Source organism: Marmota monax, unplaced genomic scaffold (genome assembly GCF_021218885.2).
Source record: "Marmota monax isolate L192 unplaced genomic scaffold, Marmota_monax_Labrador192_F-V1.1 WCK01_AAM20220418_F8-fsc01466, whole genome shotgun sequence".
In the NCBI taxonomy this organism is placed as follows: Eukaryota; Metazoa; Chordata; class Mammalia; order Rodentia; family Sciuridae; genus Marmota; species Marmota monax.
Window position 1 is genome coordinate 1 of NW_026692345.1, and position 64,397 is coordinate 64,397.

Consider the following 64,397-nt stretch of genomic DNA (forward strand, 5'->3'; position numbering starts at 1 on the left):
AACACAACCTATAGGAAACAACTTCAGTTGAGAAGGATTACTGTCACAATGGCCCTAGGACCATCTTATCCTCCAATCTCTAAAAGCTTTCTCATTCCTATAATTAAACTCTAAAAGTCCAATATCAACAAATACCATGAGGGGGAGGTAAGTCCTAAAATGCTTAGATAAGCTTCTAGACATATTAAATGTCTTGTTTGGATCATGATTTTCTTTAGAAAGATCAGCCTTAAGTGACTCTTTCTAAGAAACAGATCTAACCTAATTCCTTTCATTCTTAAAACTTTCTAAGGATCCCCACTATTAATGGTCTAATGCTACTTTGGCTCATGACTTCCTTTAAGATTTGCTGGCCTCTCCAACAGACCATCCCCCTCCAACTTTACACTTTACAATACCAACTATTCACATTCTCCTGGCCTCCCCAAATACCCTTTTCTTCATGTTTCCATTTCTCTGAACACATTTCTTCTGACTGCCAGCTTCCCCCACCATCCTCCACCCCAGCCTGTCTAATCAACAACAAACCACATGTCAGACTCCTGTTTGCCCTTTGCCTGTGCTTCAAACACATCTCAACTACTTTCTGACCTTATTGATCACCCTTCCAACCAGAATAAATGCATTTATGGACAATAATGTTCTACCATCAAATAAATACCTCTCTTTCTGCCATTATCTTACTGTGTTTCAAGTGAATGCTGTTATCTCCCTGCCAGAATGAAAGGTTCTGAGGGGAAGAACCAAGTTTTTACAGGTGTACAAATGTCCAGCCTTGGTAGACAGCAAATCTTCCTCATATGCTAAACTAAGTAGCCATTAAGCCACACCCCTATGGCTTTTGTTTCAGGAGCTATCTACTCAAAGGGTCAGGAGTCATTTTCATAAAGACATTTTAAGTTCTTCACTTCATGACCAGAAGCCACTTAAAAACTAATAAATAATCAACATTCTAATTGAAGAAACTATATCAAACTTACCGTCTTAGAGAAATAAAGCAAGAATGAATATAACAAGAAAACTATGTTGTCCAAAGGGGTGGCATCTGCTGGCTCTTCCACCTTTATCTCTAGATGGTCTTCTGTATCAGCAGCATCAACAGGAGTATCTTCTGTAATAAGTAGCTCTAAAACTGAAAGGGGGAATGGCTGTTTTATTTTATGCTATAGAATAAGAATTGTCTCTCTTCAGTTTCAATATTCACCGAGTGTTTCACTAAATATATGAGTCAGAGTGCCTGGAATATGTGGCTCTCCTAAAGACAATTAACACAGAGAAGAAAACTTCAAAATCCTAATTAGAGCTGTCAGACCCTTCAATTATAAAATGAACAATCTCCAGTCTATTCTCCAATACTTCCATGACCATACAACTGCTATCAGAACAATATTTACTCAAGGAAAATTTTTAAAACCAGAGATATATAGACAGGGTCACATTCAACAAACATGGATTTAGTGCTGGTGAAACTTTGTGTTAAAAATTTTAGGAAAGCTGAAAGAGAGGGAGTCTTGGTTTGCAGATTTGCAGGTGGAATGAGCCAAGGCTTAACACAGCATCTGGCACCTGGCAGAGATACTCAACAACTATTTATTGAACGGACAGATGACAGCTATTTAAAAAGAACACAGTAATACCAAGAGAGACTAAAGGGAATTGGGTACAGACCTGCATTGAGGCTCTGTGAATGAAGTAGAATTCCAGTTAGACCTGAGAGCTTGTAGGGGTGGAATTTCAGTATGAGTTACATGAGCCTGGGGTACGTTTGATTAAACAGCTAGGAGTCCAACATGCAGTTATTAAGAAGTTGGACCAGTTGGGCTGGGGATGTGGCTCAAGCGGTAGGGCGCTCGTCTGGCGTGCGTGTGGCCAGGGTTCGATCCTCAGCACCACATACAAAAAAAAAAAAAAGATGTTGTGTCTGCTGATAACTAAAAAATAAATATTAAAATTCTCTCTCTCTCTCTCTCTCTCTCTCTCTCTCTCCCCCCTCCCTCCCTCCCTCTAAAAAAAGATGTTGGACCAGTAGTTGCCTCTAAGGTCTTTCTCAACCCTGAGATTCCATTCACTACTATTTTTTTAAGCTTTTGCCTAATTTTTTAAAATTTCTTTTTAGTTTTTGATGGACCTTTGTTTTATTTATTTGTTGGACCTTTATTTTATTTATTTGTATGTAGTGCTGAGAATCAAACCCAGTGCCTCACATGTTAGACAAGCGCTCTACCACTGAGCTACAACCCCAGGCCCTCCATTCACTATTGGTCTATGAATTTGACTGCTGGTGAAGTCTGACCCATTGGCTCAGCATCTCAGCACCCGAGACACATTAAATGACATTTGGGAAGATTTTACCCATAAAGGTCATTGACATCATTTTGTGGTGGAACCTAAAAGGCCAGGGAAATAATTCATTCTTAATTTTGTAAGCCAAGTTTTCCCTAATCTTGAAAGTTTTGGAGCATGAAAATAACAAATCTTAATGGTGCATGATTCATTTTCAGAACCTTATGGAGTTAAAGACAGTTCAGAAGTCAGTAGTGTTCATATATGGATGCAATGTCTTCTGGAAAATGGGAGAACTGATATGTTATTCCTTCTCAAATTAACTGAATCCCCCCTGCTATGAGTTCTCCTACACTCTGTTTGTGTAGATGGGGCGGGGGGCGGGGGTCAGATCAGTGCTGCCAAGCCCTGCACTGGTGCAGGATAATGCTATAGCTATGCTTACAGACCAGAACCTTTAAAAACACAAAATACAGTAATTATGGCTTCATAGCACCATACTGGATGGATAAAATAAAACATTTAATCATCATCTAATTTACTGATAAAATGAGAGTGAGCAACACAAAAGTAGAATGCTGTTGATGCCATTATTGGGGATTTTTTTGAAAAATTGTTTCTCATCTCCCACTGGCTGCCAATCTTACTGGAGTGAGATGGTATCTTAGGTTGGTTTTGATTTGCATTTCTCTGACTGCTAGAGATGGTGAGCAATTTTTCATGTACTTGTTGATTGATTGTATGTCCTCCTCTGAGAAGTGTCTGTTCAGGTCCTTGGCCCATTTGTTGATTGGGTTATTTGTTATCTTATTGTCTAATTTTTTGAGTTCTTTGTATACTCTGGATATTAGGGCTCTATCTGAAGTGTGAGGAGTAAAGATTTGTTCCCAGGATGTAGGCTCCCTATTACCTCTCTTATTGTTTCTTTTGCTGAGAAAAAACTTTTTAGTTTGAGTAAGTCCCATTTGTTGATTCTAGTTATTAACTTTTGTGCTATGGGTGTCCTATTATGATAGAGGCTTCAATAACTTACCTTCCCTTGGCAAACCAACATACACCCACATGAATAAATGTGCAGAAGAGAATTCTGGTCCAGAACAAAAATGTGAAATGTCTATTCTGCTCAGAAATAACAGGAACTCTTTCATCTACAAGTGTGCTGGTCTCACTGAGCCAGTATAGAGAAGGGAATTCCGTAAGTCTAGCTTGCTAATGTGCCTTTCAAATATATTCAAAGTAACCTAGGAGCCAAATGGTGAACCTGTCTCCTTCCTGAGCTCAGGACATAGACCAATAGGATCCAGAGCAAAGATTATCTCTTTACAGCTTCATACTCTACCCTGAACATTCACTTGTACTTTGCATTCTTATCCAAAATATATCTGCTTTGATTAAATGTACAACTGTTTTCTTCCCCCAATTATCAGGTAAAATTAGCACTCTTGGGAAGTAAATTTTCCAATGGCTTTATGTCCTTCTGGAATTCTTATCATATACTCTCAGTTGAAATATTTCATTTTGAAAAACAATGGATAGAGATGATCAAATATGAAACCAGGAAAGAGAAAGCTTTTATCAGGATATTGGCTCATTGTCAGTTTGACAAATATTTAATTGAAAGACAGTTCTATGTGTCAAGCACTACATTACAAGGCTTGTCATCCTGGTTCCATCCTTGATTAATATGAATGCAAGGACCTTAGAACCCCAAGAGACTGGAAATAGCATGGTATCCACAAAAGATGAATGCTGTGGAGGGGAATTCAGGCAAGCTATCCATTAAAAGTTATTCTAGGGCTAGGGTTGAGTGATAGAGCACTTGCCTAGTGCAGGTGAGGCACTGGGTTCGATCCTCAGCACCACATAAAAAGAGATTAAATTCTAAAAAAAAAAAAAGTTATGCTAGTCACTCCACACCCACATGATCTAGTACAGGTATTTTATGATTAAGAAATTATGTTTAATAAAGCCCTTTTATAATTTTAACATAAAATCTGTACTGTTAACAGGTCTACTTTTGTGCATTCGTTTCTCATTTATATCTTCCTCTTTAGCTTTTTATAAAATTTCTTTTTGAACATGCTAACCAATCCCAACTGTCCTAAAGGAAAAAAAGAATAAGCAATGTCCTTTCACGCTCTAGCCCAAAAGAATGAATAAAGGAACATATGGGGCCCCTGAGTCAGCCTCCTTTCTCCTTTAGGCACATGGAAACTGAACAGAACTTTACAATAATACACGAAAACACCTGGATGGAACAACTCCTTTTCTCCAGCTCAAGCCGAAGGCAGGTATTTACCTTTAGCATTATCTGTTTGACTATCCGAATGAGGATGGTTCTTCTGAGCCAAAAATTGTTCCTCAAGATCCATAGTGTTTTCTGAGAATGCACTTTCAATTTGCTCTGAGTTTGCTACTACTGGTTTAGGTTCAGGTTCAACGTCCTGGGAGACTTCAGGAAATTGTTCCACTTTTTCTATAGCTTTCTCAGAATCTTCATTTGCAGAATCATTCAATTCCAAAAATCCTAGAAGTTCTTCTACATTATAACTATCAAAATCATCTCTTCCACCATCAAAACAGACAAAATCTGTCTCCTGTAAGGAAAAGAAAAACATTAGTGTGTCAATAACAAAGAGTCACAAAAGCAAACTCATCCACGCTCCCAAATACAGGATTGGTTCTAAAGAATCTTTAGGATCAACCAGATTACCCTCCTCCAACCCCCATTGGCTCACTCCATCTATGGCTGAGTAAATCTGTCTTTTTCTAGACTACAGTATTAAAAAGTCTATTCTTTCTCTTTCTCTCTCTCTCGCTCTCTCTCTCTCGTCATATTCTTTAAAAAGCATAATGAGTAAAAATGGTGACAATTTGGTCTCCAACTGCCTGACTCTTGGGTCTCTCTCAATTTGCTCTGAGCATAAGTAGGGAAAGGCAAGGTATCACTTATAGGATCCTCCAGCTCTTAATATCTACACCTATGTTTCAGAAATTTAACTCTTAATCCTTTGCTCAGGAAAAGCTGGAAGATCCTGCAGCACTGAGAAAGATGAATCAGTTTTAAAGTATCTTACTGAGATACAAGTACATTTGATGGAATAAAGAATGATATTAAGGAGGCTCCTCACATTATTATTACCACAAGAACAAACTGAAAACAAGATTCAACAAGGTATACACCTTCCTCTTCATCAGGGTTTCACAGTCACTAAGATCTCTCTCAGGACTATCTATATATTTATCTAGTCTTCCTTCTTGCCACTAGTAAGCAAATTGATATAAAAGGAGCCATAGTATGAATGGAAATTAAAAAAAAAAAATTCCATCTCCTAATTAAATCTTCATAATATTCTGCGGGGGTTCCGGGGGTGGGGGAGGCAGTTCAATGTAGGAGGGATGAGTGATTTCCTCTCCCCATCACATGCATTTCTAAGCCATGAGGGATGCATGTAATGGGAAATATAATGAGAAGGCAGAGTTCAAAACACATGAGTTCTCTGTAATCAGTGAACTGCTGTCACAGCTTAAATCCCAAGAACTCTCTTTACCAACAATGAAGTCCAACAAGCAACAGAAGTGATTTTATGGCCCGAGATTATGAAGAAATTTTAGGAACAACAGCAACAAACAGGATGACTTTATCCATTCAGCCCATCTAATCTAAGAACTGTCCTAGCCTAGCAGCTTGCATATTCTACAGCCACGACAAAGAGCTGCCCAAAGATGTTTCAATGTTGGTGGGCATCCATTACTATACAATTTAAAACTTTAGAAAATAATCAGCTGAAGTGAGAATTCTAGAACACAAAATCCTTTCAGTCACAAAATCAATTTAAGTCAGAGCACCATACAGGAATGCTGTATAAAGGAAGCAGTTGGGGCCTTAAAAGATCTGAGACTGAACATCACCTGAAACGCTCAGGTCCCCTTTTCCAAATCTATAACATGACTGATCCCATATATGACTAAGAATAAGAAAACCTTTGTAAGTACATATTTCTAGCCTAGTATAAAAGTTAGAGTTTATTAATTTAACCTAAATATACTTAAAATGTCTAATAACTATCCAATGAGTTTTGCCTGTAAAATGAAATTATTTACCTCTTAAATTTAATAGCCAAGTACAAATATATTAAATTATTTTTCACATATAAAACAGAAGAGAAAAGCCCCATAGTTGAGTAAACAGCCTTCTACAAGAATATCTGTTTCAACATATTAGACAACTTTCAGATTATAATATAATCACCCTTGAATGCCTTTCAAACTTTTTTTTACAGGTAGTCTGATTTCAAATGAAAATCTGATACACAAATGTTAGATTGCCCCCCAAACACATTATAAAACTTTCAGAAGCAGTTAACTGAATATAACTGGTGGATTTATAAGCCAGTTTACAATTGAGAACAAAAAAGAAATCCATAACTTACATTTGTTGGAATTTGTAGCTCTACTTTAGTATATTCACAAGCTACCTTGATGAAATCTTTTGGAAAGTATCCAAAACTATGGCCAACCTATAGTGCAAAAGAGACAAATATCAAATAAATTCTGTACAAGGAATATAAATAAGAGATTTCTCAGAAGTGGCAGGAAATATACACATAATAGATAGGTATATGGTATAACCAAGAAAGAAAGTTGCTATAACAATTACACTGAGATTATTATTCCAAATAAAAATTAAGTACAGAACTGTTAAAACAACATTTCCAACCACTGAAGTTTTCTTTTTTACATTTAGCTTAATTCTCAACACAGAGCACATAAAGTTAAGACTTCTGAAGTAAATAAAAGATCTGCATAGGAGATTACTGTATATTATATGGTTAAAACTATGTAAATCAAAGCTGGTTATAAATGCAATTCCAAATAACCTCTAGCAAGAATTTACCTGTACATTTTGTAGCATTGCTCATAAACCAATATTTATGTCTTTCTTAACCAATACACAGCAGTCATGAAAATTAATAAGTAAAAACAATACAAAATCTCTAAAATGTATTACCACTATAGCAAATGTATTGATAGTATATGCTTTCCTAGCTTTTTCCAAATCTACTTTTACAAGTACTTGGGGAGAAAATAAAATTACAATATAATGCATACGAAACCACATATCAAGCTTCAGTTTCACCGAAAATAAATCCTCTGCAGAAAAGAACGCCATTTATTTTCAGCACCAACAGCTAAATTATATGAAGTTACATAAAGTGTACAAAAGGTATATAAAGTTCCCCTTGAGAAAGACACTCTTATTACTAACTACTGACTAAAAGGAACAGAAGATTCTTGCCAATAATTAAAGGAAACTGATAGGCAAATCAAATGCCCAAAAAAGAAAATTAAAAAAGGCATCTTATCACTACCTCTAAAATATCCCCATTCATGAATGTTCTTGTTATATCTAGAAACCATCTGAGAGCCAGTATTAGTGGTAGAATACTGCCATGAAGATTAGATAAGACGGAGCAATTAAAAGCTTCATCACTGCAGATAAAGTCTGAGACTCTAGAAAACCAACAACATTGCAGAATGAAAACTAAAAACTCGAAAGGAGAATCATTTTGAAAACTAAATAAAGAGTTTTTAATTTCCTAAGTATAACACTCATGACATGAGAGGCGAGTCTGAGGGGAAATACAATTTCCCCTTCTGTTGAAAATTCTATTAAGGTTAAATTTGGAAAAGGGAAAGAAACCAGAGATGTATGGAGAAAGGAAACACATTTATCTCTTCTTAATCTGTGTCAATTGAGACCATAGATTATATAAAGCTCCATAATTACACACTGGGTGGTATCCCATTTCTTGTGATATGAAAAAGAAATGATGCAGAATCATGGAAGCTCATGACTGGAAATAATTTTTATATCTAATTTTGCTTCCATACATCATCCCTGCCAAGGTGCTGTTGATTTGATTTGTGGGTGGGGAGCAAAGAACTGCCACAAGAGAACAAATTCTGCATAAGCTACTATCAGAACAAATGTACTTAAGTGCCACTGCCCTGAAAGGAAATATTCAAAAGGAAGATGGATTAGACAGGGGTCCTTTCCTAACTGAGTTTTTTACTTTATAGGGAGCTAAGATAAAACACAACCTGACTGAAGGCAAAGAAGACAAATGAATGCCACAGGAGCAATGCAAACAAAGTGCCACCCAAATACTCATCAGTCGGCAAAGATCCTTTCTGGTCAGGTGCTGAAAGCAGGGCTCCTCAGGAAGACAAGATGAGTGCTGCCACCCAGAATGGCCAGAGTCCTAGGGATGAACATAGTTAACAGGCTACAATGTGACAGAAGAAAATGTAAATCAAGCCCATTTATCCAAAAGCTCAAAGAAGGGGAGAAAGATGACTACTATATGAAAAATGCCACTTAGGTACATGGAAAAACAGTTCCAAGTTTAAAGATTACCAATCCTATTTGGTATACTTGAAAGAAACAATAGATGGTTCTTTATATGGAGTACTGCAACTGGGACTCTGTCTAAATATAAAGTTTGTACCTAGAGCCACCATGTTTCAAGATCATTCCCTAAGAATCAGAAATGGCAACAAAATGAAACTAGTTTTCCCATAGGGATTACTCTTATTTTCTGCTGTGTGGTGTTTTATTTAGGGTGAGAACTTTCAGGGATGCAACCCGGAATGTCTCTAAACTGGAACATTCCTACAGTCATCAAAGACCCTTGCTACTATTTTAAGTAAACAATCCACATATCAAATTTTTTTAAATGAAAAGGACAATACTCATAAGTCTCTCAATGAGGTCACTCCTAGTGAATCTCCCCATTTAAAATATCAAAGAATGATATAAACAATGTCATGTCTTTCATCAGAAGATCCATACAACTGGCTGGAAGTAGAACCCCTGGGGGAACCTTCAGGCATAGAATATAGGAAAAGCAGGAAATGGATGGCCCAGAAGTTGCAAAAAAGAAAAAAAAAAGGGGGAGAAAAAAAAGCACATAATGAACATAATACTCTGCTTTTTTAGAGTAAAAACAGCACAAATGATTAGGTAAAATACACAAAAAATCAACTTTAAATATGCATGCCTGAGTTACTATCTCAGACTTAATTTACAGGATTAACTCTAATGTCCATGAATCCCTCCCTTTTGAAGCAGTAAAGCTAAAAATTGTCAGGTTTTCACCATGACAACCTTTATGATGTGTAGAGCCTTCTGGAACTTGATGTGAGGGATAGCAACCACAACCAGTTCAGTTCTGTTTCAGAAAGTCTCCTGACTTTCTATGCTGTGCCAGGCCCAAGGCGTGTTAGGAGCACAGGGCCTGGCAGAGAGGTCAGGTTAACTCTACAAAGACCCCAAGAAATCAGTCATTTAAATCTACACTGCTGAAAAACCCATCAAAAGTAAGAATATAACACCTGTCAAACTTTTACTTACGCTTCCGGCCCAACATTCTGGTGATACCTCTGCAAGTTTATAGTAGACAAATACATTGTCACCTTTTTTAAAATTCACAAAACGACAATCTGGGCCTCTGAAATCTTCAAGAGCTTCACCTCGATACATTAACACTGTATATGAACATTTAAAAAAGAAAAACAAACATTAGGATTTGATTTTTCACAGTCCATATTGACTCATCAGGAAATATGAATCCCACTATGAACAAAAATCAAGTTTTTCCAGTACTCTCTGGAATCACTTTTAATTCACCTGCTCAAAGTACCTAAAATCCTTAGAGATTTTATTGCTATAAAATACAATATTCCCTGCAATTAGACAAGGGAAAAGGAAGCTTCTCTATTTTTCTCTGTGCTGAGAAATAAAAACCAAAGTGGCTACCACCAACCATGGCTGGTTTCAGTGAAACTCTTGGTTCTTGCAGGCCTCAATTTTTTTCTGTTTCATAATCATAAAAAGCTTCATTTTGCAAATATGTAAATCCAAGTGTAGACACGGACAGGCTTAAGTATGGCTTCATGCAGAGGTAATAGGGAAGAGGGAAGAATATCCAGGAACCCCCAAGGGGTTAATTAACTTGAACTAACCACTAAAAGACATTACCTTTAAGTGGCTGCAAGTGCTACTATGCAGCCGTAAACACTGTAAATTTCATTTGCAGCAGAGTTGCTGTCTCTGTGTTCAGGATCTGGGTAAATTACCAGGAAATGTATTTTCTCTGAGCAAATATTGTTGACTATATTCAACATTGTTTCAAAACATTCTCATTCGTATTTTTTTTAATAAACAAAATCAAAAGTGGGTATCCTATCTGACAAGGAACAAGTTTAACCATGAGAAAAGGTCAGGCAATACCTTCATGCTTAAAATGCAGGACTAGAATCACAATTGATCTAGAAACTGGTAGAAGCAACATTTTTCTTTTGGTTGACCAAATACACAGTTTCTGATTTAAGATGAAATGGACAATAGATGTATGTAAAAATCACAAAGAAGAAATGGAAATAACACTTTTTCTAAAAGCCAATTAGCAGTAAAATACACAAGAATGTGTGTTTTATAAAAATATATGTCTGAGGAACAAACAGATTTGGAGAGGGTAACTTGTTTTGTTTTTTTTTTTTTTTTGAAGCTAAAATAGGACTATTTTCAGAACTGTCAGCATCCTAATTCATATATAATTAAGAGGCCAAGTTGAAGGTGAGAGACACTTTAAGGTGGGGAATTCTCATCACAAGTGGAAATGGCAATGTTTCTCTTGTTCCCCCTTAGGTCATAGAGGATTTACAAATCAGTAATATATTAGGTGACAACATAATGCATACTATGGAGCACCTATTTAGTTTTTTTTTTTTTTTTTTTTGGAGCACTTATTTGGAAGGCACACAAAAGGACACCTGACATCCACACCTCACTACTTCCTACAACACAACACAGACCCACCTGTTGTGTTTGGTCACATCTGTTTGGACACAGGCCATTTCTCAAGTTATGTTACCCCACTGAACCTTACCAACACCATGTCTTAGTACTGAGGAAGCATCAGTGATGATATTGTCCAGGTAGCCCATGTAGGATAGCGCTTGATAGCAAAGAATAGCAAACATTTTACCATGCTGGAAGCCTGATTTTGTTCACCCAAAACTGAAAGGAAATATCATGGCAGCTGCTTTGCTTTTCTGAGTGTTTATTTACTCCAGCCTTAGGGTTACCTCTAGGAACTGCTTAACATATATTGGAGACAACTTTTTTCTTTATTGGAGTGGAACAAACAATTCAAACTATAAAATTTGTTTTTGGTAACACCAATTTAGGCATAAAGAGCTCAATGGTAAACTTCTTGGCCTTTTTAGCATGAATATTTTAAAATATGTACTGCTTACAATTTATGGACAACACGGTCATCAAGTTACAAGGTTACTAGAAACCAAGCGGGAGGCCATAAGAAGTATTCTGGGCCAGTAAATATACAGAGGAAAGAGGTTCCAACAACACTAGCGACTGAGTCTAAAACTGAATTGGCTTATAAAAATCTTGGAGTATTTATTATTGTTATTGCAACAAACCTCTTCATCTGAATCTGAATGGCTACATCCTCCCCACCGCCCACCTCCAATCCAGGACTGGGAAACAATTCGGTGCGCTTCCTGCGCACAGAAGAGGCTGCAGTTCCCAGGTGGCCGGTGCAGATCCTTGGCCTCTTTCAAAAGCAAAAGATTATTGGCCCACCTGCTACCCTACCTCAAATATGAAGGGAGGTTTCTATGCACAGAAATGACAGGACTGAAGCAGAGTCGGGGCCGAGACCTCGGAACACATTGCGTGCCTGGACTCGGGGCTCTTCCCAAGCCTAAACTCTAGTCCCTGTTAAAAGGCAAAACCAGCCCAATCCCCAGTGCAGCAAAAGGACGAAGGGGCCAGTGAGCCTTTCCCAAGGAGCCCCACCATCAACCTGCCGCTGGGATTAGGGCCACCGAGCCCTGGAGAGCATCTGCCCTGATACCTCACCGGCCCAGGTCCCTGTGGTGGGGGCAGAAAAGCGCTCTGCTACAGCGTGGGGAGCCCCCCGGGGCACGCGGCGCGCAACCCCATCACCCACTGAGATCCTAGGCGAATCCTGGAAGGGAATAAACTGAGAGCTGTCCCTGGGGAATCGTGTTTCCCAACCCCCGCCTCACTCAGCAGAGAAAAATAAAACGCTGGCAACAAGTGGGAGTCGAGTGGCCGGGGCGCCGGCAGAGCCGGAGGGGACACACGCAGGGTCCCGAGGCTCTGTCACTCCTGCGCCCCACCCGTCTTCCAGCGACCCCCTAGCCCAGCCCGCGGGGCTGGGGACCACGGGATTGGAGCCCCATGCAGCCCCGAAGAGCCACCGCGGAGACCCCGGGCCGCCCGCCCGCCTGTGCACTCACGGCTGCATTGGTCGTCTGCACAGAGTTTGTGCTTCGAGAAGCGCCGGCCGGTGCTCGAGTCCGGTTGGCCCGGCACTCGCCAGGTCGGACAGAGCACGAACAGCCAGAAGAGCAGCCCCGGCGCCTCAGCCATGTTGTGGTCACCTCGGGGAGCCGGTGACGCTCCCCGAGGTGAGGGTGGGCCTCAGGGGGCAGGTGGGGGTGGCGCCTGGGAAGGCTTAAGCCTTTCCCAGGTGACTCGTCAGCAGGGATATCTGGGGGTCGATGCACAGACTCTACTGGAGAACGCAGGGAGCCGGAGCTCCGTCCTTCTCTAGTGGAGACCTTCTCCTCAACTGAAGACCTTCTCCTCCAGTCGTTGCCGGGGAAACTAGGACTCTCTTTCTCGTCCAATCACCTGCCTTTGCTTCTGCGACCTCACAAGCGACCCTCCGCATGATTCCAGTCATCACCCACCCATCCCCCCCCACTCCGCCAACCAGTCCTTTCTGGCTTTCCTCAACGTCTCATTTCTGGTCCATCCTGAACTAGCCTACTCCACTTCACCATCACTCCCATCCCCCATTCCTGGTCGGGTACCTCCTTTTCTGAACTACCAAATCCCACCCATGACTTGTCACAGCTAGTCTATGGTTCCAGGCTCCCTCCCCTTCAAACTCCTAGAGGTTCCTTGAAGCCCCACCCCAAGATCCGTCTGATTAGGAAAGGGGAAGGTGAATGGAACTGTGAGTGAGGGTGTAAACTGGAGACAATGAATGGCCTGCTTTTTTTTAAGGCAGGGACAGGTGAGGGCAGAGAGATGGACAGTAGTCTTGGGGCTAAGATCTTGAGATTCTTATCTTTATCCATAAGGGAAGAAATCATTTAATTCAACAGCATATTTTTAACTTTCATTTTGTGCTACCATTCATGCCAGACGCTGGACAAAGCCCTAGCATGGTGTGGGAGTGGATGAAAATCAAAAGACAAGATATCTGGTCCTGGTCCGAAAAAGTCCACAACTTAGTGGGAACCAACTGACAAAACCGATTGTCAGAGAAGAAAGCTAGTAGCTAACATTTCTTGAATGCTTTATGTCCAGTTGTTATTCTGAAGGTTTTATACATATCAATTCATTTGATCTTCATAACAATAGTACCTTACAGTAGTAGTAGGTCCTATTCCAATCCTTATTTTAGAGTAAACTGAAGCAGTCACACATCCAGTGAGTAATGGAGCTAAGTTTCAAACCCAAGGAGTAGACTCCTTTTCATCACAACCTATCAACTAACAAGCAAATGTTGTACTTTCTGACAAGAGGAGCAAAATCTGATTTAAATCATAATATAGCTGAATTACTGATATGTACAGTTAAGGGGGGGAAGGCACAAGCTAGCCAGCCCAAGGAAGAGTGTCTGCAATGCTCCCATCCTTGGTGGAGCCATTCTCATTTGTTACTATAGTCTCTGCTAAAGTTATTCATCAACCTCCAACAATGAACCCATCAGTTGTTTCCCCAAATTAACTGAATCTTTAAAACTTAGAGAAAAGAATGTAGTCCACCATGTTCATAATGTTAAATAAAGAAAACGTTGGAAAAAAGGTGTGCACAAACATTTGTCTACAGGGGCCATGAGAACCAGTGGATCATAGAGAGAAACTGTCTGAGTCATTCTTCATTTCTTTTCTACCATGTATTTATTATGTTATAAAATGTATCTAGTAGGCATCTCTAATAACATGTTGAAAACTGAATTCATTTTTCTCTCAAAATCTGCTCCTTTCAGTCTTCCCTATCTCAGAAATAAGAACGACAATTTAATTCCCATTACCCAGGTGCTCAAAGCCCAAAACTTACAAACCATCTTTGATCTCTTTTCTCTCACATTCCAACTCCAGTCCATTAGACAATATTATGTCTTTATTTTTATAATTTTATTGAGATATAGTTGACCTACAATAAATTGCACATGTTTAAGGTGTACAATTTGATAAGTTTTGACATGAATATACCCATGAGACTATCACCAAAATCAAAAGAGTCTTTCATCCTTCTTTGTAATCCCTCCCCTCTCCTTTTCTGTCTCCAAACCTCTCCTGTCATTATAGATTGTTTTGCATTTTCTAGAATTTGATATAAATTATACAGCATTTTATTTATTTATTTTTCTGACTTCCTTCTTTCCAAATAAGCATTTGAAACATGCCCAGAATCTTACCACTCCTCTGCATCTGCTAAGCCAATATACAGGCCAAATCCACATCATAAGTCACCTGAATGATTCCCATAGCCTTCTTCTGTCCTTGCTTCTGCCCTCATTTTCCCCAATATCTATTGTCCTGATGGCAACTAGAGTGATATTTTTAAATATAAATTTGACTGTGTCTCTCTGCTGAAAATCGTCCTATAGCTTCCCATTTCCAAATAAAAGGCAATGACTTTAGCCAGGCCTGGTCATACTCATCTGTAATCCCAGCAGCTCAGGAGGCTCTCAGGAGGATCCTGAGTTCAAAGCCAGCCTCAGAAATGTATCGAGTCCCTAAGCAACTCAGTGAGACCCTATCTCTAAATAAAATATTTTAAAAAGGACTGTGGGTGTTGCTCAGTGTTTAAGTGCCCCTGGGGGTTCAATCTCTGGTATCAGGAAAAAAAAAAAGGAAAAAAAACCATGACTTTATTATGGACTGCCCTGCCTTATTATGGACTGCTCTTATTCAATGTGACTCCCCTCATCCTTTTCTCCCCATTTCCTAACATTCTTCAATTGCTCTGTTAGTTCCATTTAAATACACCAAGCCCACCCCTGCGCTTCAGAGCATTTACACTTGCAACTTTGCCTCAACCTTAACTCCCCAAATCATCTGACTAGCTAACTACCCCCTCACTTTATCATGTCTCTGTAACAGTGGCATTTCATGTGATAAAGGCCTTCCCTGGCCACCCTACACAAAATAGAGCCTCTTGCCATGACTATCAAGCCCATCACCTTGCCTTTCTTTCTCTTCAGACTTGCCTTACCACTTTAGACTTCTCTTACTACTTGCCTTACATTTGTTTATCTACTCGACTGCTCCAACCCAACCTCAAACACAATTTCCAACACGAGCAGGAAATTAGTTGTTTTGTTCACTACTGTTACATCAGTGACTAGGGAAATGCCTAGAATGTATGAGAGAGTTAACAAATGATTTGTTGGATAAACTCATGGTTCCAATGATATTATAAATATACTACACTATTAACCTAAACACACATATTAACTATTAAGCCCCCGTATATAAATAGTACTGAGAGGAAATAAGCTATGAGAACAAGGCATTTAAGGTCCACCTCTCAGCAGCATGCATCCTCAACTCCAGGAATGTACCCCTGAATGTGTTTGTTGTTGAATAAAAACATAGTTGTTGTGGAGAGTAGTTGTTTGGTTACATGATACTGGAATATTTAAGCAGATCTTTAAAAACTAGTTTTCATTTTTTTCTTATTTTTCTTATTATAGAATATGGTATGTTGTAGAATTTTTCTTATTATAGAATAGAAATTAATGACAATTCATTGGTGGAAAAATCAGAATAGCAAAATGATCTAATTGCATATTATCTTCTTGATATTTACTTTGACTCATAATCAGATATAATTTTATATGCATAGTCAGTGCTTCCAGTTACTGAAGAACTAGCTGCCTAGTTTGTAGAGTTTTCAATATTTTGATTTATCAGCATTATTTTTTAAACTTATTGCCTTAAAGACATATTAACTAGTCTGGTGGATAATGAGAAGAAAATTTCTCAACTGGCCAGAATAAGGTAGTGGTAGTTCTTTCTACCAGGATACATACAATTAGTGGATGAATCAGCATTCACTTTTACTTATAGCATTTAAATATGTGGCACTGATGTTTAATATAAGGTTATGTTAAAAACTTTCAGAAAAGTAACAGGATAGAATGTGGTGGTGATTGTTGGCATGGAGATAAATAATCTCAAGTGCATTATTCTTTAATACCTCAAAGGGAATTCTTACGGGGTAAGAGTTGAGTAATTGTTAAAGGTAAATGTATCCAGTTTGGGTGGAGGGGACATAAAATTCTAAGATATGAAGGGTTCCTAATGTCAGAGTACAATCTAAATGAGACAAGAAAAACATATCTGAAACAAATAATTGGCAACATAATAACATACACCATTGGAAACTTGTGAAGGCACTTGCCTAGGAGCATTCAGAAGGCCTAACGCTGCTGTTACCAGGAAGAACCTCATCTATTGTAAATGATGTGCCAGAGAATAGTGTTAAACATTTATGGAGGACTAAATCTCTCCGAGAGGGGCAACATATTTACCCTTGCATATGAAACATTGGAAAAAAAGTGGACAAAATACAAACAACAACAGTTCTCAGATATTAGATAATAAGCAGCATAAGCGTGACCTCTAAGATAAAGTTAAGCATGAGAGATGAGTGCTAGGATTATCCCAATTTACTCCCTGGAAAGAATTTTTCAGGTCACATCCAGAGAAGGGAAATTCAAATAGAAAATCTCCTGAGTTGAAGAGATGGATTTCAAAGTCTGAAGAGACCAATGCAGCTAGAAGTCACAGAGCAGAATAAAGGAGAAAGTAGAGAACTGCAGAGGGAGGGAGAGTGTGTACATGCACTAGCTCTCTAGATATCCATGGAGGGTTCCCCTGAAGTCTGTGGTTAAGTAACAATGGGTGCACATGTAAGGCCAGAGAAAGAACCTTCAGAAAGGAACAGGATAGAAGGTGGTGGTGATTGTTGGCATGGAGATCAATTTTTGTAATCACCAGCTGGAATGGAAAATCTGTAATAAAAGGGCATCAAGTAACACATTCAGTAAAAGGCAAAAATTAGCCCAAGATTGAAGGTAACTCCTGTCTAGCAGAATCTTAAAAAGACAAAAATGTTTCCAAGATAGTGCAGAAAAAAGCTGTACACAGCTCAAGAATATTTAAAAGAATACAAAATATGTTTCCAAGATAGTTCAGCAAAAAGCTGTACACAGCTCAAGAATATTTAAAAGAATACAAAATATCCAATACTCAACAAGGTAAATTCACAATATTTGGAATCCAATAAAAATGTATGAGGCATGCAGAGAGGTAGGAAAATATAACCCATGTGGAAAAGAAAATTAATAGAAATGATCATTAATTACACTGTGATAGAGTTATTATACAAGGACATTAATACAGTTGTATACCATATGTTCAAGATGCTATGGAAAAGCATAAGCATTTAAAGGAGAAAAAAGAAGATATAAAAATGTCTAATTCAAGCTCAGATAAAACAATGGCTAAGGTGAAAATTACACTGAATGAGATTAACAGCAGATTCGACATTGAAGAAGTCAATATCAGCAAACTGAATATGCAGTGATAAAGACTCTCCAAAATCAAACACGGAGAAAGAGACTGAACTGAACAGAGCATCAGTATGCACAGCTTCAACCAGTCCAATATATATGTTATGCTAGTTCCAAAAAGAGGTGAGAAAAACACATTTCAAGAAATAATAAATAAAAATGTTCTATATCTGATGAACACTCAGATTCAAAAAGCTCAATAAATAAGAAAAATGATAAAGATAACACAAATATACAAATATATGCTTAAAACCAGTGCTAAGAAAAAAATTGAAAAGCATCTACAGAAATCAGATAGCATTATGTACAAAGGAGTGAAAGTAAAATGTCAAAATTCATTCAAGAACCATGCATACCAGAAAACAGTACATCAGCATTTTCAAGTTCTGAAAGAAAAAAAACATTGACATCCTAGAATTGCATTCCAAATGAAAATATATTTCAAAATGATGTAGTCTTTAATGCAAAAGAATTAAGTTAAACGCTACCCCACATAAAAATTACCTCAAAATGGACCACAGACATAAATGTAAGAACTCAAAATGGACAACACATATATATGTAAGAACCAAAACTAAATGTAAGAAAGCATAGGTAAATCTTGGAGTAGACAATGACTTTGTAGTTAAGACACCAAAGGCCCAAGCACCAAAAGAAAAAATAATAAAGTAATGAACTTCATCAAATTTAAAACTTTTAAAGGCTACCATCGAAGAAAGTGAAAACACAATCATAGAAGAAAATATTTACAATTCATGTAGTTAGAATATAACTACCTAGAATATATAAGCAATTCTTATTGTTCAATATGAAAAGACAAATGGCAAGAAATTAGAATAGACATTTCTCCAAAGAAAATAGGCAAAAGCCAATAAGCAAATGAAAGGATACCCAGCACCATTAGGGAAATGTACAACCTCAGTGAGATACTACTTCACATCTATTAAGATGGTTATAATAAAAAAGATAATAATAAGTTGGCAAGGATGTGACTCAATGGGATCCCTCACACACTACTGGTAGGAATAGACTACAGACCTAAATGTAGCAGCTAAACCTATACAACTTCTGGAAGAAAATATAAAAAGCTGTTCGGCAGAGACTTTTAAAACTAACTAGCTCTCTCAGTGGTGGTATGCCCCCGAGTTCAATCCCCAGTACCAAAAACAACAACAACAACAACAAACTTTGTCTATTCTATATTCATTGTTATGGAAATGGAAAGATAAGCTGACAGACTAGGACAAAGTATTGGCAAAACATATATCTCTCAAGAGAATGATATCTAGGATATACAAATGATTTTTGCATCTTATTAATAAGAAAAATGACCCAATTTGAAAAGATGGGCAGAAGATTTTTTTCTTCACCAAAGTAGATACAAATATGGTGAATGTGCACATGAAAGAATATCCAACATAAGCTGAAATGTAAATCAAAACTGCAATGTTATTACACATACAGTAAGATGGACAAAATTTAAGACTGATCATAACAAATGTTGACAAAGATGAAGACTATGGTATCTCTCTTAGAACTGCAGAGTATAACATGTAGTACAAACAATGGCACAAACTGTTAGAAAACTGTTTGGCAGTTGCTTTAAAAAATTAAATCACATCTGTCGAGATATTTACTCCAGAGAAATAAAAGCATACATCCACACTGAGACTTGTGCACAACTATTCATGGTGGTTTTATTTGTAATAGTCAAAAAATCCCCAATGTTGGATTGTGGGAACATGTCTGTCTTACATGCCTCAGAACCCTTATACTCATATTAAACATATAGTAGGCATTTGATTATTAACTATTCCATGAATGTAGAGATTGATTTTTTTTACTGTTAATAGAGCTTCTCTTTTATTAAATATAACAGACAAAAGAAAATCACGTATAGCACAATGAATTATCACAAAGTAAACATATCCACTAAACCCTAACCCAGGTCAAGAAATTGGACATCAAATGCACCTTCATGAGCCCTCTCTCATTGCTCCCTAATTATTCCCTCTGCTCCTCCAGAGTTAGGCAGTATTTTAACTTCTAATAACAAGGATTAGTTTTGCCTGTTTTGTTACTTTATACAGTGCAATCATACACATGTGTTCTTCGGTGTGTGGCTTTTTTAGCTCCATATGTATTTTTATAAGATTTATCGAAGTTGTTGAATGTGAATGTACTTCTTATTTTCATTGCTTAATAATTTTCCACTGTATAAATATAACCTGGTTTACTTAAAAAAAATCCCCAATGTATATCAATAGGAAAATAGATAATAAATTTTGGAAACATACTTAGAAAGAATAAAGAACTATTGATAATAGCAAAAACAGGGAGATTCTGAATGAAATAAACTAGACAAAAAGTAATATGCATTGAAAATTCTTTTTTTTTTTGTACTCCCTAGTACAAATATCCAGGGGTGCTCTACTGCTGAGCTACATCCCCAGCCCTTTTATTTTATTTATTCATTTATTATTAATTTTTTTTTTTTGCTATCAGAGATGGAACTCTTGGGAACTCAACCACAGAGCCACAGCCCCAGCCCTCTTTTGTATTTTATTTAGAGATAGGTCCCACTGAGTTACTCAGGGCCTCGTTAAATTACTAAGGTTGGCTTTGAACTCCCAATTCTCCTGTTTCACCATTCTGAGCCGCTGGGATTACAGGTGTGTGCCACCATGCCCAGTTTAGTTTTTATTTTGAAACAGAGTCTGGCTCAGTTCCCCAAGTTTACCTCAAACTTGCGATCCTCCAGCCTCAGCCTCCTGAATATCTGGGATTACAGACACTGCCACCACCTCCCAGCAGATTCAGTTATATTTAAAGGTAGAAAGTTATAAACCAGGTGAATCCTAGTAAAGGTCTTAATAAAAAAATAATAAAAATAAAAGCACTATGCTTGGTCATAATATGGTAAGTCAGAAAATGACAACAAATATCCATTTTCTGTCAGGTTGACCAGAACAGTATCATTTCTCAATGGATTTCAAAGGGTCTCCTTCCTTCTTTCCCTGCCCTCCCTCCCTCCCTCCCTCCCTCCCTTCCTTCCTCTCTGAGTTTTGGCGTGTGTGTGTGTGTGTGTGTGTGTACATCATCTTCTGTGCCAGTGTAAGAGGTTTAGGCAATGGATCAACCTTTACACCTGTGCCTAAGGACCCCAATCTTGGATCTATCTCCAAGGGTGGAGGTGATTCTAGCTCCTCATTATAATCTCGAGAGTGGGAACTCCTAAAAAAATAAATAGGTCTTTCTTGGTAACACCAGTTTCCTCCTTGGTAAGAGTTAGTGTAATGGGAGGGTGGCAAGGGCCCTACCCTGCTGCAAAATAAATGCTAAAATGTATTTTGGTACAAATTGTAAACATTAAAGAGTTAAAAGTAAGAGATGAGTCTTGGGATTTGAGCTAGACCTGGGTAAGTACATAGGATTCAGATTCTAAAAAGAGAATAAAAGGCAAGTGAATTAAACAGCATAAGAAAGACTCAGCAGAAAGAAGTATGTTTAAAGGACAGTAAGGACACCTCATTTTGCTAAGAGGAAAGGATTCTATAAAGGAAGACATATTTGTGTGCTTAGGTCAGATTATGAAATTCCTTGAAAATCAAGCATAAGGATTTAGACTTAATTGAATAAAAATGCAGAAAGTATTAGACTTTAAGTAAAGGGATCATATAACTTAAGTGGAATTTAAACAAGTATCTTGTCCTTAAATCCAGGGAAGACGGAGGTTTAGGCTGGGCATGACCAGTAGGGCTGAGGCATTCCCCACAATTAAAAAGTCATGTTGAAGTGTACTGTACTAATGGAAGTGAGTCATATACAAGGCAAGGTCTTCTGCCAGCATCTACTGTTTATCTAGCCCTGACAAATATTATTCCACTTTCAACTGTACAAAGAAAGAAACTCAAACATCTGAAATTGCCACTAATATATGGCATGTATATGAGTTCCTGTTTCTGGTTCTGCCTAATTTACCTTGGCATTCTTTCTATGGAGGTCAAATATTTGGTGTGTTGAAATAAATGCAGAACAGATATATTGGGGACATGTGGCCTGTACATCTCAGTTTCCACAGTGCACTGTTGGGCTTTATCCATTTAGTTTTCAGAAATATAAATTACTTCCTTACCGGAACAACAGCAGAAGTAAGGAATATAGCCAAAAGGATTGTAGTAAGAGTCAAAAGTCTAATTGTGTGACTATAGGCAAATCATTAAATTTTCTGAGTCTCAGATATTTCATCTATACAAATATGGGTCAAAGTTAAAAATTTTATAGTTCATTTTTTAAGAAGAAAATGAGATAATATATGAAAGATTGCCCATTTATGTGGCTTAAATAATTATACAGCAAAATCCTGGCTGTTACAGCCAATATAGACAATTGACAAAGCAACAAAAGTCTTGGCAATAAATGCTTTCATCACTAAGGAGACATTTTTAGATAGTGCCTACTCTGGAAACTGTCCTCTTCTCACTGAAACAAAGTAAGGCTGATAACATCCTCCCAAAGTGTGCTTGGAAGATCACAAGCACCTCTTGGAGGAGACAGGGAGAGTGGAGGAGAAAATATGTTCTTCGGGATAACATATAGTCTACCAGAGCATACATTGAAGCAAAGCAAGCCCTCCTGAATCTTCAGCATTTTAATTGATGCATGCAGTATAAAATTAGAAACAGGGGCTGGGGATGTGGCTCAAGCGGTAGTGTGCTCGCCTGGCATGCGTGCGGCCCGGGTTCGATCCTCAACATCACATACAAACAAAGATGTTTTGTCGGCCTAAAAAACTAAACAATAAATATTAAAATTTCTCTCTCTCTTTCTCTCTCCTCTCTCTCTCTCTTTAAAAAAATAAAATAAAATTAGAAACAGGACCATAAACACTATTATGAACACTATACTCAGTGGGGGACACTGAACAAACATACATGGGAAAGTAAGTTCTCTGCGATTAGTATGAAAAGCTCAGCCTTACCCAAATGCACATGAAATTTGAAATGGTTTGGAATACATAAGAGGACCAGTGAATGACATCAAACCCAAATGATGAAATAGAGAATCTGAACATGATCTTTCTCTTATTTCTCACTGATCCCTTAGAACCACCAATAGAAATATAATATTAACTCTACATGTAAATTAAATTTTCTAGAAGTCATATTTTAAAAAGACAGACGAGCTTCATTTAATAATGCATTTTACATAATTCAATATATTCAAAATGTCATTCTTTTAACTTGTAATCAAAATAAAAATATAACTGTTATTTTACATTCTTCACAATAAGTCTTTGATATCTGACTTATGGCACATCTCAGTTCAAACTGGGCACATTTAAAGACAGTCACAGCATAAGAAAGTAGGGATTGTAAATTAACACTAGGCCATACCATATACTTGCACTTATTTTAAAGAAAAGTCAAGTTTAAAAGTATTGTTAGGTTTTAAAATATTTTTGGCCAACCTCTCTTGGTACTTACGCAGAAGTGAGAAAAGATGATTGAAGGTGTCTCAACATCCCTCTTTTTTTTTTTTTTTTTTCACTGAGAGGTTAAGATTTCTGTTGCAATAGCTAGGGATTGCATTGTCATTTCAGATGAATCTCAAGTCTGTAATCAAAAAGTGTAAGTCATCATTAGGTTCCTATACTTGTCATTCTTTTATTATTTTTCATTGTTATCTTAAATATATTTACTTCTTGACAAACATAAAGAAATAAAGAATTATATTTAAATGGATAATAAAACAATTTGATTGCATAAAATCCCTTTTCGTTTTAGGTAGACCTACTGGTACAAACGAGTCACCTGGGTGGTCTATTTTTCTTTGGTAACAGGGATTAAACTCAAGGGCTTTAGACCACTGAGCCACATCTCCAGCCCTACATTGTATTTTATTTAGAGATAGGGTCTCACTGAATTGTTTAGGGCCTTACTTTTGCTGAGGCTGGCTTTGAACTCACAATCCTCCTGCCTCAGCCTCCAGAGCCACTGGGATTACAGGCATGCATCACTGCACCAGGCACCTGCTCTGTTCTCTTACTTAACTGCAACTGTGTTTTCCTTGCTGTTAAGTAAGAGACCTTGGTAGATTGCTTCTTTGCACCAGGGTTTCTTGATAGAACTCTATTGGTACTTTGGTTTGGACTGTTCCTACTAGCTGAAGGTTATATACTATCCATGGGCCTGGCCAAATAATGTTAGTAGTTTCCTCAGTCATGGTGAAACAACAACAAAATGCCCCCAGGCATTTCTAAACTTCTCTTGATAAGACTAGAATCACTCTCCCAGTTTGAGAGTCACTGCTTGAAACTTTAGTTAAACTCTGATCATTTAACAAAGCACCTTTAGTTGTAAGTATCCTATATTTTGTAGTTTGCAAGTATTCTGTATTTTGTAATTTCTCTTATCAGCTAAAAAGAAAGGATTATAAAATCAACATTTAAGGCCCGGTTTCATGATGCACACTGTAATCCCAGTGGCTCTGGAGGCTGAGGCAGGAGGATCTTGAGTTCAAAGTCACCCTCAGCAATTTAGCAAGGCCTTAAGTAATTTATGGATTCCCTATCTCAAAATAAAAAAAAAATGTAAAAAAGGGCTGGTGATGTGGATCAGTGGTTAAGCACCTAGATTCAATCCCCTGTGCCCATCCTCCACAAATCAACATTTTAAAAACCAGAAGCACTAAAACATCAAAAAAACCCAAAGGCCCTTGTAAACACAACTGACTTTGCTTCAAAGGTTTTTTGCTTTTTGTTTTCCACTTCAAGTTAACACTACCTTTAAAAAAAAATCACATTTTTGAATTTATTTTTTCTGACCTCTAAGAGGGATCTTACATTTTTCTACTTCCCTTTCCAAGACTATTTCCTCTTTTGCACTGTGTAATCTTAAATTTAAATCTGAATTAGTTGCATTGATTTTCCTTTGTGTTAATAGTCAAATTACGATACAATTTGAATTATTGAAATGCATATGGAGGGGTTTCTTTTCTTATTTTTAATGAAAACTCATGTTTTTAAAATTAGCACCTAGGGGACTATAGGTGGAGACTTAATATGTAGAGTCATCAGCATGATAATTGTAATTAAATAAACACAAATCAGTTCATGCTAGCTGATTTCATTTACCATTATAATCAGCTTTCTCCTCTATAAAACAGCACAATTAGTCCTAAATTGACATTCACTAATTGTATATTAGAGTTTCAAGGAAAACAATGAAGAGTTAGTGACTATCATAATGATTGAGATGTGTTTTGACATCAGTAATTATTATTATTTTTAAGATGGGGGTCTTGGTATGTTGCCTAACCTGATCTCCAACTCCTGGACTCAAGCAATCCTCCTGGCTTGGTCTTCTGAGTAGTTAGGACTACAAGTCACCAAACCAGCCTAGTAATTATTGTTTAGTAGATCTCTTTTTGGACACTAAAATCACTACTAATATGATTGTATATGTTTGAAATTGATTTTATGAGCAACATAAAGATTTGATGCAATTCCCATCAAAATACCCATGAATTGGTGTGAATATAATTTGTATACAACCAGAGATATGAAAAATTGTGCTCTATATATGTAATATGAATTGTAATGCATTCTATTGTCATATATAAATTTAAAATAATAATAATAATAATAAATTTCATTTTTCCAGAACTAGAAAAAACAGTCCTGAAACCCATTTGGAAGAATAAAATATTCAAAATAGCCAAAGCAATTATAAGTCAATAAAGCAAGCTGGAGGCATCATCACAATACCTGACTTCAAATTATACTACAAAGCTATTGAAATAACCACTGCAAGTCTCTGTCATAAAACCAGATACATAGACCAATGGGAAAGAAGAGAAGACACAGAAAAAGATCCAACACAGTTAACAGTCATCTGATCCTTGACAAAGGTGCCAAAAACATATTGGGAGAAAAGACAGGCTTTTAAACAAATGGTGCCAGGAAAATTGGTTATCCATATGTAGACAAATACGACTAGACCCTGTACAAACTTGAAAGAGATCAAAAGCCCAGGAATTAGACCAGAAACTATGCAAATCCTTGGAAGAAAATATAGGTTTGAGACTCCAGCATATAGGTACAGGCAATGACTTTCTTATTAGAATTCCTAAAGCTCAGAAAATAATGACAAGAGTTAATAAACAGAATGGCATCAAATTAAAAAGCTTCTGCACAGCAAAGGAAACAAATAGTAACATGAAGAAAGAACCTACGGAATGGGAGAAAATATTTGCTAACTACTCTTTTTTTTTAAAAGAGAGAGAGAGAATTTTTTTTAATATTTATTTTTTAGTTTTCGGTGGACACAACATCTTTGTTTGTATGTGGTGCTGAGGATCGAACCTGGACTGCATGCATGCCAGGCGAGCGCGCTACTGCTTGAGCCACATCCCCAGCCCTGCCAACTGCTCTTTTGACACAGGATTAATATCCAGACTATATAAGAAACTTTAAAAAACTTAACACCAAAACCTCAAATAACCTAGCTTAATTGGGCAAATGAATTAAACAGACACTTCTCAAAAGAAGAAATAAAAATGGACAACAAATCTATGAAAATATTCAACATCATTAGCAATTAGGGAGATGCAAATCAAAACTACAGTGAGCTTTTATCTCTAGTCAGAATAGCAGGCATCAAGAATATGAACAATATGGGGCTGGGGTTGTGGCTCAGCAGCAGATCGCTTGTCTAGCACGTGCAAGGCCCTGGGTTCGATCCTCAGCACCACATTAAAATAAATAAATAAAAATAAAGGTATTGTGTCCAACTACTTAAAAAAATATGAACAATAATAAATGCTAGAAGAATGTGGAAAAGAAGGGACACTTTTTTCTCTGTTGATAGGATTGTAAATGAATATAACCACTATTGAAATCAGTATGGAGGTTCCTCAAAAGACTAGGCAGGAAACCACCATATAACCCAGCTATACAACTACTCAATGTTTATCCTAAAGAATTAAAGTCATAATACTAGAGTAGTACATGCATACCCATGTTTATAGCAGCACAATTCACAGTTGCCAAACTATGGAACCAAACTAGGTGCTTATCAAGGATGAATAAATAAAGAAAATGTGGCATATACACAGAATGGAGCTTTATTCAGCCATAAAGGTGAATTATGTCATTTGCTGGAAAACGGATGAAACTTGAGAACACTCTGTTACACAAAATAAGCTAAACTCATAAGGTCAAGGGAGCATATGTTTTCTCTCGTATGTGGAAACAAGAGAGGAAAAAGGAAAAGAAAAGTGAAAATCAAAAGATCAATAGAGTGTAGGAAAGGGACCAGGAGAGGGAGGAGTGAAGGGAAAATACTGGGGAATGATATTGGCCAAACTGTAGTGTTATATTGTGCATGTGGAAATATGTAACGACAAATACTGCCATGATTTACGACTGTAATGTATCAACAAAGAAATGGAAAAAATAAAAGAAAGCAAACAAAAAGAACAAAATTGCCTTCATGTATGTATGTATATATACAGCCTAGCCAAACATCTGTTGTGAGCATAAACATTAATGAATACTCTGGAACAGTGATGAGCAAATCACAGCTGTCAGCCTGACACTGTTTTTTTTTTTTTCATTATTCTCTTTATTGCTTTTTTCTCTTTCTTTCTTTCCTCCCTCCGTCCCTCCCTCCCTCCCTTGCTTCCTTCCTTCCTTAAGTAATCTTCCTGCCTCAGCTTTCTGAGTAGTTGCAAGCACACCAAGGTGTCCAACAATAACACTTGCTTTTGTAAACAAAGTTTTATTAGAACACAGAAGCTTATATTATTTACCCACAGTCTAGGCTGTTTTTGTGCTACACTGGCACTTGAGTAGCAATGAAGACTTGCCTACAAAGTCTAATATATTTATTATCAGTCTCTTTTCAGGAAAAGTTTGTTGATCCCTGATTAGATTATAGATTAAAGTCAGCAGAATAAATACATAAACATTTCTTTTCTTACAACTAAAATTGGCTGTATGAAATGAGATAAATGATCTGTTAGTTGCCAAGATAAATGTCTCTTCCCTATAGAAAGTGTGTATTCAGGACTAGAAATCTTGGCACTGTGTCATGTCAAATGTAGGAAAAAACCTGGCAGCTCATTTTGATGAGACTTAAGAAATTTATTTTCCAGGGCATTTTGAGGTCTAAACTTTGTAGATAATACAGGGAAGAACATTTTAATCTGCAAATAGATTATGTTCATTATTAGTTTGTAATCATTTCACAACTATCATATAATATTAAAGCATCATAACAGACTGTCTATTGGATTGTAATAGAAACTTTTATGACTCTAGCCATTAACTTGTATTTTTCTAGTTACTGTAGACCCATACTTTATTTAAGTCTGATTGCCTTACTGATTTTGACCAGTTTATTTTTCAGATATCCATTTTGGGGTTTACTCTTTCAATTAATTTTGGGTCCCATGGGCAATGAAATTGTTGAGTATGTAAGATGTTGCAGTTTCTATGTAAGTTCACCTAAGTGTCTCTACCACTATTGATGGGCAAGGATATAAGTAATTTAGTACTTTTACTTGAAACTATTATAGATCAACTGTACTGGATTTGTTTTCCTGACACAAAAGAGTATAAAACTAGAAACACTAAACATTTTCAGGTATTAATTTCAGACATGACTGTAGGCCTGGTGCACAAAACACACTTAATTAGGGGGATGAAGCTCAAGTAAGATGGTGGTCATACTGAGTTAAGGAGAAAATTATCAAAGTGCAAGATTATCATAGTGGTTGGAATTTTGTGGACAAGAATGTCTGAGCTATGTATGGTGTATGCAATGTGATTATGTGTGTGTGTGTTAGAGAGAGAATACTAAAAACCTGGAGGAAATTCATTTTTGATATGAATGTACCAGATGAGACTCTTTAAGGCTTAGCAGAGTTTGACTGCTATAAAGGAGACTGAAGATGATGCTAAATGGCAATGTTGGAAGAAATTAGGTTCCCAGCAGAGTCAGGTTGCAGCAGCTTCACTAGTATATCAGGTACTTAATTAAGAGTTCAGAAATAAGCCTTAGCAAAAAGAACCACACACAAAAGAGTAAAGGGAAAATGGTAGACCTAAATTTGAAACCAAAATTGATTCATGCTAAAAATGTATGTGGCAGCCAGAAAGGAAAAAGGAAAAGAAAGGTGTGTGTGTGTGTGAAAGGAATCTCACGACAATCAAAGGGAGATCAGTAGAATAGAGGAAAGGGATCAGGGGAGAGAGGAAAGCAGGTAAAAGAGAAATACTCGAGAAAGATATTGGCTAAGTTTTATCACTATATTGTACATATGTATGAAAACATAACAACAAATCCCACCATTATGTACAAGTATAATGCACCATTGAAATATGGAAAAAAAGAAAAATACCAAACCTAGCCAGGCGCGGTGGAATATGCCTATAATCCCAGTGACTGGGGTGGATGAAGCAAGAGGATCACGAGCTCAAAGCCAGCCTTAGTAAATCGAGGTGCTAAAGCAGCTCAGCAAGACCCTGTCTCTCAGTAAAATACAAAATAGGTCTGGGGATGTGGCTCAGTAATTGAGTACCCTGAGTTCAATCTCTGGTACCAAATAATAATAATAATAATAGTAATAATAATAATAATAATACCAAATCTAATATGATCAAAACAATTTACCAGTAATTAGCCTGCATGACACATAAAACAGAATATCCTTTATAGGAAGACAACATAATCCAGACTTCCTATGATGTGTCATCTATAAATGACCAGAATATAATTAAAAAAATTTTTTTGGTACCAGGGATTGAACCCAGGGGTGCTTAACCATTGAGCCACAACCTCAGCCCTTTTTTTGCATTTTATTTAGATACAGGGTCTCATTGAGTTGCTAAGTGCATCCCTTAGTTGCGGAGGCTAGCTTTGAACTCTTGATCCTCCTGCCTTAGCCTCCTGAGTCGCTGGGATTATAGGCATGTAGAATATCATTAAATTTTGCCAGAATGCAAAGAAGATAGAAAAATGAGAACAAGAGAAAATATCACATATAAAAAAAGTTCCATGAGCTGACCCAGATGTTAGGATTAGCAGAAAAAAAATTTAAATAGTTTTTATAACTAATTTCAAGGAGTTAAAGAAAAGCTTAATCATAATGAATAAGTAGATATGGGTGTCACTATATAAATGAAAAATTTCTTTTAAAAGAAATAAAAAGTATAGTATTTGAAATGAAAAATTCATGAAGCAAATCTATCATCAGATTGTATAGTGCAAAAACAACAAAAAGTTAACTTGGAGATAGACCAATAAAAATTATCTGGTCTAAAAATCAGAAAGAAAAAAATAGAGACGTGGTTACTATCAGTACAAAGTGACCTAACATACATATAATTAGATTTCTAAAAGAATAGAGGCATAAGTTGTACAGAAAAAAATATTTAAGATAATGATGGCTAAAATTATCCCAAATTAACAAAAAAGATGTTAACAGATTTAGGAAACTCAGTGGATACAAAGGTTAGTTACAAAGAAAATCACATCTAGATGCATCAGAGTCCACTGTAAATAATCAATTAGGAGGAAAAAGGTCTTGAAGGCAATTAGAAAAGAGTGGTGTGTTATGCATTGGTAAAAATGACTAAAATAATAGCTGACATCTTATCAGAAATGAGAGGTTAAAGTTAATGGAAAGGTTTAAGGTGCTAGAAGACAAAAACTGCTAATCCAGGATAAATACTCTTCAAAACTGAAAGCAGAATAGACATTTTCAAATAAATAAAAAGTAAGAAAATTCAATACCAATAGATATCTACTATGAACAATGCTAAAAGAACCTCTTCAGGATAAAAGGAGATGATCCACCAGCTAGAAACAGATGCACTGTGTGTTTTAGTTCACTGTGTAATAAACTTAATGATTTAAAATAAAAATTCTTTGTTATTTCTCCTTATTCTATAATTTGGCATTACATAACCTGATGGGTCCTTTGCTCTAGGTATTTATTACTGCTTATGTGGTTTCCTTTAGCAGGGATTGTTTAACCAAAGGTAGAACTGACAAAATAGCTTCGTTTACATGTCTGCTAGCTCAACTGGTTGGGTCAGGCTTTTCTCCTCAAATGCTTTTAGTCATTCAGTCATTCTAAAATTTTTTATTTGTTGATTGGATTCCTAGAGGATAAAAGTAGAAGGTATACACCTTCCCAAGGTGTTAGGTCTTGGATTGGCATGGCATCACTTTCACCAAAAATATATTTTGTTCATTAAAACAAGACAAAATACCAGCCCAGACTCAGCAGGTAGGAAAATAGATATTACTTCATAATGAGAGAAGCAACATGATACAGGAATGTGAAGAATTTGGGGTAGATATTTTTAAAGACAATGCACCATAAACAGAAATGAAAAGTACTAGAAATAGTAAAATGTAGGTAAATATAAAAGGCAATATGTATACATATTTATTCTTTTAATTTCTTGGAAACATGACTAAGGTAAAAAATGTATACAGCTGTAATATGTATGACGACAAAGCACAAAAGACTTGGGGAGATGTGAGAAAGTATCACAATTTAAACTATGAAAACTGTGATAAATTAAAGAATGCATTTCATAATTCCTGGAAACATTGCTAAAACAATAATGTAAAGCAATACAGCTAAAAGCAAATGGATAAATTAAATAAAATTTAATTTTTATTTAATGTAATTTTATTTAATTACATTAAATAAAAATATGAATAGAACGAAAACAAGAAATAGATAATAGATAAAAATACATCATGAATAGTAAGCCAATAAGAATGCAGAGGCTATACTAACATCAGATGAATTTAAATTCAAGATAAAGAGTTTTATAAGAAATAAGAAAGACATTTCATAATATCATAATGTGTTTTTTAAGAACACAGAAACATGACACCATACAACCAAACATTTATATGCCCCAAATATATGAAAGCTGACAAAACTGAAGAGACAAATCCATACTTTGAATTTTTAACACACTTTTAATAACTGACAGTAACACTATAAAAAAATCACTAATGATACAAGAGTCTGAACAAAACTATCAACCATCTTAACCTTATTGACATTGACAGACAATACCCAACAACTCCAGAATATATATTCTTTTCTAGTCCTCATGGAAATTTGCAAGATTGATTATTTTGCCAGTTTCAAAAAATTTTAAATATTGAATTTCAGTTTGTTTTCTGATCACAGTAGAAATAAATGGGGTATTCTTTAATAAAACTGGTCATTAAATAAAAGCCCTGCAAATCATCAATAAACAGTATTTTAGTTATCTATTGCTATATTTTTAAAAATTCCAAAATTTAGTAGCTTTAAAAAAATAACCATTTGCCTGGAGTGGTGGTGCACACCTGTAATTCCAGTGGCTCAGGAGGCTGAGGTAGGAGGATCGCGAGTTCAAAGCCAGCCTCAGTAATGGCGAGGCACTAAGCAACTCAGTGACACACTGTCTCTAAATAAAATACAAAATAGGGCTAGGGATGTGGCTCAGTGGTCGAGAGCCTCTGAATTCAATCCCCACTACCAAACAAACAACCATTTTATTTATCATAATTTTGTAAGTCAAGACTTTAACCAAGGTTCTGCTCTAGTGTCACCTAGGCTCACTCATACAGCGAACGCCTGATTTAGACTACAAGGTCTGAAATGGCTTTTTATGTCCCGAACTAAGGTGCTGACTGTTGGCTTCATGTAGTCTCCCTTTCCATGTGGTCTTTCATATGTCAGGGGCTTTCTTCATATGGACTCTCCCTCCAGCAAGATAGCCTGGGCTTCTTTACAGTGTGGCACAGGGTACCAAAGAGAAGAAAAAATGAGTTTGTGCCTTTAAAGGATACAGTCAGTCCTTCCTCAAGTCTCAATCTTGGGTAGGATCTTGGTCCATGCATTTTGGGGGAATTTATAGTTGGATGACATTTTAATCTACATTACTATGTGAAATGTCTTTGTTTTTATGATTTCATTTTTGCTACATTGTTTCTTTTCCATACAATTAACTACAATATAGGATAACCTATTAATGATAATGTCTCTTCAATTGGTTGTGTGAAGCTTGCTCTATAGTAATTTATACAGAAAGGACTCATGGGAATAATATTCTCTAAATGACAATTTCCTGATTTAAAACATATAATTTGTAGCCAGTACAATAGTGCATGCCTATAATCCTAGCTACTCAGGAGGTTGAGGTAGGAGAATGGTAAGTTTGAGGAGAGCCTGGGCAACTTGGTGAGACTCTGTCTCAAGAAAAACAAAAACAAAACAAACATTAAATGAAACTGCAGATGTAGCTCAGTGGTAGAGCACTTCTCAGTTCAATCCTCAGTGCTGGGGGAGGGGGGAAGGTCATTCATCACCATACTAAGATACACCTTAGAGAAAAGTAATTGCAAGAACATTGTTCTCCTCCCTTGGGATATGTGTTTTTTTTTTTTTTCTAGATTGGAATCTAGAAAGACTTTTGTGTGCTTTGTGCTCTCATTATGGTTATGTGGCTCTTTAAATCTTGTTCATGCAATTGCATGTAATATCATAGATTTTTTTTTTTTTTTGGTGGTGCTGGGGATTGAACCCAGAGCCTTGTGCATAGGAGGCAAGTACTCTTCCAACTGAGCTATATCCCCAACCCCAGTGGATTTTTTTTTTCCTTTAGAGGGGAATCTCTTCTCAACACATTTTGTGCCAGATTGTACTTGAGAAAGGGAAGTGATATGTACAGCATGGAACGATATTAGTTTCTAATTTTCCCATTTTTTTACCTTTTTTAAAAGTTTATTTATTTTTAATTCTAATTTGTTATATATGACAGCAGAATGCATTACAATTCATATTACACATATGGAACACAATTTTTCATATCTCTGGTTGTACACAAAGTATAGTCACATCAGTTGTGCCTTTTTTTATTAAGAGAGAGAGAATTTTTTAATATTTATTTTTTAGTTCTCCGCGGACACAACATCTTTGTTTTTGTATGTGGTGCTGAGGATATAACCTGGGGACCCAGGTATGCCAGGCGAGTGTGCTACCGCTTGAGCCACATCCCCAGCCCCTAGTTGTGTCTTTATATGTGTACTTAGGGTAATGATGGTAATCTCATTCCACTGTCTTTTCTATCTACTATTTAGATGTGTTTGAGAACTTCAAGAAAAATCAGAAAAACTCTCCCCTATTTTCATGAGAGCATGAATTTTTAGCCATATAAAATCTGTCCTGATGGGTTTTGGTTATATTTTTATACCTCATGAAAAGGGAAGAAATTAAATTAATTAATTAAAACAAAAGATGGGATTTAAGATAAATCTCCCTAGTACAAGTAATTCTGGTTTTCCTATATCTCATTCAACATTTTCCTGAATGTACCCAGATACACTTAACATTTCTTCCCTGAGGGATAATTAACACTGTCACATACTTTGACAAGTTTATACATACATACACACACACACACACACACACACACACACACACCGTACCAAAAGCCATAATTAAATAATTGCACCTGGAAGTAGCAAGCATAAGGTTTCAAAGGTCTCATGCAATATTAACCCACAAATTCTAAATGTACTTATGATTGTGGAATCCCATTTTTAATTACAACATAAATTAACAAATCTAAATAATACAACTACCATAAAGCTAAAATTCTCATTTATGCAGCTATGAGTTAAAAGAAATATAATACCACAATCTATTGCATTTTCTGGCATGAAAGCAAAAACACAATACAAATTTAGGCTTTTCTATCAAAATTACAAGAACTAACCTTCTACCCAGAAGAATCCAAAGACACAGAAAAGCATCTGCATTATTTTACATATGAGGTATATGGAAAAAAGTCTCTCCCCAAAGTAGTAAGAAACAACTTCTGATTTCCTAAGAAACTTGTATTTTACATTTGTTTTTTTCCTGAATCACTTACGCAGCCACAAAGAAACTCAGATATTAAAGAACTAGAGAAGTTAAAAGATGTCCTTTTCAATAGCCAACAGTCACCAAAGACTGTGACAAAAGAAAATAGATATAAGTATTCCATGTTACTATGCACAAGCAAGCCCAAAGTTTTACTGCTTCACTAGTTAAATCACTAAATGTTAAGCATTATTTCATGAACTTAAATGAAATCTGGTATATAAAGAGAAAAAATACGCGAGAAGTGAAACTTACTTTCTATTTCACAGAAATATTATTATTATTTTAGATTATTTTACTCCATCTAAAATAATCCTGTGACCTTGTGGAAACAGTCCTGGGTTAAACACTTAAAGTACATTCCTTTACCAAATGTACCAGTACATTACTGCTCTGAAAGCATTCAATATGTCTACTATGTTCTCTAGATGTATATTTATACACTGGTTTAAGCCATTTGCAGAAAATCAACAGAAACCCTTAAAAACGTTTGACCTGACATGCAACTTTAAGACATGTGAGTTTTAAATTGACAGATCTTTACATCTTTCGTAATGGAAATTATCAGAATATACTCTGAAAGTTAAGTGATTCTTCCACAGAGCAAATTTAACTTGACCTCCTAAATGGTACAAATTTGACACACCATTTAGAAGGCTAAAAGAAATACTGATTTACTTCTTCTCTAAAGCAATACTGTTCAACGAAATTATAATGCAAGTTACACACGTAATTTTGAATTTTCTAATATCTATGCTAAAATGATAAAAAATACAATTTTTAAAACACTTACTAAACATGCCAAATATTATTTCAAGATGTAATAAATATCATTAAAATATTTATTCTTTTACAAATTGTACTAAGTTTTCAAAATCCAGTATGCATTTCACACTTTCAGCATATCATATTTTCAACTAACCACAACAACCTGGTCCATAGTCAGAATGTGGCTAGTGGCTACACTATTGAGCAGTATACTTTTTAAGTAATATTTTGAGATCTGACATACCACTCTGTTTATAATTAGTTCACATTCATGTCTCCTTTTTAAACTGAAATGGCTGCGACTACAAATATAAGCAAAACTGTTAATTCACTGGATAAATCAGGATCAGATCCCCCTTATCTGGGGATGTGGTTAACACACACAATAAGTAGCAAACGGATTATTCCTTATTATGTCTCAAGTAGACTTCAGAGATGGTGCTGATCAACATGAGCAAACACAATTTGTACCAAAAACACAGGTTAAACACCAAAACATTTTTATATCAAATCATAGCACTGCCTTAATTCTAGCATCCCTTCCCCTCTCATTCTTAAGCACATACTTCTATGCAATTTATTTATAATATTGCTCTCTAAATTTGATAAATTTTGTCAACCATACAGTCACCATTCAAAAATAAACAGAACACTATATAAGACACAAATGAAAAAAAAATCAACCAGCTACTTTTAATACAATTTGTCAACCAATCTTAAATTCTGAGTTCCACTGAATTTGATTCTTCTCACAATTCCAATTAATTTACTGCTAAGAATTTTCCCAAGTCATTAGGATATTTGCTTGAAATGTAAATAATTCCAACTATGTGTTTTCTAGAAAATAACAACTACAACCATAGCTTAGCACATAAAATTTGTCCTTTAGGCAAGTTACTGAATAAATCAAACAGAAACAACTATACTCCTGTTTAATGCTTTTACATTTTGTAACACCATATTCAACAATTTCTAAATTTGGAAAATCAGTTCAGATTGCACACAAGCACTAACTTGAAAACTTAAAACCTTACAGGTTTCTACAAAATACTTGTGAATAAATGTATTCCACAGAAAAACAACAGAAAAATCAACACCACTCAAATCTCAGCAAGAAGCACAAGATCAGTATATTCATAAGTACAGAATATATGATACATGCTAAAGAGTATTTTCTCCTAATTTAACTTAATTCACCTAGGCAATTTTTGTTTAAAGAACTTGCAAAGCTTTAAGGAAGCAAACATAGCTAGCTAGCCTCTTCTGCTGCACATACATACAAGGATAATACATTAATCTCCTGATATCGTTCCACAATTTAGAAATCAAAATAACAAAATTTGTTTCTTACCTGCAGTTAGGAGAGGATTAAGGGTTATTTCAGCTAGCTCCTTCTGAATTCTGTTAGTGAAATAGGAACAGACAAAAAGGATTTGAGACAGTCTACAGAATAACCAGAAAATCAGAATGCCCTCTACCATCATGCAGGTAAATGCAAGGCTGGTTTTGCCTTCAGTAATGCTAACATGGCTGCTTCCTCTTTGTTCTCAGAGGCATAATCCAAACTCCTTAACAGAAAATTTCAGCTTTTTTCTCATTTGCTACTGGAAATAGGTAAGTCATTTACACCTGATTTGAGAAAGTCCTCCACTACTACTCAACAAAAGGATATAAAATCTATTTTAAAACTCTTTTTACCAAAGAAATTCTCTTTTCAAGCTTATATGCAAACGAGACAAAACAGAAGGAGGAAAAGCACTAGAATATTTTTGACAATGACTTCAATACACTTTTAGTGTGCTAAAAATTAGAAAGCTATTGCAAGAGCACATTAATAGTTTTGTCAATATTTTATCTGTTTTAAAAAGAGTTTAAAATTTACAAATACATTTAACCAATGAAAAACTTCCAAGGACTATTTTAGCAATCTTACTTAACCATTTCTTTTCTCTGATCTTAGGTACAGCCCGTAAATGTAAATTTCATACTCTTGGAGGAAAGAGGGCCTTGAGGTAAGGGGAAAAAGAGCATTTCTCTGATTTTCTTGAAACTTAAAATGTTTTCAAAAGTTGTTTATTGTTCTCTCCACAAGATTACAACACACTGAGAAGAATTTTAAAGTATTTCAAAGACTGCTGCTATTCAATATAATATTCTCAAGTTCATTAATGTTTGATTAATGGCGAAATGACGGTGAAAATGTATAGAAAAATAAGAACATGAATAAAATGCAATAATTGATCAGTTTTTATATTTTCTTTTTCTTTTAGTTGTGATCAATGAAAAACAACAAAACATCAACATTAGGTAATGCTATAGGTACATTTTATGTTTGATACAAGAGTTCTACTCAATACAACCACTATCACTAATGGAGTCCCATTGATGGATTTTTTTTTGCCATCAATAGAAAATAAAAGTCAGCAGGAAACAAATAATCTTTCACTTACAACCAACAAAATGTTTTTTCCTGCTGTTGTTTTTCACTACTATGTCAAGAACATCCACGAGTTTTAAAGATGTGCAAAGTTTTAACAGCAAAGTGACTCCTGAGATTGTTAATGGCTACTTTTCAGTTTTATTTGTTCTCACAAGAACAAGGAGGGATAACTATAACTACAAAAAAATTATACCTATTATGAAGGATTTAAAGACTTGTTTGTAAAACTAAGCAAATTTAAAATCTGCTTTCAAAAAAAGCCAAGGCCTGACATTCAACATTTTTTAGCAAATATAAACTTTTTTGATCATTTCCTTTCATGAAAAGTGACACATTTCCTTTTATGAAGCTGCCACCACAGATGCCTGGACTGACACCCACGTGGACACGTGCTAATTTCACTCAAGAGTATAACTCACAAAAGGAAACATCCCCAATATACCATCTAATTCAGTTTCACAAATTTTCCTGGCCAACTCCTTAAACTGTCAGGATGAGAATTCAGTCTCTAGGACTCTTCCTGAAATTACCAAAGTACAGAATAAGTTTGCTTAGAAGCATAATTTTAGTGAGGACGTTTTCATGTCCCCTAAAGGATGACAATTCATTCAAGTACAAATAAAATTGGTCATGAAGTATTTCTGGAGTATTGTTCTTGATGTAAAAATAAAAGCATCCAATTGCTTGGAAGACAACCTGACAATGTTACCTTTTAGCACTAGTGGATAACTTAGCAGTGGTTTTGCTAGAGAGTTTGGTGCTCTTCTTCTGCTGGGTGGCAGAAGGTTCTTTCTTCATGATCTTCAGGCTCTGGAGCAGCAGGGTCTTCCTGGTCCGACTTTGAACTGCCACTGCTGGTGCTGGGGCTGTCATCATCGGACATTTGCTTATCACTGGCCATTTGATGAAGTTATCACTTGGAAAACTGTTTTAAAGAGAAAAGAGAAGAGGGAAGAAATGTTAATCTAAGAAATCAATCAACAGCTTTTCCTTATCTTAATATCATTCCCAAACTGTATCTCTATAAAAAGTCTTCAAAAGTGTTCACATTTATTGTATGAAAATATTACTGGGGATAGGATGAATCTTACAATGCCAGCTCTCAGGGATTGTCCGAAATCACCCACTCACATTTTTCTCCATTCCTTGGATAATCTATCAATTGTCTACTTTCTCACAAGGAATGAAAAAGATTTGCCGGGGAACTAAAGGCAAGGAGTATTAACAACATAACTGTAAATAACAATTTCATAAATAACATATATGAAATGTTTCACAAATAACATTTATGAAAAAATGTTAAAAAGTCACTGCATGTCTAAATATTCACAGACTGACATGGGTCAGAGCTACCAAATTCCCTTTCCCAGAGGAAAACATACCCTGTTAATCGCTCATATGCTTATTTAAGGTGAACATTCCTCTTCTATGCATGTAAAACCTTTAAAAACAACACTGGGAAATTTAAAACTCAACTAACAAGCTGCTCTATCCTTTTCCACGGCCAGCAGTGAAGATTCATCCAGCCGCCATCATAGGAAAAGCAGAATCCAACCTGCACTTTCGGCAAAGCTCCCCACATCACGAAAGTTCCTTGCTCAATCTTTACATCACGGGGGACATTTTATCCAAAATTAACGAAAAGAAGGGTAAAAGCCCAAGGAAAAACAACAAAGCCCCAAGAACTGCAACAAATGTCTGTGCCCTCATAGGCCAGCCGCTGCTGCTGCCAGCGACCACGCAGCTCCGCTGCCCTTTGTGGGGAGGGCCGCCCACGGACAGCTCGGCGCCCCAGCCGCCAAGCAATAGGAGCAGCCAAAAGGACCCTCAGCTCCCGGACACCGGGTGGTGCGGAGCCCAGCGTGAACGTAGCTGCCGCCGCCGCTGCTCTAACTGCCCCCCACACGGACCCCAGCCCCACCGCCTTACCCCGCGGCAGGAATGAGGCTGCCGCCGGCACCACCCCGGCTGAAGCCCACGCGGACACCATCCCCGCTGCCCTACTTCCTGGCGGGAACGAAGCTACCGCCGCCGCTAACACAGCCCTAGCTGCCCCCAAAGCCGACCTCACTCCCGGCAGGAACGAGGCCAAGGCAGGAACCAGGTCGCGGCAGGAACCAGGCCACGGCAGGAAACAGGCCACCGAAGTCGCCGCCGCTGCCACCCTGGATGCCACCACCACGCCGACGCCACCCCCCCCCCCCGCCGACCCCGCCCACCCCCTCCCGCCAACGCCGACCCCCCCCCCCGCCTTACCTCGGGGGAATAACGAAGCGCAGGCGGCCGGGAACGAGGCCGAGGCCGCCACCCAGGGTGCCACCCCCACTCCGACGCCAAGGCCCACCCACCCCGCCACCCCCCCCCCCCCGCCAACCCCCCCCACCGCGCCGCTGCCTTACCTCGGGGGAATAAGAACCGGCTGCGGCCGGGAACGAGGCCCAGGCCGCCACTCTGGCTGCCACCCCCACTCCGACGCCGACGCCCACCCACCCCGCCGACCCAGCCCCCGCCGACACCCCCTACCGATGCCGACACCGACCACCACCCCCCCAACCCGACCCCACCCCGCCGACCCACCCCCCGCCCCCCGCCGCTGCCTTACCTCGGGGGAATAAGGAAGCGGCCGGGGCCGGGAACGAGGCCGAGGCCGCCACCCTGGCTGCCACCCTGGCTGCCACCCCCACTCCGACGCCAACCCCGCCCCCCGCGGACCCCCCCCACCGATGCCGACACCGAACACCACCCCCCCAACCCGACCCACCCCCTCCGACCCCCCCCTACCCCGCCGACCCCCCGCCCTGCCTTACCTCAGGGGAATAAGGAAGCGGCTGAGGCCGAGAACGAGGCCGAGGCCGCCACCCTGGCTGCCACCCCCACTCCGACGCCGACCCCGCCCCCCGCGGACCCCCCCACCGATGCCGACAACGACACCAACCACCACTCCCCCAAACCGAACCCACCCCCTCCGACCCCCCCCCCAATGCTTACCTCGGGGGGAATAACGAAGCGGACGCGGCCGGGAACGAGGCCGAGGCCGCCACCCTGGCTGCCACCCCCACTCCGACGCCGACGCGGACGCCCACCCACCCCGCCGACCCCGCCCCCCGCCGACCCCCCCCATGCCGACACAGACACGGACCACCACCCCCCCAACCCGACCCCCCCGCCCGCCGACCCCCCCCTGCCTGCGGCCTTACCTCGGGGGAAAAACGAAGCGGCCGCGGCCGGGAACGAGGCCAAGGCACCCACCCTGGCTGCCACCCTGGCTGCCACCCCCACTCCGACGCCGACCCCGCCCCCCGCCGACCCCCCCACCGATGCCGACAACTACACTGAACAACACCCCCCCAACCCGAAACCCCCCCCCACCGACCCCCCCCCGCCGCTGCCTTCACTCGGGAGAATAATGAAGCCACCCTGGCTGCCACCCCCACTCCGACGCCGACCCCGCCCCCCGCCGACCCCCCCACCGATGCCGACACCGACATGCCACGCCGACCCCCCCCCCCGCCGACCCCCACAACCGATGCCGACACCTACACGGACCACCACCCCCCCAAACCGAACCCCGCCCTCCGCCGACCCCCCCCCCCCCCCCCCCGCTGCTTACCTCGGGGGAATAACGAAGCGGACGCGACCCGGAATGAGGCCGAGGCCGCCACCCTGGCTGCCACCCCCACTCCGACGCCGACGCCAACCCACCCCGCCGACAACCCCCAACGATGCAGACACCGACCCCCACCCCCCCAACCCGAACCCCAACCCCCGCCGACCCCCCCCACCGCCGCCCGCTGCCTTACCTCGGGGAAATGAAGCGGCCGCGGCCGAGAAAGAGAACGAGGCCGCCACCCTGCCTGCCACCCCCACTCCGACGCCGACGCCCACCCACCCCGCCGACCCCGCCCCCCGCCGACCCCCCCCACCGATGACGACACCGTACACCACACCCCAACCCGACCCCCCCTCCGCCGAACCCCCCCCGCCGCCCCCCCCCCCCCCCTGCCTTACCTCGGGGGAATAAGGAAGCGGCTGCGGCCGGGAACGAGGCCCAGGCTGCCACACTGGCTTCCACCCTGGCTGCCACCCCCACTCCGACGCCGACCCCGCCCCACGCGGACCCCCCCACCGATGCCGACACCGACACCGAACACCACCCCCCCAACCCGAACCCCCCCCCCCGCCGCCCCCCCCCCCCCCCGCCCTGCCTTACCTCAGGGGAATAAGGAAGCGGCTGCGACAGGGAACGAGGCCGAGGCCGCCACACTGGCTGCCACCCCCACTCCGAATAAGGAAGCGGCTGCGGCCGGGATCGAGGCCGAGGCCGCCACACTGCCTGCCACCCCCACTCCGACGCCGACGCCCACCCACCCCGCCGACCCCGCCCCCCGCCGACCCCCCCCACCGATGCCGACCCCGACCACCACCCCGCAAACCCGACTCCCCAAGCCCGCCGACCACCCCCACCCGACCCCCCGCCGCTGCCTTACCTCGGGGGAATAAGAAGCCGCTGCGGCCGGGAACGAGGCCCAGGCCGCCACTCTGGCTGCCACCCTGGCTGCCACCCCAACTCCGATGCCGACGCGGACGCCCACCCACCCCGCCGACCCCGCCCCCGCTGACCCCCCCCATGCCGACACAGACACGGACCACCACCCCCCAAACCCGAAACCCCCCTCGGTCGACCCCCCCCCCCCCCCCCGCCTTACCTCGGGGGAATAAGAAGCCGCTGCGGCCGGGAACGAGGCCCAGGCCGCCACTCTGGCTGCCACCCCCACTCCGACGCCGATGCGGACGCCCACCCACCCCGCCGACCCCGCCCCCGCCGACCCCCCAAGGATGCCGACACAGACATGGACCACAACCCCCCCCAACCCGACCCCCCCGCCCGCCGACCCCCCCCCTGCCGCGGCCTTACCTCTACTCTTGGTTGTGACTAAAATGCCAATTGGCTCCCTTCTTTATGTGGCCCTCTTCCTCATTTGTCTCTTCATTTTTTCTTTACTCTCTCTTATAAGGACACTTTTACTGAATCTAGGTTCCCCTAATCCTGTAGGTTCTCATTTTTGCTCCTTACCTGAATTGTAACTGCAAAAATGCTATTTCCAAATATGGTCTTTAGAGGTTCTGAGTAGATATTTCAGGGGACACTATTCAACTTGTAACACATTAATTCATGGAGCTATTTTGCTAAATATTGAAATGTGAAAAAATTACCAAATAATTGTCTTAAAACAGATTTCAAACTCTGACCAATGAACTGACTAAATAATTTGCATCAGGGAGCATGAGAAACACTTAAAACTTCAGCCAGTAACTCAAATTCCCTTGGAAATCTGAGTCTTCAACAGCATAGTGTGAGGTGATTCATTAACTTCCTAAAACTCTCCTTCACATCTTTGTTCCTGAGGCTGTAGATCAAGGGGTTCAGCATGGGGATGACCACTGTATAAAATACAGAACCTACTTTGACTGTGAGCCATGAGTTTTTGGAATTGGGTACACAATAAAGGAACAAGACAGTCCCGTGAAAAATGGTGATGGCAGTCAGATGGGAGGCACAGGTTGAGAAGGCTTTTTGGCGTCCACCGGTGGAGGGCATTTTCATGACAGTGACAAAGATGAAAATATAAGTACTGAGGATGATACAGAGGCTGCTCACCTCATCAAATATGGCAATAACAAAACAAATCATTTGGCTGACAGAAGGGTCTGAACAGGATACAGAAAAGATGGCAGAGTGCTCACAGACAAAATTGTTGATGATGTTAGACCCACAGAAGGATAATGCCAAGACAAAACAGGTGTCACAGAAGAAACTATACCCCATGTGTAGGTTCCAGCCACTAATGATGCACACAGATTCTGGGACATGATGACTGTATAGAGGAGAGGGTGACAAACTGCCACGAATCGGTCATAGGCCATCACTGCCAACATGAACGTTTCGGCTACTACAAATATACAAGCCCAGAAGAATTGTGTGATGCACCCTGCAAAGGAGATGGTTCTGTCTTCCACAATCAGGTTCTCCAGAAGTTTGGGGGTCACCGTAGTGGAGTAACAGAAATCAATAAAGGACAAGTGACTGAGTAAAAAGTACATAGGGGTGTGAAGTTTGGGACTGATCCTGATAGTCAGGATCATGCCCAGATTCTCCACAGCTGTGACTGTGTAGATGATCAGGAACACCAGGAACAGGGGCACCTGGAGGTCTGGGTATTCTGAGAAGCCTGAAATTCTGAGAAGCCTGAAATTCTACCAGGAGGATGAAGGTGACTTCAGAAGTCTGGTTTGCTTTAGTTAACAGCATGATTGTTGTTGGAAGAAAAAATATGAAATAATAATAAAAGTAATAATGATCAAATATTAATAGAATAATTACCCTATATCAGGCAATGTTCTAAAACATTAAAAATATTCACTTAGATCTCTAAAGGGAACAATGAATTGTAAACAAGTAGCTCCATAGATATGTGAGGGAAATGTGGCATATACAAAATTGTGGCACTTTTTTACATTTAGACAGTTTGTTAACTATGAGCTGGGTTGTGGAGTGGATCCTCAGTGGCATCAGTTAAGAGAATTTGTTTATGTTAGGAGAAAGAGAACACTCTTCTGCCGTGTTATAGAAAGCATGTTTCACAGTTCCTCCTTAAACTAAGTAGCACTAATGAAGCAATGAGAATACATTTAGCACTAAAATGTTTAAAGGAAGTACTGGGAGACGAAAAGCAGAGAGGAGTTGGTACTGCTGCAGGTGGGATGCCTAGACTGAGGTCATAAGTATTTATGAGTTGCCCCAGAAATCAATGAGACATAAAACATGTGGACATTAAAGAAAACATAGACTTGCATGCCTCCAAGCTTTCTGTTGATTCCTCCTTATGTCAAAACACTTGCCTCAGTGTGCTAGAATAAGGTAGCAACCTGTCAAAGAGAAGAACATTCTTTGGACCTGTTCTTTCACTATTTAAGGTCTGAGAGATCAGACCTTAAATATCAGTTCTCCTAGAAGATAACTAGGTACTATGGCCTTCAGTATAAGAAAGTTCCCTGCTTTAAAAGGTACAGGACTTCAATGATTTGTAAATTGCATAAAATAGCAAAAGACATATTGTCTTACATATAACATCCTCTTATTTCTACAAGATTTTGAAATGTTGAGAGTACTCCCCTGAAAACCTTGTTCTTATTTGTAATGGACTCCAGGAAATTCTTTTTCAGATTTCAAATATTATTTAATTATTAAGAATTAGCAAATACATCAGGCACCCACAATAAATTTTGGTTAATTTTCTAGGAATATGTTTCAGAAAACACAAGGATAAAGGGGACAGACAGGAGCAGGAGGAGGGGTGGAGGAGAGACAGAGAGGGAGGAGGGGGTGGGGGAGAAATAGAAAAATTTAGAAGTTTATTCTGACTTCTAGGTAGAAAAGAAAATGAAGGTCTTACTTATACCCCTATGACCTGGGGGATTTAGACCCTAGAGAAAGTTTACTAAATTACTTTGAACACAGAAATTAGACTAAGTGTCTTAGGTGGCATTGCACAAGAATTTAATTTCTTCTTAATCACTTGAGACAGTGCCTCATCAGGCCTACTCCATTAATTCATTTTACATCCTTTAACTATGGAAAATTTACACATTGACTTGTCAAACATGATAACTATAATAAAATATAAAAGAAAAGGTAAATAAATGGTAATGCAATGATTAATAATTAACCAAAAATTGTTAGTGATATGAGGTGAGGTAATCCTTATGCAATGCATACTTTTTTTTTCTTTTCACATTTTTATTGGTTCATTATAGTCATGCATAATGATGGGATTTGTTATTACATATTCACACATGCACATAATACACAATATAACGGTGTAATTTGGCCAATATCACTCCCCAGCACTTCCTGCCCACCTCCACCTCACATATCCTGGTCCCTTTCCTCTGCTTATCTCCCTTTGCTTTTCATGAGATCCCTTCTTCCCCATCTTTCTTTTCCTTTTTCCTATCTTCTATATATGAGAGAAACCATGTGACCCTGACCTTCTGAGTTTGACTTACTTCATTTAATATAATCATTCCTATTTCCATTGATTTTCCTGCAAACAATATAAATTTATTTATCTTTGTGGCTAAACAAAATTCCACTTTATTTATATACCATATATTCTTTATTTATTCATCCATTGATGGACACCTGGGCTGGTTCCACAGTTTGCCTACTGTGAATTTTGCTGCTACAAACTATATGCATGATACATGCATATAACATGCTTTAATTGTATCCACCTCTCCTGTAAGCCCCTCTCCTCTTTAGTAAAAGTTCCCCTTCTACTTTAATGTTATATTTTTGTTGTTGTTGCTATATTTTAGATTCCAAATATGATCACATTGGTTATACAGCCATGATTATACATACAGGCATACTAGTGTCTGGGATCCTGCAATCTTTACACGTGGAAAATAAGAATTCATACCCCATTTGAATCAAATGTATGATATGTTAAGATCATTGTAATGTTTTGAGCAACTAACAAAAATAAATAAATAAATAAATAAATAAATAAATAAATAAATAAATAAATAAAGATTTCACATATGAAAGAAAAAAATAATACAATACTTGTCTTTTTGAGTCTGGCTTATTTCACTTAACATGATCTCCAGTTCCATGCATTTTTCTTCAAATGACTTGGTCTTGTTCTTCTTTACGGTCAAATAGTACTCCATTGTGTGTATGTAACAAGTTTTCTTTACTCATTCTTTCATTAGTGGGAATATAGGCTGATTGCATAACTTGGCTATTGTGACTAGTCGGTATCATCTATATCAGCCTTTCAGATCTGAGGAAGGCACATCCATATTAGGACTCAGTGAAAACCCCAGGAGAGCCATCCCTAAGACACATTAATAAATTATGAGATGATTTGAGTTATAAAAAATTTTTGTTGCTCCATTTTAACTGTGTCTTTAGTGCTCCATGGAACTCCTTTTTCACTCCAGCAGTTCTTTCAGCACTTTTAGGATAAATCACTCTTCTAAATATCCTATCTTATCAATGAATAGCAGTCATTTTCTTATACTGATAAAACATTGGCTGATACACAGTCTGTCTTTAACAGAATTAACAGCAATGGGCACACCATTGTTTTTGAACAAATTATACTTCTTACATTCAATCTCTGTTAGGACAATTACATGGGAGGACAACTATGCCTCATCAGTCAAATTCTTCAAAGTATAAGAATGTGGTTATTATGAAGAAATTGTAAAAAGCACAGTGCCGGTTAAGGTTTACAAATGTTACTGAATATTTTTACATTGAACCATATATGAAATGTGCACAATTATGATTATATGCTTAAATATGTATATACATATATTATATAATTACATGCAGTGTATATGTAAGTAAATAAGTAATTTCTAACTATCTACATCAGTTTCTATGATAAAATGATAAGATTCATCTATTTTTTTCTGCTTTTGCCCATTTATTCTTGATAGGCCTACAGCAAAAGTTCTTCATGAAACAAAAAGTTGCATCTTCCAAGAAAATAACTTTTTAAAATAACTGGTCAGAGAAAATCTCAGCAGTACCTCCTACTACACTCCCTTCTCTTTTCCTTATATTACTGAACAAGTCATAGACAAGAATTTATTCTGAAATATTTGATTTCACTTATCATGGACAGATACTATGAAATGAAATTGCTAAGTTCTTTGAGAATTCTTTTCTAGAACTTCATATGCCATTTTTAAGCTGACTTAGAGTTGTTTTTTTTTTTTTTACCCTCATCTGAAATGTATGAGCATTCCTGATGCTCACCAAGAGTTGGTTTTTCAGTTGTTCTCATTTTCAATTATTCATTCATTTCTAACTGAAGAATCTGAAGTTTAAATATTATTTATTTTTTAGACATAGAATAACAAATATAATAATATTATATTGAGTGACAAAGAGATTTGGTGACAACTAATTTTCGAAAAGTGTCCTTCACATCTTTGTTCCTAAAGCTATAGATCAATGGGTTCAGCATGGGAATCACCACTGTATAAAACATGGAAGCTACCTTAACTGAGAGCCAAGAAGTTTTGGCACTAGGAGCACAGTAAAGAAACAGGACGGTTCCATGAAATATGGTGATGTTGGTCAGGTGGGAGGCACAGGTGGAGAAGGTTCTCCGACGCCCACTTGCAGAAGGCATCCTCATAACAGTGATCAAGATGAATACATAGGACATAGTGATAATTATCAGGCTGCTCACCTCATTGAATACAGCAATAATAAAACATAGCACCTGGCTGATATAAGGGTCCGAGCAGGAGACAGAAACAATGACAGAGTGGTCACAGATGAAGTTATTTATGATGTTAGATTCACAGTACAACAGGGCAAGAAGAAAATATGTGAGTGTCAGGGAGCACACTACACCCCATGTATAAGACCCAGCCACCAGAAGAACACAAAGCTTCTGAGACATAATAGTGGTATACAGCAGAGGGTTACAAACTGCCACAAAATGGTCATAGGCCATTGCTACCAGCATGAAAGTTTCTGTCACTGCAAAAATGCTAGCAAAAGAAAACTGCATGACACAACCAGAAAAAGAAACGGTTCTGTCTTCCACAACTAAGTTTTCTAGCAGTTTAGGTGTGACTACGGTGGAAAAACAGCAATCTACAAAGGACAGGTGGCTAAGAAAAAAGTACATGATTGTGTGGAGTTTTGGGTTGACCTTGATGATTACTATCATTCCCAAATTTCCCACTATGGTGGTGATATAAATGGACAAGAAAACCAGAAAGAGTGGTGCCTGGAGACCTGGATATTCTGAAAAACCCAGCAGAATAAAGGTGGGCCTGCTGCTTCAATTTCCTTTAGAAGACATCATAAATCCTCTTGGCTGAAAAAAACAATCCTGACAATCAGAATTAATAGAAAATAAAAAAAAATAAAAAATAAAATAAAAAATATAGGGAATAAAGAGGTGTCGTGTGTGATGAGTGACATAAGAAGTGTGGTACCCAAAGAACAGCCACAGCTGAGCCTGGAAATTTCTTAAGATATAAATTCTCCAGTCCCATCAACCTTCTGAATCAAACACCCTGGGATGATGCCCACACTTTGTGATTCTAGAAAGCCTCCAGAGGGTTTCTATCTATGCTAAATGTGAAAAATATGTGGTAATATCTTTATTATTTAAAAGTCACCCTTCATTAGTATTATTCATGTGGAACTGAAATAAATATAGCATAAAGTAATCACAAAAATTGGAAAGGGAAGCAGAACCAAAGAGCACCTTGTTATGATTTGAAGATTTACACTAAGGATTGAAGAGAGCTTGACATCACCATTGGTGACCCACATATGGTCGTGTAAATTGCTTTTGCATTTTACACCTTTCTAAACATGATACAAAATCAAATCACCATAAAATTTAGTAGTTGGACTGTGCCTCAACCAGCACAACCAGACTAGCAAGTTCCATCAGGGGGCGATGGGAGATAGGAAGAAATAAGAATCAACACATGCATATCTTGAAAATAAAGCTGCAGTCCATTGGAATGCTGCTCTATGATGGAGAAGCAAGTCTACATAATTACACCAGCAATCTTTATTATATATGTCTCTAAGTCAGATTAAGGACTATGCAAGCATTATTCTTTGTATTCAGGAAAGTTACAGAGTTAGAAACAGTATGAAGCAATTTCCTCAATTACAATCTACAGTTGCAATGTGCAATGTTAGGAGAATTGTGCAGCTCTCAAGAATGTTCATTGTTTTAAGTTACTGATTCAGTTGAACTCGTGAAACGTTGTTTTCTTAGCAAGAAAGTTCCTTCCTTACCAGGAGCTGCTATGCCTGAGATTAAGGTCCAGGCTGATAAGATTCTAACATGGAGGACATTTCCCTAGCAACCTGGCATCCTATGCCTTTTCACAGAAATTTTCCCACCACCAAGTATGCCACAGCCATGGAGTCATCAGAGACTCCAATCTCAGACACTGGTCTCCCAGTCATTGTCACCAATCTCCACAGGACTGAGTCTTAAAATGTCTATATTTCATAATTCCACATAGATTCCTCTCAACATGATTCTGGAGAATTTGCTATAGAAGCTCAATTATGATGTGTTCACATCGTCACCATTCAAACTTCAATGCACACTGCTTCCTTGGGTATTTTTATGGGTGTTTTATTGAGACATTGAGTCAACTTTTATTCTTTTATTAGAGGTTTTCAAACAAATTTTCAATAACGTTATTAATGTGCTTTATGTCAGATATATATATATATATATATACATATATATCTGATATATATGTATATATAGAGAAAATCTAATGAGCTGACTTAGAGCACATTAATAAACAGTTAAAATATTAACAAAATTATATATATATATACACACACACACACACACACACACACACACACACACATAGAAAAAAATGATCTTATAATCGCCAGTAATATTTCCATACAAAATATATTCTATGATACAATGAAAATTTTGTAATAAAAACCACACATGTTCTTAGCCCCAAAATACAATCCTTTCTTTAAGATGAGCAAACTTGGAGAAGAGGAGGAAGTGTAAGCAAAAGGCAATGAAATGAGAAGTCTTGATGTGGGAGAAGAAAAATGTAAAAAGATAGACACGAGGCAGCAGCAGAAATACATCTGCAGACGGTCTTCCACTTTTTCACCTTTACCTGGATTGAGTGTCAAGATGGAGCCTTGGCCCCATGAGTTCCCACCCTCACTTAAACAGCAACTTGACACTTAGAGCATCTCTTAGGAGCAGGTTTTTCCCATAGCAAGGGGCCTTGGTGGACAGAGTTTAAATATCCATTATTTTTCATACTGTTTTAATACATCAACTTCCCTTCAAAATTTGAATATATTAGTAAAGTCAGCTACTACTACTCTGGACATGTGGCATATTTTTTAGGTTAATAACAAAAAGATACTCAGAAAAAGACTTGGTAGTTAAGTCCTAACAACTTCCAATAGATTTTATAAACATAAATGTGTCAGGATTAGGCTTGTACCCAAAGCAGAACTAAATCTAGGGGAGCTCAAGATTAACAAACAACCCACAAACTTCCTGTGACTTTCTGCATTGATACCTGGTAGTGTCACTGTTGCCAGTTTCTGTAGCACAAAATTGAATTTTGAGAAAAACTTTAAGCACTGTTAGTGAAAATCAAGATGTCTCCAGCAATATATAGATATCTACTTAATTTTATAGTCACCTATGTGAATTGAACCCCTGTTTTCCACCTGAACTGAAAGACCAAAAGATAAATGAACTGACCTGGAACCAGAAGTTCTTAAATAATTCACTAAGAATTTCTTCTTAAGACTAATGAAGTTGAGGTACTTCTGTCCACAGTGAGCAAATATTACTTAACAGAGCAATATGCTTAAGATTTGTTATGAAAGTGGAAGTGTTTCAGTGATCATGCCAGTAAAATGGATTTTAAAAAGAAACACCTGAAAGTTGAACTCATAGTCTGAACTCTGCCAAACTCCAGCTCTTATACATGTCCCCAGACTATGGAGATAGGGACATTAGGGAATTTTAATTGGAGTTGGCTGCAAAAACTAAAATTAGTTAAACAGTCTTACATCATTGTGATAGCTGTGTTTTCTTTTGAAGCCATAGGGATAATTACATCATGGTATTTATTCCATTAACCACTTTTGGGTATTGAATTAATTAAATAATGAAAGTTCACTCATTGAAGAATACGTGGACTTTACAGCTTGAAACATAACTAAAAATAATATCCCATTGTTTTAATTTGCCTTTCCCAGAGAATTAATAGTGCAGAACATTTTTTTTCATAGAAATGTAGGTTATTTGCATATCTTCTCTGGAGAATCATCTACTCAAGATCTTAATCCAATATAAATTGTGATATTAAGTCATTACTTGTTATTGAGTTGTAGGAGCTCCTTACATGTTTGGATGTTAGCCTCTTATCAGATATAAAGTTTGTAAATATTTTCTTTGTTTCTATTTTCCTCTCTGAAAAACCTCAAAGATAACTTCTACCATTAGCTACATTTATTTAGGTGTTAAACTTCCATTTAAATTATATTTTTGAATTAAACTCTTTTTTATAACTTTATTTTTTTTTTAATTTTTATTTGGTACTGAGGATCGAACCCAGTGCTTCAATGTGCTAGGTGAGTGCTCTACTGCTAAGCCACAACCTCAACCCCTGTATGAATTCTTAATGTCAGTTTCAATATTTTTATTCTTTTTATATTTAGTTATTTTTAATAAAAACACTATTTATCATAGTGTCTAGTTTTCTAAACATTTTTAAATGTTTCATTTTGTTTTATCTTTTTTATTATTTAGATATTAAGTGTCCCTCACACACTCATATGTGAGACAATACAAGAACTTCAGAGGTAAATGATAGGATTATGAGAGCCTTAACCCAGGGACCAACTGGGTATACCTATAGGCACCTGGGTGTGGGTGAATGAGGTACTTCACAGGGGATCTGCCTTTGGGGTATATACTTTGTCTCTGGTGAGCAGAGCTTTCTCTCAGCTTCCTGGTTCTCAAGTCCTGAGCTGCTTTTTTTACCACACCCTCTGCTGCGATGTTTGTCTCCCCTCAGGCCCAGAGTAAAGGCCTTGGCTGTCTATGGACTCAGAACTCTGAAACCATGAGCTCCAAATAAACTTTTTCTCCTCTATAATTGTTCTTGTCAGATCTTATGGTCACAGTGATGAAAACATTGACTAAAATAATATTCTTATTTAAGGAATGTATTGTTGATGTATAAAATGTTCTGAAGAGGTTTTGATGATTGCTAAATGTTATTGCATTTTATTTCATAGGCTTTCTCTCTCTCTCTCTCTCTCTCTCTCTCTCTCTCTCTCTCTCTCTCTCTCTCTTTCTCTCTTTCTCTCTCTCTCTCTCTCTCCCCCTTCTCTCTCTGACACAGATTTAGAAATCAATAATTAGATACACATGAAAGGGAGAATGCAGATAGATACACATTAAAGGAAGAATGCAGGCTATCTCAAGAGAGAGACATCTTTTGGAGTAAAGCAAGAAATACACATTTAAGGCAGAACTGGTGCCATCTTCAGAGAAAGAAGCTCTGGGCTGAAGCAAAAAATTACACCCAAATAAGATTGCAGATTCTCCACCTCCAGAGGTAGAGACTGCCCTTCTCCTATCTTTTCATGTGCTTTGCAAACTTTGAAAGTACTAAACAGTACAGGTGTAAAGATAATTTGAGGTCTCAAAGGATTTAATCAGAACAAAAATGTTTCTGCTTCTAATATTTATCTAGAGCACAGGCACTCTGGTACTCTTTCATTCAACCTCCAGGCCTAGGGTTTCCTGGCCCCTGAAATGAGTCACATCTCAGTTTCAGTGCAATTTGGACTATCATGTGATACTCTTTATACCTGTGGCATCAGTTCAGGGTCTCAATCTGGAAAATGTTCAACTTTGATTACCGTTTAAATTTTACCCTTTCCCTATATATGTCTATATGACCATAAAACTTGTAACTTATACTTTCAGTGAATGGTTTTCAGGGAAATGCAGGTGCAGGTATCTGGCTCATCTTTTTGTGACCCTGGTTTATTGTCAAAATTGGCCTACCATACATTTTTCCTTGAATTATATAAATTCATTTTTCTACTGACTGTACATGATAGCTATGCTTGGGTAGAAATCATACTGTTTCATGTATTTCAGGTATATAAAAATAATCTCTCTCTCTCTCTCTCTCTCTCTCTCTCTCTCTCTCTCTTAATTTGAGACTGAGTCTCACTAAGTTACTTAAGTCTGCTACATTGCTGAGGCTGGCCTTGAACTTGCATTCCTCCTTCATCAACCTCCTGGTACATTGGGATTACAGAGTACTCCACCACACCCAGCAATAATAGTCTTTAGAAGTGTGGGAAAGCCAGGTTTGGTGGTACTCTCTTGTAATCCCTGTGATTATTGCAGTTGAGGTGGGAGGATTACAAATTCAAGGCCAACAAGATCACCAAGCAAGATCCTGTCTCAAACTTAAAAAGAAGTGTAGTAAATTCTACAATATACACAGCATGCAAACTACCACAAACAATTGAAATGTGAGCTGAGGATTTTTTTTTAATGTTGAGGACTGAACTCAAGGGCATTTTACGACTGAGTCACATTCTCAATCTTTTTATTTATTTATTTATTTATTTATTTATTTATTTATTTATTTATTTATTTACTTATTTTTTGAGACTGGTACTCACCATGTTGCTGAGGCTGACATTTTGGAAGTTCTTAGTTTAGGCTTGGGAGACCTTCAATATTGCCTCTTGACCTATTATTTTTCTGACACTTTCATTAGTTTCTTAGGTAACTTTTTCAGTGCTCTGACCAAAAGACCTGGAAAAAAACAATTTTAGAGGAGAAAATTTTTATTTGACGGCTTGCAGTTTCAGAGGTCTCAGTCCATATGTGGGCTTATTCCATTGTCCTGGGCTTAAGGTGAGTCATAATATCATGGCAGAATTGTAATGGAAAGCAGCTCAGAATAGGGTATCAGAGAGAGAGAGAGAGAGAGAGAGAGAGAGAGAGAGAGAGAGAGAACCCCTGACCACAGACAAAATATGGCATACTCCCAAAGAGTACCCTCCTCCAGATACACCCAACCTTACTAAGGTCATCATTCAGTTAATCCCTATCAGGGGATTAATGCACTGATAGGGTTAAGATTCTCATAGACCAATGATTTTACCTCTAAAGTTTCTTGCATTGTCTCGTATGTGAGCTCTTGGGGGACACTTCACATCTAAACCAGAACCCATAGAGAGCCAACAAATATAAAGATGATGAGAGAGATTTGAGAAAACCCATACTCACAGCAATGTGCTAGGACATAATGCTTTCCTGTACTACATAGCATGAAACAGAGACACATCATGTTACTGGCAGTTTCTGGAAAACTAATTAATTAAACTTTTAAGCCACTGACTATGGAATGGTTTTGAAGAGTTGCTGAGGCAGTAGCTTATGGTAACACTGAAATCACAGACATGGATACTTCCTTCATAACAATGTTGGCATTTTTAGAGCAACAGGACAGAAGCAATATTTTATTGAGTGAACAGCATGTGACAATGTGATATGGGTATGAGTAAAAATACAGTAGTTAAGGAGTGTTGATGCTGACTGCATCTCTGCTCTTCTGGAATTTGCTAAGGTTGGTTAGTTTCCTGTAAATTCCCATTCTAGAACTAGGGTTGAAGGAATGCTCGCTCTTTGTGTTGTGCTTCTCTCTAAGTAAAAGGCATAAGCTCCAGGAAGAAAGAATCAACCATGAAGAGACATTTAAGGCCTGTTGTATGTACTAGCTTACAACACATTCACCAACTTCATATTATCTAGGGTGAATCACATGGGAAATGTCTGTCTACCCAAGGATACATGTAGACAAAGAGAGCACATAATGATGAAACCTCTATCATTCACCTCTACCCAAACCTCACACTTTCCACAAAAATGACATATGTGAGGAAATCCAAAATACAAAGAATTAAATACACTCCTAAACATGGTACAGTAGAAATTCTCCCTCACTTCAAAGTGGATAAGGAAAATATTAAATAATTACAAAATCATTTTTAAAAAAGTTATATTTGAGTTAAATTTAACTTTCTCCTTATCAAAGGATATTTATCACTGAAAAATAATGCAAAATATAAAAAGTTTTCATGTTATAAAATGGAATAATATCCATAATGTACATAAAATAATTTCAAAAAGAAAATAATTAATGGGTTGGTAGCATGGCATACAAAGACAATTTGGAAAAAATATATATCCATGCAAATACTAAAATCTTCCCAACTTCAGTAACCACAAATATTTAGTCATGTTCTATAATGAGCAAATTATTAAATTTCCAAAGGTCTGAAAATACTAATAGCAAATGGAGTAGATTATAAAATTGGAATATTCAGATATGCCCTTTTTGAAAATCTGCATCTCTATATATGTGAACAATACTTCTAACTATAAATCTCATTGTCATAAATATTTCTGAACATTGTAACCATATACATGAATTTATAACTGAAAAAAAAAAACAAATGAACTTCATAATTGTCTGAGTTTTAGAAAAGTACTTGAAACTTTTACAACAAAAAGTTAAATAGGGACAAAATGAACAAATTATAAATATATGTAAAATTTTGAATGAGTTTTTTTCTAAAGTCATAGAGTACATAAAGTATTATACAAGAAATAAGCCCTATATCATTGTAAAGTATACAATCAGGAAATATCATTTAGTATTTTGGGGGATGTATCTTTAAATAGATAGTGAATCTCTATACCAAGTGCAACTTTATTGTAAAAGTCTTAATTTTGTCTAATGCAGGAGCCAGAGGAAATAGCTAGGCATTTATTTTTATAGTGCTGGCAATAGTTCTACTCTGATCTATTTGGGACTTACACAGTTATTTTCTTAAAAAATGCACACCTGAATGTCTTAAATTTTAAGTGCTAATACAAGAGAGGCAAATGCCATTTTTTCAGAGAGACTGATTTTCATTTTATGTATTACACAAAATAGTTAGATAATTCTAACCTAGGGAGGGAAATAAACAGATTGTATGATTTACAAAACCATGGATAATCTACGAAAAGTAAAGAAAAAGGAAATTAGGGTAATTTTATATTAACTACTATAAGTCAAATGTATTATTATGATAGTTTTGAGATCAGAGAAGTGAAGAAATTTCCCATTTTGTAGATGTAAAAAAAATATGAGTTATTGGCAGATACATAGAGACTGTGTGGGAATCGTTAAAATTTTCCAAATGGTTTAAGTAACTAAGTAGATGTGGATGTCATTGATAAAGAGTAGATAAGTTGATGGTGAGAATGTGTAAACGAAGGTAGAGTTTTAAAAATTATAGTTTAGTATCACTGAAAAATGGATATAAGTAGAATTAGAAATGAACTTTTCTTAATTCTTAATATCAGTACCTCAACATTTATTGAACTATAACATATTACCTTTATACTTGAGGAAAATGAGTGACACAGAGATAGTAGCTACAATTTCCAAAATGTTTGCTTAAATCAGAGAATCATTTCATAATATAAACCTGATGATCCTATTCTACTTGAAATAGTATAAGATGAAATGAAAAGTTATGTTCTGTAGAACCTGCTGAGTCAAAAGTGTGAGTTTCAAGCACTTGAAGACATTTATAATGTGTGTGTGCATTATTTTAAGAGCAACATAAGCAGGGCAGGGTGGCACATGTCTATAATTCCAGCGGCTCGGGATGCTAAGGCAGCAGAAACTCAAGTTCAAAGCCAGCCTCAGCAAAAGTGAGGTGCTAAGGCACTAGTGAGACACTGTCTCTAAATAAAATAAAAAGGCTGAGGATATGGCTCAGTGGTCAAGTGTCCCTGAGTTCAATCCCCAGTACCAAACAAACAAACAAACATAAACATAAAATTATGCCCTAAGATGCAAATGCCAAAATAAATATTTCTTCATTTTTCCTTCCCTAGTGTTCAGTGAGTAAATGTTGAAACATAATTGTTTCATAATCTCAGATGAAGTAGAGGTGAGTGCACTATATTTGTATGAAAACAGAGAAAACACTAGGTCAATTTGCACACTCAAAACCACTGCATATTTAATATTCAATTGATCTAGAGTATAACCATATATTAACTTAAAGCTAAAGTACCATCAATAAGTATATGAAAATTTCAATATGGTTAGAACGTAAATAACCTTTTTAAAAATTATGTTAGATGAGAATGCAGTTTGGAGTTGATGAGCCTCCTGACTGTCTCTTTCACATCTTTGTTCCTGAGGCTGTAGATGAGGGGATTCAGCATGGGGATCATGATGGAGTAAAGCGCAGTCGCCACTTTAACCAGTAGCCAGGAGTTTTTGGAGTGGGGCACACAGTAGAGGAGGAGGATGATCCCATGGAAGATGCTGATGGCCACCAGGTGAGAGGTACAGGTGGAGAAGGCTTTGCAGAGGCCCCCCTTGGAAGGGATCCTGATGACAATGACAACAATGAAGACATAGGAGGCAAGGGTGATCAGGAGGCTGCAGGCCTCACTCATTATAGAAATGACTAAACATACCATCTGGCTGAAGGAGGAATCAGAGCAAGAGATGGAGGTGATGGCAGAGTACTCACAGCCAAAGTGGTTCATGGGGCCTGATCCGCAGTATGACAGTTGCAAAAGGGAATATGTGATTACGAAGGAGCAGAGGCTACCCCACATGTAAGTTCCAGCCACCAGCAGGGCACAGACCTTGTGAGACATGGCAACTGTGTAGAGAAGGGGATTACACATGGCCACAAACCAGTCATAGGCCATCACTGCCAACATGAACATTTCTGTAATCACACATGCACAACCAAAGAAAAACTGTGTCATGCATCCATTGAAGGAGATAGTTCTGTCTTCCACAACCAAGATCTCTAACAGCTTGGGTGTAAATACACTGGAGTAGCAAATATCCAGAAATGAGAGGTGGCTGAGGAAAAAGTACATGGGTGTATGAAGCTTGGGATTGATCTTTCTCACTACAATGATGCCCACGTTCCCCACCACAGTGACTGTGTAGATGATGAGGAACAGCAGGAAGAGGGGTACCTGGAGCTGTGGGAATTCTGAGAACCCCACCAGAATGAATGTGGCCACAGAGCTCTGGTTTCCTGTGTCGTGTACCACAAGTACCATTATTCTTTGTGAAGATGTTGAGAGAGAGACACCCAGAGAGAGAAAGGGAGAATAAAATTGAGCATCAGAACTTGAGCATTTGGAGAGGGAGAAGCTCTGCAGATGCTCAGTATAAACCAGTGTAAACAAATGTGGTCAATTTGCTTCCTGATTGTTCTGCTTCACTTTGGATTCCCTTTAGAACACTCATTGACTTTTTATAACAGAAAATAAATTTTATCCTTCTTCAGCATTGCAGTTTTCTGAAAAACACTGTAGTACCTATCAATATTATTTCCTACAAAGCATTTGTAAATGTATGTGATGCTTAGAATGCTCATGATAAATATAATTCTGTAAAAGAAAGAACATATATAGCAAACTCAGGGAGCACTGGGCAGATCATGCCAGCTATCAGTTGATGGAAGGGCAAATCCTTTAATATGCTTAAAAAAAAGAAAAGAAAAGAAAAGAAAACCATAGTAGTAACCAGGCAAGGAGGAATATTCAGACAAACTGAAGTGTTTGGAGGAGGATCATGAGAGGTCATGATTTCAAGACCTACTATGGCAACACAGCAAGATCTCATTTCAGAAACAAGCAACAATTAAAACAAACCAATACAAACATAATAAGCAAAACATTAATACACATTCACAGTTGTGTATTAATGGATTGAAATTTTATTTCTTATATACATATTCTATTTTCAAAGACTCATCAAATATCCAACAGCATCTTTAAATGACCTGAACAACAACAACAACAAAATTCCACTGTTCCCCTTGAGATGTGGCTTAGTGGAACACTTTCCTGTCACCTGTGAAGCTCTGGGTTCCATGCTCAGCACTGTATAAATAACAAACTCTACTGATAACTATATTCAGTAGAATTATCACCATTTTACAATCTTTTTTAAGATCATAAATTCAATATATCAAATCAATCCTAAGGAAATATCTGAATATATTCTTAATATATTCTTCATATAATTTTATAATCTTATATGGTCTGTTTTTAGTATGTAACCTATAAAACATGAACATTGAATATTTATCAGCAACTAAAAACTACAAAAAAATGTACTACTAAAAATTAATACCTCATACAAATAAAAAAAAGCTCTTTATTCCCATGGAATACTTTTGTGGAGTACCAACAGAAAAACAACATAAAAAGATTGAAAAAATATGAACCTTATTTGTGTAGGCATCTGAAAATTTGAAATTTCACAAGGTGGAGTATAAATAAAAGGTTTATTCTGGAAATGAAGGTGGAGACCCATAAAATATGATATAACAATATTGAAAAAATATGAACCCTATTTGTGTAGACATCTGAACATTTGAAATTTCACAAGGTAGAGTATAAAAAAAAAGGTTTATTCTGGAAATGAACGTGGAGATCCATAAAATATGATGGAGCTACCTTGTATTTATCTGAACTCTGACAATTATTTCTCTGGTTTGTAATAGCTGGGAACTTTCCATTAGATCTTAAGCTAATTTTCCTAGCAGAACGTTAGCTATACCACCTCACTGTCTGATATATACAAGATTGGGTGGACCTGGGTGAACTGTATTGATCACATGTGTTGACCCAAAAAGTTTGTGTTTAGGTTCAGTCACTGAAATTACATGTGTTTGTCTACATCCATGAACATGAAGACTTTGGAGACACAATCTGCTAAGATAGCAAGGTAACTTGTGAAATCCTCACCTTAATTAACTAAGTGACCTTTCTAAGAATCAGTATGCCAAGATCAAAATATGATGTGATACAGTTTAAAAGCTGAAAACTCATAATTGTTTTTATATATTTTGTACAGAATTCATTAGCAATTTTACTTTTGTTTTTTTTTTCCTTACAGTGAAGCTCTTAGCGCATATCCATGATCCTTCTTCAAAGCCTTATAGTTGAAAAAAAAAATACATGTCTGTAAACATCATAGCCAATTCTATATTTAAATATTTATCTTAGTGTGTCATTGTCAATAATGATATTTCTTGTGTTTTTAGACTCTAATAACTATTTTTATGTTTTGTGAATTCAAAAAGGAGAAAAAAAGATGATTCATCTCTTTCATATATTCAAATATTTTTCATATATTCAAATATATATTTCAAATATTCCAGATGTTTTAATTGGTTTGTCTGCTTTTTTATCAGTATAACTTTACATTTGTTTATACTTTTATTTAATTTATCTCTCACAATGATTAATACAAATTGTTCAAAAATTCCACTCAATAATCATGGTGCACCATTAACCTTCCTAAACAGTTGTCAGCATAAACAATTATATCCACAAGCCAAGGTAATTCTATGGAAGCCTGGAAGGATTGAAGTCAGGAAACTGCTGTTATTTTCTACTTACCAAACAACTTTAAACTACTTGTGCTTAACTATGTGAAACAAGCACAATTCACTATAGCAGTATAATTATTTCACGAGTTTCTGGTAAATTATGAACCCTAAGCTTAAGCATTTTGAATTTTGAGGTAAAATTTGAGGATTCTACATTACTGTTACATTTTATGCCTTGTGAATCTCCTCTGCATGGTCTTTCATGGTACCTGGAGGGACCCTTGAGATCCTTCTTGCCTTAATTCATTACTCTCTGTTTACGCAGAATCCTTTACTATAATTTCAGTTTTCCTTATTCTTACTGATCATCTTTGACTATTCTGGGGTTCTATACCTTAATATGATTTTTAAAATGTATGAAACCTTTCAAAATGTTGTGTCATCTCTACTCTAGGAGAATACCTGCATTGTATAAATTATATGATTTAGTTTAATAAGTACAGGGGCATAAAGGATTCCAGACAACATAAAGGTTGTCAACTGACAATTATTTTGAGTGCAAGGTGTGTGTTATGTATTTATTTGGTTATAAATTATCAGGTACATAAAAATGCTCAGAGGGCACCATCATTGCTAAACTGTTATTTTGGTGATTATTTTGTGAAAGTAGTTAGGGTGTTCCTTGCAGCTAATTAAGCTAAGTACTTTCAGGACTTCTGAGATCATATTTAATAACTACATGTATATTAACTACACTTACGTCTTAGACACTGGTTAAGAAAAAATAAAGGGTCTTGAGAATTTACATTCTATAGTTTTTAGTTGTAAATGACTTACTGTCCAGTCTAAGCCTCAACAGTCCACTCATTACTCAATCCAGTTGTGTATAATCTTTGTTTCCCAGTTTCCAATCAGTGTCCAGTGCTTTCTGCTCATGACCTCATGTCATGGCTACAGTAAAGGCAGTCAGGAAAAAGTGGAAAGCAAAGAATTTTGAAAGTATATTTCCTTCTTTACTTCTAGTGTGATCATCTGTCATTTATCTATGAAGTCCTTTCAAGCCATCAAAATTCAACCTAGATATCCTTTCACCTTGAATACAACAGCATAGTTGTGATTGACAGCAGTTCATCTCAAAAGCATGAAATCATCAATGTTCTATGTGGGTCTCTATAATATCCTCAGGAAGTATTAAATACATTAATTTGTCACTAAATATAGTGCTCAAATCATATTATTGTTTTAAAATTTTACTCTATAAAAATATTTGTTTCCTGTAACTGTCTGAAATGGTCCCAATTTTCCCCCTAGTATTTTATAGTATGTTCTTCTGCAATGATAAGATCCCTAAGTAGCTCTCCCAAGAAAACTTTTCTGGTTATCCAAACCTTACTGTTTCTTCTGTCTCCATTTAAGAGTTATCCAAATATCACTAGTTTTTCTGGTTCTATTTATTTTGCACTTATGTTATTACACTATTCATTAAATACTTGATACATTTTGCTATTTTATCTGTGTATTTATGTTTGTGCATGGTATTTTTCCTGAATTCATTAATGCAAAGAGGACAAAGCTTACAATATAAAAAACCTCTCATGTATCTCATACATTAAAGAACATAGTTTCATTCTCAGTAAAATGATATTAGGAACAATGAGAGTAGAGTTTTACACTTTTTATAAGTGAACTTTGTAGACATTTCTCTCCCTCAATCCACATAGATTTTTTAACCACAATTTTTTTTTTTTTGGATTTTAATATACCCCAAAAGAAAGAAAAAGATGCCCGATACTGAAGCAACTTACCAAAATCCAGATTTTCTTAATGTACACTTTTAAATTGCTGGCTTTCTTGCAAATGTTAATGAGCTGATGCACAATCACCCTCTAAATTACAATGTTTCTATAAAGTTTTTTATTCCTTTAAAGGCAATGAGTGACTCTTGCAACATAGCCTTTCATGAAGAATCCAACTCATGACTTTTACCCAGCTGTTAAACATTTTTAAAGGAGCATAGAAATTTATTTGGTGAAGAAACAGACATTGGATTTGTTTTCCATACTCAAATTGCTTCTTTTGTATCTAACTGCTCAACTTTGGGGACCCAGACCCTGGAGAATCCTGACCAGTTTGTTGTCATGAACTACATGCAAAATAATTAGAGATATTTTCCTCTTCTATTAGTTAGAACATAAGTTCTGTAAATCAGTTATATGTTGATATTCACATTAAATAAAGCAACTTACCTCTCTATATAGATTGTAATTCTAAAAATTAAGGGAAAAACAGCAATAAAACATAGCCATATTTTCTCTTTTAATCTCAATACAGTAACAGTTCATGTGTTGTTCCTCTTTTCTTTGTCGAATATCTGTACATTATTTACAGGGAATACTAAACAATGTATTATACCCCTTTCTTATACTCCAATTTATAGACCCAATATGATCCTGACCATGCCTTCACTGGAGAATCAGAGATCTGCAGCACAATCTTGACACCAAACAGATCTCAATTCTCTGATCTGCAGATCCTTCTCTTTATCAGCATACACCTAAAGTCATAGCATTGATATTTCAAATATAGCTAATGTAATTCACACAATATTTCCTAGAATAAAAGGCAGTTAAAAAAAAGTGGTTCCAAAGATTGACCCGTTAAATTACCATGAGACTGGGTGCTGACCATGAAGCTTTGAGAAGTGCACATACTTATAAGCGTCTGGAAATAAAATGTAAAAATATTAATTCTACAAATTGGATTATCTGGTACAGGTATTCTAAAATTAATCATCAAATTAATGTTTGCCTTTATAAGTAACAACTTTTTAAAAACTATGGCTAGAAAAAATGAAATGTTTGGTTCAGATGCTTGAATGCCTGACCAAAACCAACACATTTGGTCTGGTATGTCAACTGAAGCCATGGGAAACATTATATCAATGAGAATACTTTTAAAGTTTTAAAGCATTACTTTAAATCTGATCCTTTGAAACAACTGCTTTTTAATTTTTATTTTTCCTTTTCTTCCTATTTAAAAATTTGTTTGCTATTGTCTATAAACCAAAACTAAAATGATTAATGTAGCTGGAATCTACATGGGCCCAACAGCAACTGTACAAGTTACATGTGTGAAGTTTTGCTTATATAAAAAAGTTTCAATGGCACATTTTTTTTTCCACAATGATATG

The 64,397-nt window shown here is 37.6% G+C and overlaps 2 protein-coding genes and 2 pseudogenes across 2 annotated transcripts; all 4 read right to left on the reverse strand.

The window, feature by feature from the left end:
• Positions 1 to 980: 980 nt before the first annotated feature.
• On the reverse strand, positions 981 to 42,694 carry LOC124090920 (transport and Golgi organization protein 1 homolog; the record flags this gene model as incomplete). Its single annotated transcript, XM_058578490.1, is given in 7 exon segments — positions 981 to 1,132; positions 4,583 to 4,880; positions 6,717 to 6,803; positions 9,701 to 9,834; positions 37,066 to 37,115; positions 38,864 to 39,079; positions 42,642 to 42,694. Coding segments are annotated over 6 exon segments (888 nt in total), but the record flags the coding sequence as incomplete, so codon positions are not given.
• An 801-nt stretch (positions 42,695 to 43,495) lies between these two features.
• Positions 43,496 to 44,464, reverse strand: LOC124090921 (olfactory receptor 5D13-like; annotated as a pseudogene).
• Positions 44,465 to 48,104: 3,640 nt separating this feature from the next.
• On the reverse strand, positions 48,105 to 49,055 carry LOC124090923 (olfactory receptor 5D13-like; annotated as a pseudogene).
• Positions 49,056 to 57,962: 8,907 nt separating this feature from the next.
• Positions 57,963 to 58,922, reverse strand: LOC124090922 (olfactory receptor 1165-like). The gene has a single exon (XM_046441737.1). The coding sequence runs from the start codon at positions 58,920 to 58,922 to the stop codon at positions 57,963 to 57,965; it is 960 nt and encodes a 319-aa protein (XP_046297693.1).
• Positions 58,923 to 64,397: the final 5,475 nt, after the last annotated feature.

Excerpts from the sequence above, each read along its gene's own strand:
- LOC124090922 (XM_046441737.1), bottom strand. The coding sequence starts at position 58,922 with ATGGTACTTGTGGTACACGACACAGGAAACCAGAGCTCTGTGGCCACA.